Genomic DNA, 68,577 nt, shown 5'->3' on the forward strand with positions numbered 1-68,577 from the left:
CTCGCTGGCCATAGCCATCTCCTTGGTCATGCCCGTGATAACGGTAGGCTCGAAATAGTTGGAACCCAGGTTCGAGATCTTGTTACCGCCAATGACGACCTTGCCGCCCTTCTTCTCGGCGTCGCGTACGTGCGCCTCCACCTTGTCAATGGCACGGTCATGGATGAGAGGACCGTGAGTGATGCCCTCCTCGAAGCCGTTTCCGACCTTGAACTCCCTGACCTTGGCAGCGAACTTTTCGGCAAACTCGTCGTAGATGCCGCTCTGGATGTAGATGCGGTTAGCGCAGACGCAGGTCTGGCCTGAAGAGCGGAATTTGGAGGCGATGGCGCCTGCAACGGCGGCGTCGACATCGGCGTCGTCGAAGACAATAAAGGGGGCGTTACCGCCCAGCTCCATGGAGAGTTTCTTGAGAGTGCCGGAGCACTGCTTCATGAGGAGTTTGCCGACATTCGTGGAGCCTGTGAAGGAGATCTTCTTGACGGTCGGGTTGGTGGTGAGAGCCTCGCCGACCTCGGGGGTGTTGTCGAGAGAGGTGATGATGTTGACAACACCCTTGGGGATGCCGGCACGGTGGCCCAGCTCGGCAATGGCGAGGGAGGTGAAGGGGGTCTCGCCGGGAGCTTTGCAGACGACTGTGCAGCCTGTGGCGAGGGCGGGGCCAATCTTTCTGGTAATCATGGCGGCAGGGAAGTTCCATCTATGCAATTATCAGTTTCTTCGTCCTGGAAGAGAATCATAGTTAAGAACATACGGGGTGATGAGACCACAGACGCCGACCGGCTCCTTGATGGTCCACACACGGTTTCCGGGAACCGAGGACGGGATGGTATCGCCGTAAATGCGGGGTGCCTCCTCACTGAACCATTCGAAGAAGTTGGCGGCATATGTGACTTCTCCCTTGGCATCGGCGACGGGCTTGCCATTCTCCCAAGTGATGAGGGTGGTCAGGTCCTCAGCGTTCTCCAGCATGAGGTCGTACCACTTCCGCAGCAGTTTTGAACGCTCACGGCCGGTCTTGGTGCGGAAGGTCTCAAATGCCGTAGATGCCGCGGCAATGGCAGCATCCGTGTCGGCCTTGGTGAACTCGGGGCATGAGGCAATTTTCTCGCCGGTGGCCGGGTCTGTCCCGGTATTAGCACACGGGAGCTACCAGCAGGATGGGGTTCAGGGAACGAGTCAACATACCGTTCACGTCAAAGGTCTTGCCAGATTTGGCCTTGATCCATTCGCCGTTGACATAGCAGACATCCTGCTTCAGCAATGAGGGGTCCTTGAGCTACGAGGATGTGAGTGAGCTGTGTGTGTGAGCCGGCGGGGCAGGGAGACAGTGGGGGAGTACCTTGGGAACCATGGTTGAGGCGGCTCTGAGAGTAAAGGGGATGAATGGTGTCCGGACTGATCGGAATATGCTTCGGGGTACGAATCGTGACGCCGGGGCGATTGCTTTTTGTAGTGCGATGGGCATGGTGGAGAGCCGAAGAAGGAGGAGAGCAAGAAGAAGCTTAAGCCCGTCGTTACTAACGTGGTGGAAATGCGGGGAGTGTGGCCTTTGGATGGGGTTAGGCTTGGGTCCGGACGCGCTCAAACACCTTCTGACCGATTGAGAATGACGGTAAAGAGACAATTGAGGGTATAATATCTGTCTCTGGGATTCGTCGCAACGTGAGGCGCTTCAATGGCAATTATCGTGATTGTTGATTTGTTTAAGCGACAACGGAGAGCTTCAGGACTGCAGAACCGGCGTGACGTTCGATGACGTCCCCCCCACTTTCCAACCGGCCCGGTTGGGGAAACCGCAGACCGGCACGGAATGATATCAGACTGTGTGGCCACGGATAAGAGAATGATCAATGCCGGGGCGGGGTTTACTAGCAGATAACAGTTGCTTGGTGCAACGCGCCATAATTATTTACTGAGCTGTTCCCTTGAAGATCCACTGGAGCTTTTGCTGCTCACCCTTTCGCTTCGCACCGTTGCGCTTCATTACACACCTTTTTCTACATCCTTCAATAACATGACTGGTCCCATCTGTATTAGAACTTCATTCAAGTCCTAGTGTTATTCAACCAATTCATGCTGGCAACTTCTACATACCAACACGCAAGATGCGATACCACAGCAAGCTCTTGTGGTGAGCTCATCGCAAGCTCCAGGCGTTCGTCTCATCTTCGCTGGACAGCTCTCTAAACCCGTTGATTTCCAACAAATGTGATTCTGCCCAGCTGTTCTATCGGCCGGCGACGCTCTCCAGCCATCGCCAGCCTCGCTCATACTCGGCTTCCTTGTAGCCTTCGAAATGCTACCAAAAGAGAGCCTCACATATTTCCCCGCTCGGAGAATACCCCAGGCATTCCCGCAGGCCAAGTTCTTCACCGACCTCGTATTGCCGCGCTCCGCGTTGATCTCCCCTGTTTCTGATAGCCTGTCGGCCTGCATGCCGTCATGGTCGTCTGCTTATTGTTCCCTCTCTTCCTTCTTCCTCTGCAGCAGTCCAACGATGAAAACCCTTTATTTATCCCCGCGTCTCTACCCGCTCGCTGCCATGCGGGGAAGCTTATTGCCACCACCACCTGCCGTTGCACGTTAGGAACCCGCCGTCATGTCAGCCCGTGAAGCAATAAGTTCAGTAGGCTCGGTTTTGAGCGATGAGCTGTGGTGTTTGTTCGCAGAATTCATACCCTCCCTTAACATAATGTCGTGGTCCCGAACATTGGTAACTGCCGCCGCCTTGGCGTTGCCAGCCTCCGGCCTCAATGTCGTCCCCAGGTCCGGTGATGCTAGTGCTGTCTTTGACGCGTTTGTGAGCTATTCGCTCGAGTTCGCTTTCTTCCCGGACTTCGCTGGTGGGTTTCTCTTGAATCTCATTTCTCCGTGGCACTGACCATGGATGCTAGGAAACAACTCCTCGCCAAACAAGTTTTCAGACAACCTGCTTGCGAACTTGGGCGGCCTTCAAGGCGTCCGGCCCCACGTCCGAGTTGGAGGAAACACCCAGGACTACGCCCTCTACGATAGCTCTCTGCCGTACGCTGTCAACGGCACCTATGACTTCAGCAGGTCGAAGGACTACCCAACGACCATTCACATTGGCCCCTCGTTCTTTGAGTCATACAGCACGTTCGCAGACACCAAGTTCACCCATGGTTTCAACCTCGGCTTGGGCGCCAATCGCTCTGAAGGTTGGGAGACTCTGTTAGCCACCGTTCCTCTAGCATGCAAGGCCATCGGGAAAGAAAATCTTGACGTATGGGAATATGGCAACGAGCCCGACCTCTTCTCCACCTCGGCCCAAGGTCCCGTCCGACCCCCGTCGTGGAGTGAATCCATCTACGTCGAGCAATGGCTTAACGGAACCCGCAAGATTGCCTCCATCCTCGCAGACGCCTGCCCCGACTTCCCGCCGCCAGTCTTCGCGGCGCCCTCCAATGCCGGAACTGCTAACCGTCTTCGCGCTCCTGCACAGTGGGCCGCTGGTTTGAACACAGACGGCAATGTGGCCATATTCTCTACCCACAACTACATCAGCGGCGCCGAGAGCCCGGGAGTTACCCTCCAGGGTACTTTGATGAACCACACCCGCACAGTGCAGTCTGTCCAGGCTCATGTGAACGAGTACGCCAACATCACGGGGCGTTTCGACAATGTGCCGCCTCATGTTCTCGGGGAGCACAACTCGCTGTTTAACCAGGGCAAGCCGGGACTGTCCAACTCCTTCGGGGCTGCGCTGTGGGGTATAGACTTCAATCTCTATGCTGCCTCTGCAGGAATCAAACGTGTCTATATGCACATGGGGACCGATTACAGGGTGCGTCTGCTTCACACTACATGTTCCCGACGGATAGGCTAACAGTCGATAGTATGCGAGTTGGCAGCCAGTCAACACAGAGACGACCGCCATTGGAACCAAGGCGCCGTACTACGGCAACGTCGCCATCGCCGCCTTCATCAACCCAGGCTCGACCTCGGGCCCTGTATCCGTCGCCCATGTCCCGCTGACGGGCGACAACGAGAAATCCTCCGCTTACGCCGCCTTTCAGGGTGATTTGCTTGTCCGGTTGATCATCATCGACCTGACAGCCTACAACTCCACCCTAGGCGGCACGGGCACCAGCCCGGACCCCGACGCACCTGCCCGGCCAAGCACCCAGTATGCCTTTGCAGTGCCGTGGGAGGATGGCCGAGTGAGCATACGGCGACTACATGCTAACGGCAGCGATGCCATATCGGGGATTACGTGGGACGGGTGGAGTTACAATTATGAGCTCGACGAGGGTAAGCCTGTCAAGCTAAACAATGTTACGATTGGAGAAAGCGTTGAGATCAAAGATGGCAAGGTGCAGGTGGAGGTTGCTGCAAGTGAGGCTGTTGTTCTGAGTCCCGCCACGGGGTGTAGTAAGTGGTTCTAGAGCATATGGTAGCGTGTGAAAAAATATGACAAAACTAAGAGGAATCGCAATACATACAAACCCTGTTGTCTGCTTCTTCACTAGAGCTTGTTGGCTTCCGCGGTGTCTCGAGGCAGGGAGGCATATCCAAACAATACAGTCTGCATCCAATACCATAATCGAGAGTATCAACACGAGTTCATGTCAATTCACCACAAGAAGACCCCAGAACGCGGCCAACACAGCCTGTAAATACTGCACATTCCACTCCTTCAACAAAGCCCACCAGCGCACTTGTGAAATCTTTCCTTCTAAACGTCTCTCTGCACAAGTAAGGACATTCCTCGGTGGCGTGTGTTGCAGCAAGCATCTGTCCAAGGAGACAAATTCTAACACCGGCGTCTGAAGCCGTTCATATAGAGGTGAGCGAAGGGATTTGTAGCACCAGAGACGGAGGATTAGGAGGGATTGGGCCTTTGATTCAACAACCCTGCAATCTCTCAATCTCGTCCCTGGCGGCGATTTGTTTCCCGTGATAAGTACGGGGAGTGTTCACAGCATCCACGCATGTTTTGCTTTTTGGATACAACATCACAATAACCGGGGCGTCTACCTCCATTATCGTACCCGGATCGTAGCATCCCAAAGTGCGGTCGAGAGAAATCACATTGGTGCAGCAGAGTTACCATCAACTTAACAAGTACATTGGACTTGGCTCCCTCACAGGCGAAGCTGCTCTCTGGTGGTCGCACATTGTTCCTAACAGCGTCCGAGACCATTCCCGTGGAACCTTTCGGTACTTGGTATTCCCAACTCGGAAAATCCGAGAAGCAAGTGAAATAAAATGAAATAAAGGTAAAATAAAAGTGGTATCAGAACCACGCCAGTGCTTCCTCCTGATAATAAATGAAGGGATATATATCGCCCACTCCCCCGTCCCACGTCACCCAACCTCGCCTCAGACAAGCTGGCGTTTTCAACCATAGTGCTGCCTCAACGGCAACTTCCTGTCAAGCGTGTGGAATGCCTGCGTCCGCGGCGTGAACGGCATGACCCTCGGGGAACTCGGCCCCTTCATGCCATTCATCTCCCACTCGCTCCCCTCCTTTGCGTAGTCAACCGGCGAGCTCCCCGTATCCGAGCCGGCGCCGTCCTCCTCATCGTCCACCTTGTCCCCGGCATTGGGCCAGGAGACGTACAGCGCAATGGCCAGGTTCGCGACGTATAGAACGAGCATGTAGACCGTGACGGCGAACGTCCCCTTGGCCAGCTTGCACGACGTGGAAGCCCTGAACGGCTTGGCATAGTCGCACGACTTGGAAATGTACCAGGCGATATTGCTGGGGTACCGCGGGTCGGCGTGGTCGGGGCCCATCTGTCCGTAGACAGAGACGGTGTAGAGGGCGACCATGCACACGTTTATGCCGGCAGCCAGCATGGGGAACCAGAACTTCATGATGAAGGCGACGAGCTTGGTGAGGAGGATGAAGAGGGTTATCACCGAGATGGCAACGTTGAAGTCGGTCAGCCTGCCAGGCGTGTTAGCCATACATCCCGTGCGGCAAGTAGGTAGGGAACAAAAGGGGATGCTTACGTTCGTGTCCATACAAACGGTACGTTGGGTAACGGCTCGTAATTTGCATATGCGTAGAGAATCATCTTGGGGTTGGAGTTGAAGCCGTTGGCGAAGCCGACCTCCCAGAGCTTCGTGCGGTAGAGGTCCGGCTGGGCGATGCCGAAGAGGACGAGGAGGGGGACGAGGCCGATCAGCTCGAGCGGCATGAGCGCCCACATCCACGGCCGGAGGAGCCACTTCCTGCGCAAGATCTTGTACGCCATTTTCGGTATCGTTTCCTCTCGTTTTTATTTATCCGTTCCTTTCTGTTCGTCTTCGTTATTAATACGATTTCGGACTCTGTATCGTTTGGGTCCGAAACGGAATGATTGCTTTTGTTCCGTCTTCTCTCTCTTTCTGCGTGGGTGAACCCTGTCCAGTCTGGCACTTTCTTGCCAAAGACCCGGGGTTTCTTTAGGCGTAGTTGTTCGCCGAGGCAATCAAAGGATTTCACATCGGTCAAGTACCAGCACTCGACCTAGAAGGCTACCGAATCCAATTCGAGCAAGCTCGATTTACTCGCTTGGTCGTCGGCGTCGTCGTTGGCGAGGTATGAATCTTCAGAGAGGGGAAGCAGATGGTAAAGAGCCTCCTGCCGGTCGGGGCAGGGTGGCAGTTTAAGGGCCATCCTCTGTGCAGATTCCCTCCCGTCCATTCATCGCCTTGGGGAGACGGGCAGGGTGGCCGGGTCAGCTTAGGGTCGCGGGATTGGACCGTTTGCTGCATGTGCCGTGGACAACCATCGGTGCCATCACAGCGGGCCGGCCCAATGAGGAGCGGAGGTTAGGAGGGCTGTTAAGCGCCGGGCTCGAGAGGGGCCGTCGATTGGTCGGCCCCCGGGGGCACCAGCCAATGGCGAGGGCGATACGCGATGTTGCGCACAATACCCGCCTCTTCGAGAGCAGGGGTTGGGCAACTGCCAATTGGATGCACGGGGCGGTTGGGGATGAGATCAGCCTTCGTGCGATGCTGGTGCGATGCAACAGGAGATGCAGCGTGAAATCCGGGAGAAGTGAGCATGAGAGTTCGCCTCAATGCGCGGTGATGGCCGCTACATACATGTCACAAAAGATAAAACATATTTGAAAAAACTGGAACTTCCAACGTGATTGCAACGGCTCTTCCGGCTATGAACCTGGGGGTTAAGCGCTTTGTTGGAGATCGTCTCGCGAAATCTGCATCTAACGAAGCGGCACAGCGATTAGCACTTACCGGTACGCGGCAGGCGACTGAACAGGAAGCTCATCATAGGAACAACAGGCAAACAGACACAGAAACAATCACATTCCTGTCCCCCACGACGGTAAGCCTCGCTAGCCAGACTGAGGTGCACGCGAATCCCATACTCGCGTGTTTAGGGGCTTAGGTGAGCGACGATCCGATCGGCCGGCAGTAGCGAAGGATGCAGCCCCGAGATATTAATAGCGGGGGCATAGGTATGGGAAACCTCTAATCCGTGTGATAATGGGATTTTGGTAGCCATCTTTTTTTGAACGCGACCTGTGTCGGTACACTGCCACCATCAATTGCAGGTGTCCTTTAGCCTAATCCATATCAAGTCAGGCATTCCTAGTAAAGGCTCAGCTGCAAAGTTGACAAGCACATCATTCGGACGAACCTGTCGCCGTCCACCTGACTCTGACCATCAGATTGCTGAAGCAGAAGGCATCCACTTGCTGCTAATACAAAAAACAACAACACGACGTACGCTCTCGTATGGGGGCCGCCGGACATCTTCAGCCGTCGAGCACGAGTGTCTGAGGGCTAACGATTGACGGCTGAAGTGTGTTTCTGCGAAAGCTCAGACAGAACCGACGTAGCCTCGCGCCGAAGCGGAAATGAGATTCCCATGTGCAAAAAGGGAGGTCTGACACGAGACACGATCCCTTTCCATGCAAGAACACCCGCCTGAATGAAGATATGGGAGGAGTGCTATGCAGCCCGTTTCACGGTGATGAGCTCCGATCAGCAGCAATGAAGGCCCACATGGATCGTTTATCCTCGCGTCTTGGAAATCGGAATGAAGCCGTTCATCGGACGAGAGATAGGGCTGATTCCCGTCTCTCGGACCTGCTAGAGTCGGCCCTGGCCAACACCGGCTCCAAGTCTGTTAACTAGGCTGGCTGGTAGCTCTGGGAAGCGCGGTACACGCTGTCGAGGACGGGATGACGAAAGCGGCTCCGGTGCTCGGGTCCTTCGGATATTCTAGACTCAGACGCCGGCCTTCACGCCTGGTTGCTTTGGGCGTAACTCGTGGTCCCGGGCAGCTCGTGGGCTGGTATGCTAGTGCGGTGTGTATGTGAGTCGAGTGGCAGGCTGAAAACCGGGTCAATTCGTCCGGGTGGAATATTTGGAGCGCATTCTGCAAAACCAACCGGAGTATACACCGGAGCAACATGGGGGGCAACTGAGGCACCCTCCTTTGTAGATCTCGTAAAGGGTCTATGGAGAAACCGGCCCTCGGCGATCGCTCAGTCTCAGATGGGTAATATGATTAGAGGGTTGAATGTAAGACCTTTTACGCATACCCATGAAGCATTTACGAGGCCCCGGAATGCAATTCATCCCTCCGGCGACAATCGACATTCGATGCTACCCTTGGACGAGCAGATATGCGACCGCATGTCAGCCGCTCCTCGAGACCAGAGGATTGCGTGGACCCCTGAACAACTCGCAAAGGGGATGTGCAACGACGCCCTTTTGTTTGGGCGATAGGCGACTTGAGCCCGAGTGTGAATGTCAAATTCCGGTCCAACCGTTGCTGAGGCGGGCGAGCGGTCTATCATTATTTTTTATTTATTTATTCTTTTCCCTCAGCAGGCTTGGGAGTCACAGAAGCAGTCAAAGAAACAGTCATAGAAATAGTCACGGACAGGTATAGATCGAGGGGCCCTAGAGGCAAGGGAAGTCCCTCGATCTCTGTGGTAAAATAAAAATGGTGTTGATCCGGCAAGGAAGTCGGAGGCGATAGGTGTGTGTTCTTCTAGCTGATGGCAAATTGTGGACCGAGATATCGAAAGACATGACCGGATGCGATGAAGGACTGAGACATGCGACTTTCGAATGGCACTGGCGCTGAACTGCCAAAACGTTGAACTGCGGGCTGGCGTAAGGGACGGCAAAAGAAAAAAGAAAGAAAAAAAGAGGGAAAAAGGGTTGGGTGTTGACATGTCATTACCTACGTGACCTCTGGGAACAAAGTCGACCGAAGGAACGAAGCCGGGACATTCGCAGGCAATTGACAGACTGCGCCGGATTGGGACCAATGAGGCGGAGGTATCGACAGACTGCTACGAGGTGACGATCATCGATCGGCAAGCTCCCAGTGGGGGCGACCACGGTCTGGACCGCACCAGTTCGAGACCGACAAGGGAGGGCTTCGGACAGGGACAAGGGCTGCCCCTGCTTGGTTCCCTCCTAACCCCCGTCGGGGCTTTTAAGATGCTTGGCTTTCTTTCCCATCCACTCTCTTTCGCTCTTGCTGCTTCTGCTTCTGCGCCGTTGCTGGTGACGGCGCAGCTAGGTTGGGCCGGCGAAATGAGGAGCGCTTCCACGGCTGAGACGAGACGACATGTACAATCGTGGATACCCTGTGGAACTGCAATGACGTATGGCTGGCTTGTTCCAAGAGACGGCCGTCAGGTACCCTGTTTACACAAGACATGCGACTTGAACCACCTGGACCTCCCCCACGGCACTAGGTAGGTACCTCCCACCTTGTTTCCCATCACCTGTTCTGTTGGTCTACGCCATTCTTCTCGAGCACAGGGCATGGTTGTGGACCGGGGATATAGATGTGCTATGGCGATTGCCGACGAGTGCGCCGCTACGGAGCGCAGCGAGTGAGTTGAGCAGGCAAAACGGGACGGCCTGTAAACGTATGCAGCAGTTTCTTTTCTCCTACCGCTTCCCGTTTCGTTCCCATATGACTCAAATGAGGTCGCGTCTTACCAGGATGAATTCCTATAGGAAAGAGAGACACAAGGGTCCGGGGCCATGCAAACCGTTGCTGCAAAAGACGAGTCGTATCGATACTGGGCGAGGTGACAAAGTGCCCTCCCATGTTCCGCTATACCTAGTATACATACCAAGTACTTGTACATCTCCCCTCTTCAACCTCCGACTGTTCTTCCTCTTGGAATTCCATGTCTTGTGCCTCTTGCCTTGTCTCGAACCTGGAAACTGAATGTCACTGCAATAGGGCCGTATTTGCACATTGGCAGATGGCGTCCCGTAGTCCCAAATGCGAACCCGAGAGATTCGCCTCAATTGTGTGCATCCAGGTCGAGAAACGCAGCGATCATTACCACTAACGACCAGACGATTCCGAGGTGTGGAGCAGAGCAGAGAAGCCCATCTTTTGTTGTCCCCTAGTCAAATCCCATCTGCTCCAAGCTTGAAAGGCTTCGCTTCCCTTCCATTCCCCACGTTTCGGCGGTCCCCCAAACCCCAGAGATCTGCTCCCTCGTCTTCGTCGGGTTCGTGGGAGGGCTGCGGCGATGCATGGATATGTAAGCAGTTATTATGCAGGGCGAGATGCCCAAGACCAAGACGATGAAGATGAGCACGGCAAGGTGGATTCTGGGGGATTTCTTTGCCGAGAGCATCAGCTAGCACACGAGGGGCTGATGAACTAGACAGGCAGGCATCTTGGCAGCTACACAGAGGCGGAGACCGGGCCGTTGATGAGGGAGGGGGGTTTTCCTCAGGCCCTTTTTATTTTTTATTTTTATTATTTTTATTGTAAATCGATCCCTCTCTGCCCAACGCAGGGCAAGGCTGTTCATGGGTGCCTCCATCTGCCGCTGCCTCAAGCCACGATGCACCATGGCAGTAAAATGACGGGAGATGGACATGGACCACGAGGCAAGGTGCTTTTGTGTCCTGTTGTTGCTGCTGCTGTTGATTTCAAGAGCAGATGCACTTTTTCCCGCGTCGGACTCGACACGCTCGCCGACGATGCTTTCCGGGCGCGTAGCACCATAATAGTGCAGCCCTCCGGGCCAGGGCATGGGAAGACCGGGCTCGGCGGACGAAGCATGCGTCCAAAGCGTTTGATTCAACGTGCCGAGATACGACAGCTGCAGGACGGGCTACGGACTGACGAAAAGGCAAGTGGTATTCGTACTACGGCGAGCAAGCAGGGTGTTGAGATGGCCAGGGGTGAGGTGAGTGAGGCAGTTAGTTGTCTGTCTGGCAGTCGAGCCGCAGGAACAAAGCTGGAGCATATTCAGGGCTGGAGACAGCAGGGTCATGCCACCAAAGCTCGTCTGACACCCGGAGTGACAGGGCCCAGGAATGCTGAGATTCCAGACCTGGGTCCAAAATGCGGATACTACGGCTGGTCGTCACCCCCCCAGTCCCATCCCAGTCCCATCCCAGCCAAGCAAGGTCGCTCACACGCACGCACGCACTCCTTTTCGGCACGCTAATTACCAACAACGAGGGCCATCCACCCGTCATTCTTTCTGCTGATGTTTCCGTCCATGCCACTGGCGGCAGCGCTACCTAGGCTAGGCTAGGCAGGCAAGCAGGTCGGCAGGCGGTTTGTGATATTTATCAAGCTACGGGAAAGATGTGCAAGTACAGACAGTAGGGCCAGGAAGCAAAGAAGTAAGTAAGTAAACTTGACTTCACTTCAGAAGAAAAGAAAGAGACGGCTAGGGGAAAGAAGGGACGGGGGAAACGGAATCGAAGACAAGAAAGGAGCAGGACGGCCCATGACCCGTACCTTGGCTGCTGCTGTGCACACCTCCCCCTCCTCCCCATGTATCTTTTCCTCTTCCCAGCCTAGCTAGACAGTTCCTATGCCGCTCCCCTCCCCTTCAGCACCGCACCTGGACCTTGCTTTAGTAGACCGGATCAAACCAGTCCAAGTCCAGTCCAGTGGACACGAAAAAAAAGGGAAAGGGGGGGTTAAAAAAATTAGAGAAAGAGACGAAACCCGAAGCTGGGCCAATGCTACGTTCCCTTGCCTTGCCTCCTCTTCAACATCAAAGGTCCCGATTTCCCATACTGCATCTCGATTCATCTCCTCCGATCCACGTACATCCAACTATCCATCCATCCACTGCTCCACGACAAACTCGACACAGCACCGCGCCCCGTTGCATCCCGTCGCCCGCCGACCTGCCCTACCCCGACCCGACTTGGCCTGACCTGGCCTGACCCGTCCTCGCCTTGCCGCACACTTGCTGCATAGTGCTCGACCGCACCGCACAGCAAGAGGAGAAGCAGCCGGGAAGCATAACGCCGCATCGCATCGCGCCTTGCCTTAGCAGCTTGTTCTCCTTTCCTTTACCTGCGCATCTCGTGCACCGCACCTCGTGTGTGGTGTTGACCACAGGTAGACTGGATCTCATCCGTCCCCATCCTGGTAATGCCGTCTCCTTATTTTTTATTATTTTTTACTTTCTCTCTTGCTGTCCTTCCCAGTTCATCTTGCTTTGCTACCGCCGCTGCGACCCGACCCAACCGCAGCCTTAGATGCCCTCGTGGTTCTAGCGACCGAGCCCTTGCTGCACACTCCCACTTTAGTCTGCTGCACTTGCCACCTGCACTTGCACCTGTCGTCGTCCCCCGTCCTCCCGTCCCCTCCCCCCCGGCCAGGTTGGTAAATGGGTGTAGGTAGGTACCTTCCTTGCCCATGAAAGCCCGCCCGCCTGCCCCCAGTCACTGCCAGCCAGACGAGGCCCCGTCCCACCACCGACGCTCTCTCCCCAGGCCTTTCCCTTTCCTCTCAATGGCCCGGGCCCGTCGAATCCCTTCGTCCTCGTCGCAATCTCGATTCTTGACTCCGCCGCCAACCACCTCCATCCCGGCAGCATGGTGAGGCAGGGAGAGCCTATCTGTGTTGTATCTCTCTGCCGCTATTGCTACCAATCCCCCTACTTACCCGCCTAACCTCCACCCCCCGCCTCTCGCCGTGCCCTCTGCCTGTGCCTGCACCGAGAGCCCGTGTCGTGTCTGTGCTTGTGCTTGCTTGCCTGCTTGCTTGTGCCTTTGCCTTCTGCACTTGCCTCAACACCGTCTCCGCTGTCGCTAAAAGGAGCATTTTTTTAGTTTCGGCAGGGGAGAAGAACTATAGACCAGCAGCGGTGGCCACGAGTAGAAAATTTCTGGACCGGTCCGACTCTTTCGGCCGCCTTTCACCCTCACATCTTCCTCCTGCGCATTCATGCCGAAGGGTGACGATCGCTTTCCCCAGCCCACCATACACCTGCTCGCGCCCCAATCTTCCTCGATACACCGACCCTTTTGTGCCCCCGGATACATCGCCGCCCCGCCTCCTCCTCCTCCCCCCCCGACTCCGACGGCGACGGCGACGACGAAAACGACGACGACGAACCCTTTTGCTGCTGCTGCTGCTGCCGCCGCCGCCGCGACACCCGAGGCCTTCGCCTCCCCCTCGAGCTTCAACCACCAGGCCCCCGGGTCAAAGTCCAGCAACCCCCGCTACCTTCCCGACTCGCCCACCTTTTCCACCTTCATCACTCCCAGTCCGGGAGGACAATGGGCGACTCCCGACATTAGTCGGTATGGTTTGACGTACAGCGATACCACTTGCGATCCTTCATTTGACGCCGCCGCCAAAACCCTTTTGACGCCCACGTCGGACCCGACCTCTCCGACAGCCACCACTCGCTATACACAACCATCCCACCCGGCGAGGCCCTCGACGTTGCAGGGGAAGCGTCAGTCGGACGGAGAGACGGAGCAGTTCCAGGCGCACTCGTCGCCTCTGAAAAAGGCACGTACTCGCCTGGCGCCGCCTCGGACAATCTCCCTCCCCAAGCTACCCCATCCTTCGGTCATACTGGCGAGGCACAACCAAGGGCTCATCTCCCCCCTATTCTTCTCCTCCTCCAGCACCAGGCGACAGATGCCCCCTCGCGCGAATCCCCTTCCTCCCTCGGACGCCGCAGCCGTTCTGCTGGCTCGTCTGAGGGAGGATGCCGACGGAGTCCACACCGTTCGCCTACCCCGCGGCACCGTCCACTCCCATAGCCCAGCCACATCCGGCAGCACCCCGGGGAGCAGCAGCTTGTCTTCCGCGGACGCGACCTTCACATCGTCGAAAAGCCCAACTAGTCAACTTGCCCCGCCGGGGCTACAGGTACTGAGAGGCGTTGGCGTAGTCGAGCTTTTGGAGCAGGATGTTCGTCCCACCTTCATTATCGATCTTGCGAATCCTGTCAACACCCAAAAGACCGAGTTGCACCTGCTGTACGCCAATGCCGCGCTCCGAGCTTCCGTGGGCGTTTTAGAACTGCTTTCCGTGCAGGGCGACGATGCTGCCAAGAACGCCGAGTACACGCTCTTCAAAACATGGGCCATGAGTTTTGTTCAGAACCAGGAATCGTTGGACGTGTGCCTTCCTTCTCACACCTACGGAGGTATCAACTGGACCTGTTCGACCTTGCGCAAACGATTCCGGTTTGTAAGCGGAAACACGAGCGCTGTCTCGACCGCCCCCGACTCTCCCGGCCCCCTGGCCGAAGAATCCGCCGTTCTCGAGCAGCGGAGCAGAGGGCCGACACCCAACCAGGCTCCCAACGTGCCGATAGATGCTGAGCCGGACTATTTTGGCGACATCGAATCCGAGGCCCATGATCTCGACGACACGCCACTTGCGAACGACTGCGTGATGATGAATAACGGCGAGAGGCACCATACCGACGAGTTTACTCAGCAAGTGTTCCAGGCAGCCATGATGAGGCCGTCGTTTGACTGGACGCGCATACAGGTCACCCCGGACATGAACAAGCACATACAGTTTTGTCGAAACACGGACTGGGCCTCCACGCCATTGGGGCCCATAGAGCATTGGAACTCGGATTTGAGGGCCATGGCCAACATGATCATGGGCAGCCCTCACCCGGCAGCCATGTACTGGGGAAAGGACAACGTCGCCCTCTACAATGAAGCGTATGTCGAACTTGCCGGCCAGAAGCACCCGAAGCTCATGGGCATGCGGTATCAAGATGCTTGGTCAGAGATTTGGCCAGACCTCGAGGCCGTGGTTGACAATGCCTGGCAGAATGGCCAGTCGGTCATGAAAAACGACAACCAGCTCTTCATCCTACGGCACGGATTCCTGGAGGAGACATTTTTCTCATGGTCCATGGTTCCGTTGTTGGGAAGCGAAGGCCAGGTGGTCGGACTCTACAACCCGGCGTTCGAAAACACCCGCCGCAAGGTCAACGAACGTCGCATGCTGACGTTGCGCGAAGTTGGCGAGAAGACGGCTGCTGCTAAAGACGTCAGAAGCTTCTGGCCGCGGATGAGAGAAGGTCTGGAGTTCAACGACGTGGATGTGCCGTTCGCCATCATATACTCGGTCAGGGAAGACAGCGAAAGCGAAGTGTCTTCGATGCACTCTGGAAGCATAGCGCACCCCCCGGTGCTGCACCTTGAAGGCACCTTGGGCGTCCCCGAGGGACACCCCGCGGCCCTCGCCCACCTCGACCTGAAGTCGTCAGATGAGGGTTTCGCGCCATATATGCGTCAGTCCATGACGATGCAAGGCGCGCCCATCGTTCTCTCGGCCGAATCCGGCAACCTGCCGACCAAGTTGCTAGAGGGGTTGGATTGGAGGGGGTTTGGCGACCCATCCAAGACCATTGTCATCCTTCCCGTCCACCCCACAACAGCAGGCGAGTCCGTCGTCGGCTTCATCATCCTGGGCACCAACCCGCGCCGCCCGTACGACGACGACTACCAGCTTTTTATCCATCTCTTGTCCAGGCAGCTTGCGACCTCAATGGCGTCGGTCGTGCTATTTGAGGAGGAGATCAAGCGGGGACAGAGGGCTGCTCGCCTGGCCGCACTGGATCGCCAGGAACTGCAAATGGAGCTCTACCTCCGGACACAAGAAGCGGTCGAGAGCGAATACAAATTTTCGCGGATGGCAGAGTTTGCACCGGTTGGCATGTTCATTGCCAACGACGAGGGCCTCATTAACTTCGCCAACGATATGTGGTGGCAGATTTCGCGACATCCAAGGGCAGAGGACAGCGTCAACACGTGGATGCAGAGCGTGAGGGACGAGGATCGTTCAGGCGTCGAACGCGCTTGGAAGAAGCTCATTGAGGACAAGGAGGCCATCACGATTGAGTTCCGATTCAAGTGCAGCCGCCAAAACGGGCTCAACATCATTGACACCTGGGTTCTGATGAGCGCGTTCCCGGAGCAGACCGAAGACGGCAACTTGAAGAGCATTTTCGGCTGCATCACTGACATCTCGCCCCAGAAGTGGGCCGAGGACTTCCAGAAACAGCGCAGAGAAGAGGCGGTCGAACTCAAACGCCAACAAGAGAACTTCATCGACATCACCAGCCACGAGATGCGCAACCCGTTGAGTGCCGTCCTACAGTGCGCGGACGAAATAGTGAACAGCATCACGGAGTACCGTGCCGAAAAGCAGGACGAGAAGCAGCTCGAGGTCCTCCTGGAAGGCTGCACGGAAGCCGCCAGTACCATCAACCTCTGCGCCAGCCATCAAAAGCGCATCGTCGACGACGTGCTGACCCTGTCGAAGCTCGACTCGCAGCTCTTGCTCGTGACACCGGTCGACTCACACCCCGTTACGGTGGTGAGGCACGTCATCAAGATGTTCGAGTCGGAGTTGAACACACACGACATACGACTAGAGTTCTTGATCGAGCCGGCCTACGTCACGCATGGCCTAGACTGGGTCAGACTGGACCCGTCTAGGTTGAGACAGGTCCTCATCAACCTCATGACCAATGCCATCAAGTTCACCCAAGGCCGCAAGAAACGCGATATTACGATTCGGATGAGCGCCTCCAAGAACATCACCGAGATCACAGAGAAGGGCGTGTCCTTCTTCCCGAGCCGCAAGGAGGAAGTCAAGGCGATGACACAAGAAAAGGACTGGGGCACCGGAGAGGAGATCAACCTCCACTTCTCGGTCCAAGACACAGGTCCCGGTCTCCGCGAGGAGGAGAAGAAACTCCTCTTCCAGCGCTTCTCTCAGGCTTCACCGCGTACCCATGTGCAATACGGCGGATCGGGCCTCGGCCTCTTCATTTCGCGCATGCTTGCCGAGCTGCAAGGCGGCCAAATTGGCGTCGTCTCCGAGAAGGGCATCGGCAGCACTTTTGCATTCTACATCAAGTGCCGCAAGACGGCGCGGCCGAGTACGGAGTCGGCGACCCTCTCGGGGCTCAACCTGGCCCGGCCGCTCAGAACCGGGACGGCTTCGGCGCCGTCAACCCCACCTCCCCCTTCTGCCCTGACTAGACGGACGTCTTATCGGAAGGCAGACGCCAACCAGCCGGCACTCTACGATGTGTTGATTGTGGAAGACAACATCGTAAACCAGAGGGTCCTGCGGAAACAACTACAAAACTGCGGTAACAACACTCATGTTGCAAATCACGGAGGCGAGGCGCTCGACCAGCTCAAGAAGTCTCGGTTCTGGGCTGGAAAAGAGGCCGATGGCTTCGACCTCAGCGTCATTCTCATGGACCTGGAGATGCCCGTCATGGACGGAATGACATGCGCGAAGAGAATTCGTGAACTAGAAAAGGCAGGGACTCTTGTCTCGCATATTCCCATCATCGCCGTCACGGCTTACGCGCGGCCGGAGCAGATCCAGAGCGCGAAAGCCGCCGGTATCGTGAGTTGCCCGCTGAACTTCTGTCGCGAACCCGGCTAACACAACCTTGCAGGACGACGTGATTTCAAAGCCGTTTAGGATACCAGAGTTGATACCCAAGATAGAGGAGTTGGTTGCGAAGTACAAAGCATTAACCACTTCAGAAATCGTAGCCCCGGCCTGATTAGCGCGGGCTTCAGGGACCAGTTTCATCTTGGGACTTGCTACCTGCAAACCCCGCCGTCAACAGCATTAAGGAGCCTGTGGAATTGGATATCGGAATTTAGGTTCCGCCGAGATGGACATGCTGTTACACTACTACTACTACTACTAGTACTACTAGTACTGCTTGGACTACTTAAAGGACCAACCAGAGAGGCGTTCATGGGGAGTAACTGTCAAAAAAAGACTGGGGGGAGGGATTGACTTAATAGGTTATAGGATGGACTTGCATTTCAAAGAGGAAAGCATACACATGAACAAGACTTGGAGTACTGCGGATGGGAAGGCACATTATGCGAGGAACGAACCACGGGCAATGGAAGGGGTGGTAAACCCCATTGACGAAATACCTCGAGCAGATCTCCTATAGATGCTTTTCGACCCGGAGTATCACAATACATAAAGATACCCAAGACGAACCAGGTTTAGCATACGATCTCACACTCGGTTGGATGTCAGCAGCTGTAACTACATACCCACGCGTGGTGGTCCGTGTTCTCAAATCCGCGCACGGATAATTCCCAACGTCTGCTTACGTAACGAAGAGTTTTCTCTAGCTCCCGGTACGATTGATCAATTGAGTAAGGAAGCTCACCACCTTGGACAGACCTCGATCGCAGACCTGTCGCCAATCCGCCCAAAATGCATCAACAGGCTCTGCGATCGGCCGGCAGCCGTATAAAGCCAGACGTGGTCGCCATCAAGACCTGCATCCGAACATTCTCCACCACCCAGCTGCGTGCCGCGACCGAGTCGAACCACAATGGCAACAGCACCAACCCTTCCAAGCAGCAACCGCAACCGACCGGACGGGAACGATCCCGCGCCGCCGCCAGCGAGATTGGCCAACTTCTGAGGGGAGGACCCGGCGGAGGAAACACTGCGTCGTTCGCCGCGGCTCCCAAGGCCAAGGTTATTGACTTCAAGAGCTTGCCCAGGGGGAGAGGCGGGTCCAACTTTGTGAAGGTGCCGCAGGGGTTCGGGCGTGGCGGACGCGGCCCGGCTGGTGGCCGAGACCTTCCTGCCGGTTTCTCGGCCGGAGGACCGAACGTTGAAGGACAACCCAGGGGAGGTAGAGGCGGCTTCGGCGGCCGCGGCCGAGGCGGTTTCGGCGGTAGGGGAGCACGGGGAGGACGCGGTGGGCGAGGCGGTCGCGGCGGCGCCGCGGGAAGGAGGAGACGAGGCGACGGCGAGGACGGCAACGACGTCGACAAGAGGCGTAACCGCGCCGAGGACTTTGAGCGCTTCTTCCGCCCCGAGACGGCCGAGGAGCACCAGTACGTCCAGTCGCGCGACCAGGGGCTGCCCCAGGTCTTCAACCCGTCCATCACGGCCGAGTCGCTGCTCGGCTACGCGCCCGCCATGCCCATCGACTCCGCCGCCGCCAAGGCGAGCACCGTGCTGACCGCCCTCCGCGACGTCGCCGGCCACGCCGACTACACGCCCGAGAGGTGGCAGGAGACGCAGCACACCGCCGAGGAGCTCGCGTACAGGGGCAAGGGCATCTACTTCTTCAGCGACCCCAAGGAGAAGGAGGCGTTCATCAAGGCCGTCAAGGAGGCGCCCGAGGAGGGGGCGTCCAAGGACGTCAAGGCCGTGCGCGAGGCCAAGCTGGAGCAGGGCGCGGAGAAGGCCGTGAGGGAGTACATTGTTGAGCAGGTCGTCAAGGGCAAGCACCAGGCCCCGCAGTTCGTGGAGAAGGGCAGCCGGGACCCGGCGGCGACGGCGAGGTATTCGCACCTGCACAACGAGACGTACACTACGGCGGACGGGAACAAGTTTGACGTCAAGATTGCCTCGCTGGTGGCCAAGGGCAAGCCCAAGGCCGCCGCCGGGGGCAAGGCCGCGAGGGCTTGAGAGGATTGAGGAGTAGGGGGATTCGGGGGGGTTTGGTGACGGGCGAGAGTAACGATGGAGCAGGCCCCGTTGTAGGATTAATCAAAAGGGGGTGGGATAAAATGTTGTACATTTAGATCTGAAAGTCTCTTCTACTGTACACTACATACGGAACTTTTTTTTGAGAGAGACTCTTGCATCATCGCCGCCACCTTAGCAACGTGGGAGAAAAAAAAAAGATTTCCGCTTCAGACATGGTCATTTGTGCAAGATGCTCGGGGCGATTTTTGCCTTCCCAAGGCAGAGAGGGACAGAGAGAGGTGTGATCAGCCCTGGAGCTTCCTGACGGTCTGCTGCTCAGCCGTCTCAACCGCCCTCATCTCCTTGTCCTGCAACTTCTGCAGCTCCTTGTCGGCCCTCCTCTTGAGGTCCGGCACGATGCTCGCCTCCTTCTGCCACTTGGCGTGGACCTTTTTGCGCTTCTCCGTCACGGTGCGCATCTTCTCCCTCCACGCCTGCGCGGCGTCCTTGGCGCGTCGGACGATGACGTCCTTGTTCTGGGGCTCGACCTTGAGGATCAGCTCGAGCTCGTTGTCCGGGTCGCGCTGGGGCTGCTGGTTGAAGTCGGGCGAGGCCTGGACGGCCGCCATGACGGGCTTGACGTAGTCCTTTTCGTGGAGGAGCAGGCTCACGGTGCGGCCGCCCGGGCGGGGCACGATCTCGGCGATCTCGCGGAGGGGGAAGGTCGAGGGGTCCTTCTTGGAGGGCTGCACGGACAGGGCGCCGATGGCGTCGGGGGAGAAGCGGTCGCCGGACTGCAGCTTGCGGAGGATGTCGGTGTGGAACGTCGCCAGGGACACGAAGCGGGATGCGACGTCGGCGAAGTTCAGCGGGTCGGCCGGGTCGGGCTTCGGGTGCTTCGAGCCGGGCAGGTCGTCGTGGTCCGCGTCGTCGGCGGATGGCGCCGAGTGGGAGGTTCGGGAGACGACCTCGGGAGAGTCGTTGGTTGGGTATTGGGGGGCCTTCTTCTTCTTCTGGAGAGCGGCGGACTGGGAGAAGGGGCGCGTCGCGGCAGCGGGGGTTGCGCTGTGCTGGTGCCGCGGGAGGAGGTTCGAAGCTGCGACCACGCGAGCTGCGAGCGGTGATTGGGTTTGGCTGCTGCTCTGGGTCAATTGGGGTTCTTCTCTTGGGAATACAGTGACATGGTACCTTCGCGCAGCTGGTAGGAGGCCATTGGCGCCCCTGAGGAGCGAATTGGGGGTTCTGAATCCTCGCATGATGTGCTGTTAGGCTGTTGTTGGTTGGGAGCTATTCAGCCTTCACAGTTTGAACCGTTCGATGTGACGTACCAAGGTCAGCTTTTGGAGTTTCAATGGATCCCCTGCTCACGACCCTTGCACGCAAGGGTCTATGAGCGCACAATTTTCCGCCTTATTCAACAATAAATGAAGGTCGATTGGCCCAGCGGTCTAAGGCATCTGCTTTACACGCAGAGGATCGCAGGTTCGATCCCTGCATCGATCATCATAATATTCTTTTGCCGAATCTTTTTTTTGGTGTTTTGTCCTTTGAGCTTGCGACTTGCTACATCGTTCGCTCACACCAGAGCGTTTCCTTTGGCAAGAGTTGAGGAAGGAAGAAGGCACAAGCGTTTCTTCTTTCTAATTGGCATTGGCATCGGCTATTACACCCGCCAGCTTTAAATTTTTGGCGCGGGGCACATTTCGTTTAGGCGCATCTCCCTGCCGCACCCTCTGTCGGCCCAGTCGCGCTTTTCCCCAAGCACGCGACGTCAGTGGGAGAGGCTGATCCTTCAACCACCATCCACACAACGCTCAAACCTCAACCATGGAGATCGAGGTCGATGAGGATCTCTTGCGGACGGTGGCGTCGGGTGGCCAGATGGACTAGTGAGTACAGCCATGTGTCTACCATCATTTCTGTTGATCGGCAGCTAACCTTACCTACGCGACAGCGGATTATGGCCCGCCCTATCGCAAGGAATCATCTCGAGGCTAGATAAGGTACGTCCTGCTCAGCTACCTTGGGGTTCACCCGCCCAACCCACGATCGCACTTTTGTTTTAGACCTCCTCGTAGGGCGCGCTCACATGTTCGCATCGCGAATGTCTAGATCGCTCACAATGAATTTCCTATCCCGAATCTGCCCAACCCTCAGCCCATTAACGCGCCAGGCCAACAACCACGACTCCTCTCGCCGCTCCCCTCGTCCTCTGTCGACCTGCCCAGCAGCCAGCCCTCGTCACAGGATGCCGACAAGGAGAACAGCCAGCCGAACGTCCCGTCGTCGACGGCCCCTGCCGAAAGCGAAGCAAACACCACCGCCGACGCGCCGCCTGCTGCTCCCGGATCCCTCCCGGCCCAGATTGAGGCCATGCTCATCGAGATCAACGCAATCCTCTCGACCTTCCCAAAGTACCCGCCGCACACGATCCAGCGCCTCGCCGAGCTCGTGCTTGAGCCTCGCCGCTACTACCGACAACTGGCCTCGTACCTGCACGCCGTCGACCGCGTCGTCCACGTCACCAGCGGCGCAAACACTTACCCCCTCCCGCCTGCCATCCCCGACATGTCCACCATGACCCTGCTGTCCAACGGCAGCGCGAATGGGCAGGACAGCCTGGCCATGTCCGTCGCCTGGAGCAACTCGACAAACTCGGTCGCCTCCACGGTTGGCACGGACGAAGCCCTCGGCGGCGCCCTACTAACCCCCATCCCCTGGCTCACCCGCCGCCCGAGCCCGGGGTCCGCCTCGCCGGCCTCCTCTAACGGGGGTGGCCCGGCCGAGATCCGCACCGAGTCGACAGAGACCATTGACGGCCCCAACGGAGTCGGCAGCATTGAGACCGTCAGCGTCAGCGTCAACGGTATACCTTCCATGGGTGCCAGCAGCAGCAACCGCGCAATAACACAAGGTGAGTTACTGCGACAAGAGCAGGAGCAGGGCGTCGTTCCAGTCAACCAACTCGTGCGACAAGCAGAAGAAGCACAACACGCCGCCGCTTTGCGAAGCGGGGACGGCGGCAGAGCCGGTAGCCCCGAGGCTCAGCAGCAGCAGCAGCAGCAGCAGGAGGAGGCCTCCGCTGCAGCCGCCAATGCTGCTACGGCTGAAGAAGACAACGAGGTCCCGCACGCTCGCGGGCCCGAGGAGATTGGAGTCGACGACCTCGGCCCACAGAGTGTGACGACGAGCTTTCTGGGCGGGCCTGGTGGTGAGATGCAGGGTATTGATGTCGAGGCTGCTGTGGGCCGCAAGGCCGAGAAGACGCAAGCGACCCCTCCGCCCGAGAATGCAAAGCAAGAGGATGCGGATTCAGAGCTGGTCGCCGACGACGCGGCTTCCGACACGAGCGTCACGTCGCATCCCAAGCGCGATGCCGACGAGGAACTCGACGGTCTTGCGAGTAAGAAGATCAAGGAGAGTGAGGGTGACGTTGCCACTGCGGGTGAGGCGCCGGAGCCTGTGGTTGCGTCGCCAAACAAGGGAGACGAAGTAGATGAAGGGTTGGCGGAGAAGGAGGTTGAAGCTGTGAAGCCCAAGGCGGACGAGGACGATGAGAAGGAGCCAGAAGCGAAGAAAGGCGATGTGGTGGCCGAGGCCACAAAGGAGGTTGAGTCCACAGCCGACGCTGCCAAAGAGTCGGCCGACTAAGGAATTATCTTGCTTGAGTTGGAAATGCATGCCGCGCACGTTTAGGGGGCTATGATACCATGAACCACTTTCACCGAACCCCCTCCCCCCTCCTCTCTGTTTATTGAGTTCTTTCGCATAGTTATGTGTCGTGGGTAGGTAAACCTGGCGTGTCGATGCCGCACGAGATGGGAATGAGACCAGGCGCAGTACTTGAACACTACATGTATCCGTCACAAATGGGAGGGCTCTGCACGCCACTGCTGCGCCCCTGCAAGTGGGGAAAATCATGGGCGAGATGAGAGAAGATGCCTTCATTAACGAGGTGTATGGTAGTCAAGTCAAACGCCTAGGGTAATAACAGCAAATGCAGTCGTCCCGACCGCACGGGTACAAAAACGAAGCCAACCTCCCGAGACGCCTTGCCGTCCATGATCCATCGCAAACCCAGATTTTCGTTCCCGCCCCTGTCAACGCCTGCGCTCGCGTGCTTCTTTACAAAACCCTCGTGATACTCTCCTTCGTGATGACACTGTTCTGCTTGTCGTCTCTCCTGACCCGGAAGAAGCTGTCGCAGAAGTCGCTGCAGCGCATGTGCCGCAAGAACTCCTCGTCGTGGGTGATGACGATGAGCTGGAAGTTGCTTTGCGCCTGGCGGGCCTTGATGATGGCGTGCAAGCTCTCGGCAAGGCTCTTGATGTTGTCCTTGTCGAGGTTGGTGGTCGGCTCGTCGAGGGCGATAAGCCCGCAGTTGACGCCAAAACTCTCGGCGAGGGCGAGGCGGATGATGATACTGGCGAGCACCTTCTGGCCAGCCGAGCAACGGCCGCGCATGTCCATCTCCGTGTCTTGCTTGACCATGCAGACGCGGTAGTTGTATGAGCGGCGGCCCGTCGTCGCGTTCTCGTTGTCGGACCGGATGAGGATGGTGTCGATGTCGGTGCCCTGGTACGTGCTCTGCCACAACTCGCCTGCGATGCGGTTGACCTCCTCCATCTTGAGACTGTGATACTGCATGATGGCCTTGTCCAAGGCGGCACTGTAACGGCCAAGGTCCTCGATAGCAGCCTTGGTTGTCTCGACCTTGATGTGTGACTCGCGATACTTCCTGGCAGCGCTCTTGTACTCTTGCTCCCACTCTGCTATGAGCCGAGCAAGTTCCTCGTCCTTGGTCTTCATCTGCCCCATGATGGAGCCGCGGTCGGCAACCAGCCTGTTGTGGCGGTTCTCTAGATGCTTGGCTTCGGCTATCAGCGTCTTGTAATCCTCGGCTGCGTCACGCGACTCCAGCTCCTCGATATCCCCCCGGAGGATCTCGAGTTGCTGTAGGTTCTGGCGATACTTGAGGTTGTTGCTGATGTTCTGCTTCTTGCGGTCGCCATTGTCAATGTCCTGCTTCAGCTTGTTGGTTCGCACAGTCAGGTCTGAGATCTCCTTGTCAAGAGCAGCGATCGACTTCTCGAGGCTGGCGATGGCGCGCTGGTTCGCTGCCAGGTTGGAAGGACCGCCACGATCGACGTAGTCCTGGATGTCGCTCTCGACCATCTTCAGCTCAGTGACAGAGTCGGCAACCTTGTCCCGCTCCTCTGCAATTGCCTGCTCCTTGGCACGGCCACGACGTAAGGTGTCGTCTCGGACCGACCGGGCTTCGGCAATCTCAGGCTCGATAGACTCCAACTCTTGGTCTGCCGCACTGATCAACTCCCGTTGGTTGGTTTGATCCTCCTTGAGGGTTTGAATTTGATTCTGGAAGTCCTTTTTGCGCTCCAGTTGGTTCAGAGCCTTGCCCAGCTTGTTCCTCAGCTCACTCTTCTCCAGCTCAAGTGCATTGACCTGGTCCTTCATCCGCTGTCGATCAGTCGTGGTCTTCGAGATCTTGTTCTTTATCGACCTGATCTGTTCATTGCACGATGCCTGAAGCTCGTGGATCTCATCAGCGCTCCTGCTGACCGTGCCGGATGATTGCTGAGACACGATTCTGTCGACCTGTGCCTCGGAATCCTTGATATCCTTGAGGGCCTGCGTGATGTTGATGACCGTCTTGTTGAGAGATTCAACGTCATTCAACTTCCCTTCCTCGGTGCTGACAACGGCGTCATGCTCCTCCAATTGCCTCTCCAGAGTCTCATGCTCGGCCTCAAGAGAAGCAGCCTCATCCTTCACAGAAGGGAGCTCTGCCATTAGCCTCTGGTACGTCTCATACTGCGTCTTAACCTTGCGCAATGAGTCGAGAATGGCGGTCGAGTTGGCAAGGTCTTCTTCCGCCTTCTCCTTTTTGTTTGGGTCAAGAAATTTGACCAGCTTGTCTGAGAATCGAGACTTGGAGACATTTGACTTGTCGTCGAACTGGCGGTCGCAGAGCCGACACTTGTTCTTCTCCTGCAGAGTCTTCTGACAGCCGCGGTAATAGTCTGCCAGGGCGTCCAGGAGGCTGATGTCAGTGGTGTAAGTTTCCACGTCTTCTTCGTGCATCTTGAATTCCTCCTCGTAGTCCTCAATGGTGGCTCCGTCTCGGACCGTTTGGAGGGCGCTGACGACAGCGTTGCGGCAACGCTGTGCCTCGTCGGTTTTCTTCGAGCCGACGTCCTTGGCGCTCTTGAGCCTGAAATCGACCTTCTGCTGCTTGTCCCTCGCCGAATCGCGCTTCTGGCGGGCTTCGGCAACAACTTTGTTCTGGCGTTTCAAAGCATCATGGAACTGCGCCTCGAGGGTATCCGTCTGCCAATTGGCCCCAACATGCGTGTCTAGCTTGGGCTTCCACGTGTTTGTGAGGGTGTCTAGCTTGCGTTTGCGATCCGACAGTTCCTTCTTTCTCAGGTCCAACTGCGCTCGCTCAGAAGCAAGCCTCGTGCACTCTATCAGTTCGCGGCCAAGCTTTTCATTCTCGCTCTCGAGCTGCCACAACTTTTCGTTCTCTTGCTGGAGCTGGGTGTCCAAATCAGCACTCGCCAACGACTCGTTTGCTTTCTGTAGTCTGCTCTCAACATCCTCAAACTGGCTGTCCAGGATTGCTTTGGCGCCTTCATCAATATCCAGGCGGTTGATATCCATCTGCAAGACGTTGATCCGCTTGTCGATGGCAGTCATCCGCTGCTTGGAGAAAACACGGTTCTGTGTTGTTGTTGCCTTGCGACCCTCAAGGTCGGTGATAACACTTGTTGCCTCATCCAGTTCGCGCCCGTTCTCTTTCTGCAAACGCTCCAGGTCACGTTTCTTTTCAGCCAAAAGCTTCTGGATTCGCTCGTTGAAGGTTTTGATTTGGCTGTCCTCCAGATCGCCATCATAGCCCCGGAATCCGTGAAGCTCTGCGGCATCCCGAACCAGCTGCATGCGGGACTGTAGTTGTCGTTCGTACTTGTCTTTGTCGGATTGATGCTTTCCTTGCTCGGCGAGCTTTGTAGAGAGCTCTTTGCGAGACTGGGTCATGTCTTTCTGCAGCTCTGCGTATTGGGCTTTGTTCTGATCCGCTTCTTCCTGGTACCGGGACATGCGTTCTTCGTACTGCGCAAGCGCATTCTCCAGGTGCTCGTCATCCTCGGGAAGCTCCTCGAGGGTCATCTTGATGTCTGCAATAGAGCCCTCGCGATACTTGAGCTGGTCCCTCTTGAACTTGAGGTCGTTGACAATGCTTAAATAGCTGTTGGCCTGCTCATGTTTCTCGCGAATGTGCTCCTGCAGCTCTTCCATCTCTAGCGAAAGGGCATCGCACTTGTCCCTGGCCTCCTCGATGTCGTTCTGCAACGCCATGGAGCGCTTCTCGGCGCGATCGCCCATTTCCTTGTTGATCCTGTCTTGCTCCTCAAAGATCTTGAGCTTTGTAAGCTCTTCACCTTGCTTCCTTCTGAGCAGCTTCAGGTTGTCGATGGCTTTGGTATATCGCATCGCCTCGAAGATCTGGTCAAACTGCTTCTTCAAGGCTGCGGGTTCGCTCATGGGCCAGAGAGACTCGTCCTGGTGACAGAAGATGACGTAGTCGAGTATGGCCCTGGAGACACCAAGCTCTCTCGGGATGAACTCATCCATCTGAGCGACTCTGGAGGAGATGACAGTGCGCTCGCCATTGTTATTGTAGACCAAAGATCCTTCGAGGGTCTTCAGTGCTCGTGCGGTTTTCTTGACGGTCAACTGAAGACTCCGCGTAGAGACGCACTTAAGGCCGCTAGTCGAGGTAAATGCGAGCTTCACCTGCGCCAGCACTTCTTTCTCACCACACAACTAGGAAGGTGTCAATTTTGCGCCGAAAGGGATGAAATGGGGGAAGCGCCAAGGTGCACGCACCTTGGGATCGTGGACAAAGGCGCCTCCTTTGCTGTTGGGTGGCTGCTCGCCGGTAGTGGCATACTTGAGACATTCGATGATGGTAGTCTTTCCTGAGCCGTTATATCCGACGATGAGGGTCAACGGCGTGTAGAAGGAAATGGTTTCGCGGCTGCCGCCAAAAGAGCGGATGCCCTGGACGGACAACTTATCGATTTTGGACATGGCGGGCTGTGCCTCAAGGGGCCAATTGCCATGCAAAATGTCGGAGCGTCACAGTTGAGGGAGTTGAGGCCGAGGTTGAGACGGGATGAGAGGATGAATGAAGGAGGAGGCGGTGGCTCCGTTTTATTACTTGAAGTTGTGCTCGCTGCCTTGAACCAGGCTGCAGTCGGCCGATGGGTGAGAGGTGGTGGACGTGCGTAGATGAGGCGCGAGGCGTCAAGAGTGGGACGCGTTGAGTGAGATGCGAAAAAGCGTGACTTCGCGCCGCTTTTGCCTGCCTGCCTGCAGACACAGATAAGACATGGAATGTAGTGAATGAGGTCCCATAATACGGCAATGCAGAGGCTGACTAAGGCAACGGCTGGCACCGAACCCACTCTGGCCGTGGAATACGGAGTTGACCCCGAGAAAGCACACATAACTTTCATCAGATCAGGTCGACTTTTGAGAAAGGGACCGGCACAGGTTATACAGCGTCAACCAGGGGTGTCTCAAGTGTATTCTAAAGCTTGCGACAGCCGGCGATGAGCCGACAGACGGAGGAATCAACATGCACAAACACTACGTCCGTCTCAGAAGTTACCTTAACAAGAGGAGATACGTCTCGGTTGATTATACCGACCGTCTTGCAACACACATTGACAAGGCACCTTTATTATTCTTCCCACGCTGTCTGTCTCCTGTCTGTCTTCGAAAACCGGACTATTCATGAAATTCTGTAGTCAATGCCGCACGACGAGACGAAGATTGAATATGCCGATGCGACGACGCAAGACACCGTCCCAGACCCACCCATGGTTGCTCGAAACACGGCACCAAGGCACCTCGTAATCGCTACCCTTTGACCGCTGTATACTCTCGGGGCATTTGCTCCGGGTAGTGACATCCTAGCTAGCGTTTCTCAGGGGATGATCGCTGTGCAACGCCCCTGGAACATCAGCTCTAGAACCACTGTAGTAGACAGCTGGCTGGGCGTGGACCGTGCAGGCCGAAGGCAATGACGTGCCAGCGCGAGGGAGAAGGCGAGAATCCGAGGGGCAGATGATGCCAATTGCTGGCTTTGCCCTGCAGCGGTAGCACCACCACCCTGCTTTACTAGTGTGAGGCAGCTCTGGCGCCGGGACTGGTGCCTCACCTCACTTCACCTCACCTCAGGCTGCACGCCGCTTCCACTGGACAGGCGCCAGCTGGGACCTGCCGAGCAGGAGTTACGGCGGGGGAGGGGACACTGGGGAGGGGGCCACTGGAGAGAGGGGGGTGATCAAAAATTCCATGTCCTAGGGAATCAAAATTGCCATGTGCTCCATTTCCATTTTGCAGTTTCCCATCTTTTTAGGTCCCTGCGTCCTTTCTGATCTCGCCCAGCCAAGGCAATTGTGCCTCAGCTCACCAATTCTTTTTTTTCTTTTCCTCACCCGCTCACCCTTATCCCTCGAGCCCCCGTCCCTCGTGTTTGCTTTCTTTTCAATCTTTTCCCTTTCTTTCCCACCGTTCCATCACGCTTTCCCTCTTTCCGCCTCACTTCTTCTCGCCTCGGCCCACTGCGACCTCGTCTCTGGCCTGGCTTTATTCACCTGATCTGGCCTGGCCTGTCCCGACTCGCAGCTTTCGTCCCACGACAGACAGACGAGGAGGCACGAGAGAAGAGACTGACCCTGCACTCGACCAAGGTTAACCCGCTCAACCGACCGCCAGCGCTTCGTACTGCTAGGTACTACTGCCGTTATCGCACCGCATTGCACCGCGCCTGGTCTGTACTAGCAGCAATCCAGCCCGGCCATTTATTACTACTACTACTACAAAGACCCCTTCTCCCATCTTTGGGAAAATCTCTCTCTCGAACCACACTTGATCTGCCTTATCTTGGTGTCGTCCGGTTTTCCCCCTTCTCCATCATTCTGCTGCACCAACCACGCATCCTGGCGCCATCTTCGAACTCGTCATCTTTTTTTTGTTCCTCTTTCGGCGAATAGTCTGTCCACAAAGATATGGAAGACTAAGCATTGTACCCGTCGATGCACAAAGCCCCATATCATCTACCTCCTTGACCTAGTTGATTCTAGGCCCCGTCGGATCCGAGTTCTGCTCCCCCGAACACAGCCCAAGCTTATCTTCAGTCGCCGTCGCAGTCTCCGTTGCTGTAGCTGGGCACTTGGTGGTCGCCCGCACACGCAAGCTCTTATCCCGGCTGGAGTGAAAACTACCCCAGAGAGTTACAGTGCCGTACCGTGAGGTGACCACGTTCTGCCCTAGGAAGCTCGCCCCCGATATCGACCCACGGCGCAAATCGCCAATGCCTTTGTTAAAAGTCTAGGCCACCATCGGAACAATCCCACAACCATGTCTCACGGGCCACCTCAGCCTCCCCGGGCCAATTTCTTTGGCTTCGCGCCCCAGAGCGCGTTCTCTGCCTTTGATGCTGTTCGTCCCACCCGCTTCCCTTGCCTATTGAATTCAATTCCTCGACTTTCCTTCGACCGCCTCGCTTACCTCTCCTCTTCCCACCCGAACCCCTGACCTCCCGAACCCCGGCGCATCCTCTTAGACCCCATACAATCCGCTCCAGACCGCCCCCGACGCCGCGCTGACGCAATGCAGATGGCTGAAGCCGACTCCAATATGATGTCCTCTCTTTTGGACCCAACAGTGTACGGAAGCTTTGACGCCATGTCAATGAGCGTCGACAACCCCGACGACAGCGCCATGTCCGCCTTCAATTTTGCGGCCAACGCCCCGATGTCCGACGGTCCACCCGACGACCCTCCTTCCATGGGCAATACTTATTCAAACAACGGCGACGACGCTTCCGGTATTGTCAGTGCGGGGCCGCCGCCCGCCGGTGGCCTCGCCGCGCAGGCTTTGCAGCAAGCCGGCAGCACCCTTACCGAATTCACAAAGAGGCGGAACTGGCCCGCCAAAGTCGTTGAGGAGCTCAAGGACTTCCTCCAGATTCTCGACGCCAACGGTCGCATACGATATGTGTCGCCGAGCATTCTGAATCTGACAGGCTACACCGCCGAAGAGATCACCGACACCTTCCTCAAAGATCTTGTCCATCCAGACGATGTGGGCGTGTTCGTCGCCGAGCTGAACGAGTCCATAGCATCGGGGAACCCCTTGCGCCTTTTCTTCCGGTTCAAGAAGAAGGACGGCAAATACGCCATTTTCGAGTCAGTAGGCCATGCCCACATTGCTGCAGCCAAATTCGCGCCGAACCCGCACAATCAATCGCCGTTCTGTCAGGCTGTGTTTATGATGTCGCGCCCATACCCGACAAAGAATGCAGGCTTGCTGGACTCGTTTCTAGAACACAAGATCGAGAACGAACGCCTGAGGAGACGCATCGCCGAGCTGCGCAGGGAGGAAGACATGGAAAATGAAGAGTCGCAGAGGCAGTGGATGCAGAGCCAAGAGGGCAGGTCAGACGTGACCCCGTCGGAAACCACCATGGCTTCCGCTCCTAGCGCCATATCTCGCGTGCCCGACGTGCCCGACAGATCATCGGCCCTGAATGTCGCACTCACACGCGAGGCTCTTGAAGGCGTTGCAGGGAGCCGCCCGGACTCGTTGAAGGATAAAATGGCTAGATACGAGGGAGCCTCACACACGGATACTATCGAGATGTTGACTGGGCTGAGGTACATTGAGGGCGAGAGAAGTCGCGGTATTACAACAGGAAATGCAAGCCCAACATTGATCAAGGGCGACGCCGGCATAGCTATTCCACTCGACCGGGACCCTCGAACCGGTGACAAGAAGAAGAAGCTCAAAACTTCGGAGGAATACGTCTGCACGGATTGTGGTAAGCACCAGCCCCGGTCTTATGTTGGCAGTTGCACAAAAACACACACACACACACACACACACACACACACACACATATCCTGACCATGATCATTAGGTACCCTGGACTCTCCCGAATGGCGTAAAGGCCCAAGTGGCCCCAAAACGCTATGCAATGCTTGTGGTCTGAGATGGGCCAAGAAGGAGAAGAAAAACAGACATGGCGGCAATAACCATGGCAACCATCAGGTAGGGTCACTGCAAGTTGAGCATAGTGGCGGTTAAAGTCTAATGAGTCACCACTGGCGCATTGGTCGGCAGATGCCCTAGGAGGGCTGGGCGCGGTTACATACTCTATGGCCGCCGGAGTTGGGCGTTCTGGACGATGGCACGGCGCAAGCTATTGCTTTGACGGACAAATGGTTGTCTGCTACGTTTCCAGCCGCTTCCCCTCCCTGCCCCCTTCTTTGTTTTATTTTGCAGCAATCGAGATACCTAAACACGGCTGGATCATGGGACACGGAGAGTGAGGTCTTTTGGATGAGCAGTTTCAAGAGCGGAATTCAAGCCATGTTGCTTTCATTGACCGAGGAACCATCAATCGAGTCAGGCGCGGCTGGTGCCGAGACGGTACTGGCGAGATGTACCGAAAGTGTTGCCTCCATTGTGGCAGTCTGGCCGGCGGTCAAGGAAGAACCCCGCCCAAGCGGACTGCGTCTGCGGGTTGCGGGAAGAATGATTGTCTGAATACGGGTGCGGGTTTCGGCGGGATGCCTTGCCTTGGCCACAGCGCCTGCGGCCTGCGGATATGCCCCAAGCTCCTGGGAGATGAGACCAGTCAGCTGTCGCCGCGCTCGAGGAGGGCGCTGATGATTCAGCTCTCGACTTCACCTCGCCTCACCTGTACATACACACATGGCCACCCACTGATGGGTGTTGGCACACAAAGGTCGGGGAGGTTTCCTGAAACACATGGTTTTGAATGGAAGCCCTGGATACAGCTAGACAGGCTCCGTCCGTCCTTGCATATAGTAACAAAATCAGGCCATCCCAGCATAGTATCTGTGATTGGGCGGCCGGAGCTTGCATGTGCGGGTGCGACCCAGCTGTATTGATTGACGATGGGTCGCGGGTGGAACTAGGTTGTTGTAAGGGCAGATCAGTTGAGTAGGGGTCCAATGCCGGTGCAAATAGGTACGGCGGCACTTTCCTTGCGTAGCACTGGCCCTGGAGCCAAGCAGCGCTGAAGAAGAAGAAGCAATACAGCTGCACTCGTACAGCCCACTTGACGTTCTGGCCCAGTTCTTTACCGCTACATGGCGCCGCTGATTCAGGTGTTTTGCCAAACGTGCGTAATTTGTGGAATTGGGAAATGGGCCTATAGCCCCTTGAGTGGACAGCTTGCTCAGTTGATGGATTGTGGCTGTGATCGGAGGCCTATTGGATGCTGTGTTGGTTTGTTTCGGCGTGCATGGCCAGCTCAGGGCTCCTGAGACAGCTGATCGCCCGACGTGGCTCCCCTTTCCATCTACAAGAGCTTCCTGCTGGAATCTCCTCGTCTTTTCTTTTTCCTCTTTATCCCTCTGACATTCGATCGAACACACATCTCCTCTCGTCAAACTAGACCATCAGTTGACCGCAAACCTCCGTAATGGATAAGCTCATCAACGTCGCGCAGCAGAAGGCGCAGGAGTATCTGAACAAGGACGACGATGACAAGCCCACGCAGCACCAGCAGCAGAGCTATGGTAAGTTCAACCTTGGCTCCTTCAGCTTCTCCCCTTCTGAACTACCCCACCATCCCCCCCCCACCAATACCCCGCGTCCAGAGAAGCTTCTTTGCTGACGGTGTGAATCCACGAGAATAGGCCAACCTCTCCCCGGCGGTGACAGTTAGTTTTACTTTTTAATTTTTTTTCATTCCATTTTCGAAAATAACGAAGTCCCCAGAAAATCCCCTTCTTTTTTTCTCGGGTTTTAGCACCCGATCAATGAAGGTGGTGGCTGACAACTCGGGCTGCAGAGTCTCACGGCGGAAACTACCCTGCCGGCGGCGGCGCCTTCGCCGACGATGATGATGAGGACGACTACCGCCACGCCGCCGACTCAGCTTCGCGCCGCGCGGGATCCAGCGGCGACTCGGATCTGTTCTCGACCGTACTCGGCGCGCTGACGCAGAAGAAGGGCCAACTTCGGAATGAGGATATTGACGAGGATGGTATGTATCCCCATCCCTAGGCGTTGAAGAGATGCCCGCCTCCATGGTAAACGAACTCGCTGTGCGTGTTGTGCGTGCTGTGCGTGCGTGGAAAATGAGGGTATGTCGGCCGAACATGGGGCTAATATTTCTCGCCGCTGCAGAGGCCGTCAAGAAGCACAAGAAGTTCTTCGGTGACGACGATGACGACGAAAAGGCCGACGACAAGGGCCTCGGCGCCGCCGCCGCTATGCAGGCTCTCAAGCTGTTCTCGAGCGGCGACACGGGCGGGCAGAAGCAGAGCCAGGGCGGGTTCGCGGGACTCGCCATGGCTGAGGCCAGTCGTGTAAGTTTGGTCATACATCTCTCCCCCTTCCTCCCCTCCCCTCCACTCGTGACCGTTTGTGGGGGAAATGGCGGCACCTTATACGTCTTTGTTAAGCAAGCAAGTGGCTGACATGCAAACGCACCCTTGAACAGCTCTTCGACCAACGCCAATCCCAGGGCAAGGTCGCCGATGGCACGAGCAAGGAGTCGGCCGTCCAGCAGGCCGGCGAGATGGCGCTCAAGATGTACTTCAAGAGCCAGGGTCAGCAGCAGGGCGGCTTCGTCGGCCTGGCGTCCAAGTTTTTGAAGTAGAGTAATGTCAATATACGGACAGTTGACGGCATGATAGATTGCTGCTAATGATGAAAATGACGAGGAAGAGGAAGAGGAAGAGGAAGAGGACGAAGAAATGGACAATCTTTTGATTGTTGTCATCCTTAGGGTCGTCGGGTACGGGGGATATAAAGATCCTGACTAGAACTCAAACGCTTGCATCTTCGAACGACCAAATATCATGGCGACACAATTGAACTGGATCTCTGCAACTTCCCATTTTTTTCTTTTTCTTTTTCTGATTAGGTACAGTACAGCTGCGAGATTGCTTCGCTGCCCTCAGACGCTCTTCTTGGCCTCCAGACCACCATTCTTTGTAACCTCGATAACGTCAACCCACCCCTCGGGCCTCTGCCGCCCTTCCTTCTGCAGGTAGGTCTCGGCCTCCTTCGCCCAGGCGAGCAGGTCCTCCTCACATCCCCACTCCGCCATGGCCATCAGACCGGTGGGGATCTTGCCCTCGCCCTGGACGGGGTCGACGTAGCCCACGGGCGCCGTGACGGCCGGGCAGCCGCTGGCGTTGGCGATGTAGACGTAGCTCATGTTGGCGATGGTGACGTTGGCGTCCGACACGCCGTAAGCGTCGTCGCCGGGCTGGCGCGGCCAGCCCGGCAGGGGGGTCGTGGGGGTGACGATGAGCATGCCCGGGTTCTCCTCGTAGAGGAAGGCGAGGTGCTTCATCAGCAGGTCGCGGAGCTGGGCGTACTTGAGGTAGTCGCCGGCGGGGGTCTGGGCGCCGACGGACATGAGGATCTTGTTGGCGTGGTTGATGATGGTCTGCCACTTCTCGGGGTCCGGATGGCGGTGGCGGGCGAGGTTCTGCATCTCGGTGACGCAGGCGGCCGAGTGCATGAGCTGGATCTCGCGGAGGTAGGGGATGCGGATGTTGACGACCGAGTAGCCCTGGGACTTGAAGTGGTCGACGGCGCGGCGGCAGACGGCGGCCACGGCGGGGTCGGTGTGGGCCCACCACGCCTCGTCAATGCCGATGACCTTGGGGGCCGACGGCGAGGGCGGGACGGACGGGGTGAAGAGGCCCTGGATGGGGTCGTCGGGGTTGGGGCGCGCCATGACGCGGTAGGCTATGGTGAGGTCTGCGACCGTGGCGGCCAGGGGCCCGACGACGCAGACGGAGGAGTTCATTGCACAGGTGCGGTGGTGGGAGGGCTTGAGGCCGTAGAGGGAGTTGAAGGAGGCCGGGATGCGGATGGAGCCGCCGGCGTCGGTGCCGACTGCGATGGGGACGATGCCGGCGCCGAGGGCAGAGCCGGCTCCGGAGGATGAGCCGCCTGGGTAGTACGACTTGTTGTGCCAGTTGGTAGGAGTTCCCCAGCGGGGCTGCAATAGTTTAGTTAGCACGAAAGTTTTGTCCACGGCAACCCCCCCACCCTATCTCTTCTTTCCTATGTATGATAGAATGGTTACTTACGTTGCAGCCATTGGTATCTAGCGGTCCTCTAGTCAGCTATGTTCTTGGCTCAGGGACGGGGATAGGAAACGCAACATACCACCACCAAGCTCATGCATGGCGTTCTTGCCCAAGACGATGGCGCCGGCCGCCTCGAGCTGTCTGACGGGCCATATAGTGTTCTCGGCCGGCTTGAACCACGGCAAATCGGGGCGGTACTGCATGCCGTTGTGACTGACGTAGCCCTTGACGTCGGTGTCGTCCTTGACGCCAATGGGCACGCCGTCCAGCGGCCCCAGGGGCTCGCCGCGGCGCCATCGCTCGGTGGAGGCACGGGCGGCGTCGAGGGCGAGGTCCTCACGGCCGTGGGAGGCTACCCAGGCGTCCGCGTAGGGCCCCGTCTCGGGAGGCGGATGGCCCTCGGCGCGGCGGATCACGGGGAGCAGGGCCTGGACCACATCGAGCGGCGTTGCGGCGCCGGAGAGGTAGAGGGCGTGGTAGTCTGCGCTGGAGAGGTAGCGGCCGGGCTGGTCTAGGGGCGCCGGGGAGGTGAGATCCTGGGTCAGCGGCAGGGGATCGGGATGTGATCCCGATTCCGAGAGGGCGAGGACGTCGGGCTGGTGTGAGTGTTAGCGACGTGAGAGCTAGGTTTCGAGCGAGCTTGAGGCTCGCAAGGGCAACGAGGTCATACTTGGAAGCGGTATCTGTAGTCGGGGAGGCCGGGAAGGTCTCTGATTGAGCCAAACTTGGCATTGCGCCAGAAGAAGCGCTGAAGAGCGCCGGAGTTGGCGAGCCTGGTCTCATGGTCAGCGGGTGGTGAGTGGGGCGAGGCAGACGATGCAGAGAACGCACAATGTCGAGCCGATAACGAGAGGCCAGCCTCGGAGGGATGGGTTCTGGTCCTCCTTTTCCGCCTGTGCCTGTATCTGGGTCGGTCCCTCCTGTGCGCCGGGGTAGTTGGCATATTTGCGGTTCGGAGCCATGATTTCGCCTGCGAACCCGGAGTTTTGGCTGGGAATGTTAGGTTGCGTCGATAGGCGCTGGGTCAGGAGTCCGTGATGATTCACCAGGGTACAGATGCGATGGCGGTGGGAAAACGGGCAAGTTGGAGACTGGAAGTGCGCGCCAGGGCAGAAAGGGAAAGGGAAGGATGCAGAATGTTCAAGGAATTGAACGGCAAGTATCAGATGCCGTTGGAAAGGCGTTGCGGAGCTTTGAAGCTCAAGCCCGGATTGGGATTTCTTTTTTAGAGTTCCGGGGCTTAGGTAGGGGGGCTTGAGTGGACAGAAAGGAGGATGGATGGCTGAGCTTTCTCTATATCAGTGTCTCTGAGTGCTTCATAGCGGACAGGCACACGGACGGGAATTGATGTCAGGAACTGAAACGGACGAGGAACAGGAGCTCTACGAATTTGCGTGGGCCAAGCAAGGTGTGTCGGTGTTGGGTGCTTCCTACGTTAGCTCGTCTTACTCTCAGAGATCTGTGGTTCGGCACCGTTGGGACGAATGGCTAAAGCTTTCCGGCACAGCTACCCACGGGAGCTCGGATCAGCTCTGATGGGCCTCGTAGTGGGGTGAAGCAGCTGAAAGCCCCATAATTCAACAGCTAGATAGCCTACCGAGTTAGTGTAGATGTCACAGCAGCTGTGCACCTCGGCATCTCTCCCTGGCATTGCATTCAATGTCTGCCCGGACCGGCTTCGTCATGGCACGCCGGATCCAGCTGACGCCCTACCGGATGCGCATCGAGAACTCGTCTTGCCTCATTCGTTAAGAAATCAACCAAGCCTTGCAACAGCGAGATTTTATATCACGTAATCCGCCGATGAGTAAAGAGCTCGGCCGTTTCGGTGCAGACCTGATCCCGCTGGAATGGCGCAGATTGAGTCGGTGTAAACCCCCGTGAGTGAACGAGAGCGGTCTGATGTCGGTTCAGCGCCACCTTGGCGATGGGAACACCGCGGGCCCCCCGTAGGGTCCGCGCCCCACTCCACGTGCGTGAGCTCAGCCGATTCGCCAGGCCCAGTCTCGTCTCTCCCGTTTGGTACAGCCACCTCACGCGACCTGAAAAAATATGGTCGGCGCAACCCCATGTCCGAACATCGACCTCTTCGATCCCGTCTCGATCCCTGGGATGGTTGATTGTTATGTGGTAGTAATAGGAACCGAGGCTCGCGATGCTGAACTACAAAAGCTTGCTGGCCCCATCAAGGAGCTATACTAGGCAGGACGGCAATTTGGACACGCCGGGGGGCTCGCATGGGTCGTCGAGAAACAGACACAGGCGCAATGGCCAAACGCGCCGTCGCGTTCGCCCACGATCCCATACCCCGGGGTCCCATGATTTGCACATTCCACGATTGCCCAGCTTCTGGGGCGCTAGGGGCGCAACGTTTGTGGTTTGACACATTACCCCGCCATTCCGCCGCGGCAAAGCTTGGGGAGCTAAAACATTTGCATCTGGGAATGCTTCCAGAAGAGCCTCCCTCCTATGAGCTTTTTTGTCCAATGCAGCGGGATGGATATCGTGGCTCCACACTGCAATTAGAGTCATGCAGGGACGGCATCAAGCGTAGCAAATCACATGGAACCCGAGAGACGCAGCATCCGCATCAGTGACGAGGAAAGGAGCCAATCCCATTTGACTCTGTACTTCTACATACGGCCGCGCTGTCCCGTGGGATGCAGCTATTCCAGGCCAGACATGCCCATTTCGCTCGCTCAAACCGAAACGCCGTCCTCAACAGAGAAGTCGCCTCCTGAAGCCCGTAGGCTGAGGTCGCTCCCAACGCGTGCCCAGGCCGAAACCCACGGCTTCCAAACGAGTGGTTCTTCCCCCTATTTTCCCAAAGGGGGGGTTTGTGTCGTGCCAGAAGAAAAAGGAAATCAAAAAAGTCCAAAACGCCATGCCCATCCGGTCCGTAAACGAAGGAAATAAAACCAGTTCTTTTCTTCTTGCTCGTCTGCCCGTATCGAAAATTCGTCTGAAGCTAGTCATAATCGTGGGGTGAGAGCATAAAAATGTTCCAATTGGCCCGACCTCCCAAGAGGACACACTGTGGTGTCGTCAAAAAGAGGCAGAGCGGATGAGGGGGGGGTTCTGGGGTATATCGTGGAAAGTGAAATGCAGGGTGGCAGACTCCGTCTGCCCATGTCATGAAGAAGGAAACTGTCTCATTCATGCTGGAACCAGGTGTGTCTGTCTATCGTGTTGTGTGATAGTCTGAGATATGCGTCATTGTCATCGGCGTGGGTGTAGGCAGGTAGGCTAGGTGCCCCCTGTTGGAGAGAAGGTCCCTCCCTTATTGACTGGCTCCATTGAGACAAAAGACGACAAAAGGTCCAGCGAAGACGAGGACAGAGTCCCTCGCCGTGCTGCCCCAGCTTAGCCATTCATCGCTTTGCCACGTTGTTGTGGAGTCGCAGAATTCTAGTCCGGAACCACAGGACGAAGCTCGTCCAGGCGCCCTGCGTCTTGCGCTTGGCAGTCTGGGAGCGTCGGGGTCCTTCAAACATGACCTCGTCGGCCACGGGCGCTTGACCCTGGTCGGTGCTCTCGTAGTTGCGGCTGGCGAATCCAACATCTCCATCAGCTCCCATGGCCAGCTTCTCAGCATCGGGCGCTGTCTTCTTGCGGCTGATGGAGGGCCGGATAATGTCGCTTGAGCTGTTGCGGGCGCTGTGGGTAAAGCTTTGCTTGCGCGCCGCGTCCTTTGCATCTCTCCTGGCCTTGGCCTGGGTGTCCCTTTGCTCCCTCTCATGGCGCTGGGCTTCCTTGATGTCAGCACGCTCCCGCTTGCGCATGTCCTCTTTGTCTCGCTTGGCCTCCTTTATGCGCTCCTTCTCCTCCCAGCGGCGACGCTCCTGTCGGATGCGCTCCTGGTGGTAGTTGGAGTCAAGCTCGGAACGAGAGCGAAGGCGAAAGCCCTCCAGAGAGGTGCGCAGGGGAGACATGGCGGTTACTGATGTGGAAGGAGATGATGATGATAACGGGGAGAGCACAGGCGCTGTGTTGGGCGCGGTGGAATCTGATATTCTGCCAGAGAGGTTGATATCAGAATGGCTAGAGACGTGCACGAGGCGTGACGAGGCTGCGTTGGAATTTGTACGGCTGGTATTGATGCGCAGTGAAGGGGGACCGGTGTTGTTGATATCGGATAGTGAAGAGGTACGACTGGCTAATGAAGGCCGTCGCGGGTAAGAGGAGGGATTGCTGGTGGTCGGGATGGACGACGTTGTCGCGTTGTAATTGCTGCGATGGTGTAGATATATTTGGTCCAACAGGTCGTCGTCGTCTTCAGTAATTGTCGGGGAGTAGTCGCGCGGTCCTGGTGCGCTGGCCGAGTTGGCTTGGTCGATGCTGGCAAGTGAATTGGCGTACGAGAGCGGCGGCGTCGAGGTGCGAGGCGTCTGCTGGAAAGGGTGGACGAAGCTGCCGTTCCGGTGGCCACTGCCACTGGTTGCAACACTGATGTGGGAGGTGCCACTGGTCGACCGGGCATGGGAAAATTTGCTCCTTCCGTTGTTGCTGTTGTTGTGGTTGAGGTCGGTGGCCGAGATGCTGAAGCTGACGTCCCTGCCTCCGAACGACCCTTCCCTCTCTCTCCCCAGGCTGCCTCCATAGTTGCCAAACGATGTCTGCTCATTCCACCCACGATCCAGATCCAGAGAGTTCTTCTCCGAATGCGACAGTTTTTTGAGTATCGGCTTCACCACCGGTTTGCTGCGCGATTTCGACAGCTTTCCTGGGCCAGCGCCCGTCACATCCGTGTACGAAGCCATCGCGACGTCCTACAAGAGGCTGCACCGTTTCTCTTTCTTCTCTTGCCTGCCCTACGCTCTACAGTCGTCTGCGTACCGTTTGTCCGGTTGCAGCCGCGTGGTGTCAGGCTTGACGCTTCAAGCCTTTCTCGGCCAACTGGTGATGGCGATGGCAGACTGCCAGACCAGAAGGGATCCGCCACCATGCAGGCCGGGCCGCAGACCGCTCCCCAGTCTCAGAGACGCCTCTCTAACAGCGACTGTGATCACCGGACCAGACTCATGGATTGAGCAATGGAGAGGTGCGAAACGACGACGAAGGTGGCGGCAGCGGCGACAACGGCTACAATGGATCGATGCCAGAGACGACTGTCTGTGGTAGTGACAGTGAGCAACTTAAATCCGCGAGGACGAAGAAGCGGCGGTCATGTCATTCAACATACGGTGAGAGTTGGACCCAGATGGGAGGGGGGAGCGAGATGAGCGGCGCCGGGGGGGTTATCTAATGGGTGAGATGAAAGGTGGGAGCGGCAGGCTGACGCAGCGGAATGGGCGGAGTCCCCAGGCGGATGGGATGGGATGGGACGGGACGGGATAGGATGGGCGATGGAGAAGAGTGTGTGGCGGTCGTCTCGGCCTGCTTCACCTTGTCGTTTTCAGCAGACACTGCCCACGGCGGTGGACTGGATCGCTGACTGCAAGCCCAGTCGGCATAACCCGAGTGCAAAGTCGGCAGTACCGTCGTCGCTCTCTTGACCTGCTGTGTCGCGTGCAAATTTCGGTACCCCAGCGATGGACGACAACGACCCCGGCGGAGAAACAAGATGAGGGGAGGGAAAACGAGAACGGGGAAACGAGACACAAAGACAGCCCAAGCAGTTGTACAAGGGCCAGCGTCCGCATCGGCAGACAACACTGAGCCCAGGCCACCGCCAAAAGTGCGCCGAGTATCCGCAACCCGCTTGGCTACGCCTGATTCAGCCTCATTCCTTTCCCGACTGGCATGGAGCACGTGGGGGAAAACCAAGAAATGCGCCCGGTGAAGGATCGAGGGAGACCGAGCAGAAACGAGACTTTGGCAGAGAAAATGAGGGGGTAACCCTTCTAGAGCGGAAGCAATAATGTGGCGTCTGGAACCTTTGGCCGCAGGTTTTAAGGTTGCGGGCTCTCAGTACAGGCTCAGACGGGTTGATGTTCCAAGGTTGCTTTCGGCATGTCTGGTCCCAAGAGCCGTCCAGCTTTCCTCTCTATTACTCTGGCCGACTGCGCTGGGTTTGTTTACAAGCAATGTTGCTTTGTTGATGTTGCGGCTTTTTTCAAGGGTCTACCCCCGAACAGGCGTTACCCGTGAGGTGAGAGAAAAGGCGGGCTCATGGATCTCAGGTGGCCGAATGAGAGGCCTGAAGAGCTGAGACTGGAGATTGGAGAATTCAAAACTAACGAATAATATCTGGGTCCGGGCCGGGGGGTCGACGGAGTGGAACAGACGGGGATTCGACGTCGCCGAATGTGAAGAAGCAGTGCAAAGCGAAGCCGTGCAAGCAATGGTGGGAGGGGCTACGCCGGGCGCGCTGAATTGCGGTGGAGGCACGGCATTGGCATGGGCATTGGCATGGGCTGCCTCTGCTGAGTTCTGGACGCGTGACCTACATACGCGAACGAGCCCATCGCCCAGTATCCGTACGCACCGCACACACACATACGCACGCGCGCGCGCACGCAGACGCAAGGCAAGCACTGCGTCTGGCGATCCCACGTTCCCTTACGCCCAGCCAAGGCCGAGGCAGTAATAGAACTGCGGCAAAAAACCAAAACAAAAAATCAAATCAAATAAAACGGTCTGAGATTGATGGGATGGAATGGGATGGGATGCACGCGGCAGGCTGAAAAACAGAAGACCCAGTTGTTTCCACGCTGAGGGCCCTGCTTTACCAACTGGCTTCTTACGCACACAGGCACAACCTTACACAGATGTGAGAGTGCCACGGAACGGTATGGCATGTTACCCTCGCTCGGGTTGCCCTGCTTCGCGTCAGTCTCATCTAAACACGTCAACTCGCCGATTGCAATTTCCAAGTCACCAGTGACGAAGCCAGAGATGACCTTCCAAGGTTCTTCTGTTTGCGGTTGCAAGGCACAAGAGCCCAGGCTGTCACCGACATGAACAAAAGGCGAGAAGACAAACAAGACACAGTCCGGCTGGGGCCTCTTTTGACCCCATCCCTCTCGGATTGAAACAATGCTGCATCAAGCTAAAAGCCTCCAGTCTGCGAATGAAAACCCGCCAAATCCCTTGTCCCGGCATCCATCCCCAGCCCCCTCCATCCTGTCCACTCACCGTCTGCCGCCTATTCCCAGTTGGGTGCCCAGTTGGACGAATGTCATCCCCCATGCGATCGAGGACGAACTGAGCGAGGAGGGAGGAACGGGCACATTTTCCTTCCTCTGACAGCGAATCACAACAGTCTTCAACCACCGCCCACCATCCGCAAACACAAAGTGAATCAATCCAACATGAATCTCCGGCCCGAATCCCAGGCTCGCCCACCCACACGGTCCTGCATCCTTCAAGATGACGCTTTCTTTCCTCCAATCAGCAAGGTCAAATACCTCACCCAAAACAGGAATAAACTTACCTCGTGTGTGCATTATATTTAACTGTCAACGCCAACGGCCTCATGAAGAAAGCCAAATTCTCAGCGAGCAATGAATTCTCCAGGGAACCCAACCCGGTCTAAAGGGCATAATTCGATGACAATCGCGCCGTGCAACACCTCCCCGTCATGGTAAGCCAGAGACATCAACACGGCGGCCCGAGGCTCGTCGTCGTCATCGCAAGCTATCCAAATGTGGCCTTGGCTATTGGTTATTCAGGTGATGCCTTCTATCCGTCGCCATCAATGACGATTCAGGGACCCGCATACGTTTTGCGCCAACCTAGCCTAACTTGCTGCTGCTGCTGCTGCTGCTGCTGCTGCCGCCGCCACCATCAGCAATAACGACTCCAACCACTTCCTGCTTTGCCTCCTCCCGACAGCTCAGTCTCCTCTCTGACAGGCTGCTTCCCCGCACCGTGTGCTAACTCGCAGTTTCCCGAATCAAGTCTCTCAGCCATCCCAACAAGGTGAGGTGACAGAAAGGTCTAGTCCGGCATAGCAACGCACCGCCACCAACCACTGCTCGGACTCGCTGGCCCGACTACCCCGCCACCAGAGCGCCTTGCAGATTCACGGCAAATCCTTTTGGTGATTACTAGACCTGGCCGCCCGGTCTCCGTGTATCATGTCGTTGGAAGGGGCCTTGAAAACTGGGCTGCTCCCTGCATTATGACGAGAGGCTTCATTGATTCTCGTGTGGCTTCATTCATGACATCGCTTGTCATGTATACACAAATGCCTTATACAATGAAAGAGGCGCCCATGACATTATCCCAGACAGCAGTAGGTGAGGCGAAGAAACGAGGCCTACCAGTCCCGTGGCTCTATCCCTCACTACTCGCCTTGCTGGCTCAAAACACGGCCCGGATTGTCCCACTTTCTTCCGACCCGGCCCCTCTCCTCGACTAACGCCCATCTGAACTCAATCTGGAGTCGCATCTTGAACCATGTTTCGACCACTGCACAGATTTGCGACCAGCCAGCTCATGCAAGCCCGGGCTCAGAGGGGCCAAGACTCAGACCTCAGCCAAACTTCCTTCTATCAGGATGTTATGGCTCATGCTCATAAAGCGGATGGTCTAGCGAACTTTTAGAGCAATCCGGGGTAGGTTGCACCGACCACTACCACAAGACTTTTATAGTAGTGGCATGCAGCAAGCAAGCAGCATACACAGCAGCCATAATCCCTTTATCTTCTGTGCTTCTTGGCTGCTTCAAACCCCGCTCCTCCCCTCTTTCTGAATTACCTTTCTGGTTGGTATCCGCATATTGACGTGTGTGCGTACGGGAACTATTGCTTGCGCATAGCGAGGCCAAAAATAGACCAGCCCGACCCAAAAGCTACCTTCCCGTTCCTAAACCCGGTCTCCGTTCCCTCGCCAGCCTGTTGATACCTGCCAATACTGGAAACTGTGCTGGCTGACTGGCTTCATCGTGCGACAACATCAGATCAAACTACCTTTGACGCTTAATTCTACATCACGGAAAGTTCGTCGGAATCATCTTTCTGCGACGGAGTGACACTTGGGCCACAGGCACTTGCCCGTAGTACGACTTCATAGAAAAAGGCGCATTGACACAATAGCTGCTATCTAAGGACACCTGCTTTGATGGTACCAACTTTGGGACTTGGTCTTGGTTGAATCGACTGAGCCACTGAGTGTCCTTTGCTTTGGTTGGCATTGCCGCTGCCGCCGCTAGCTGGCCCGGGTGGTCAGAGTTTATACCGGTTGGCATGAATGACCAAATAGCTTGCCTCGAGTATGTTGACTCTTTGAGGAAACACTTCTCCCCGGACAACGGCAGATCCGCTCGTCAGTCAGTTACGACGAGAGTATATCATGAGATTCTGAGATTCCGTAGCCTGTGTTAACAGACAAACGGGGTTGCTCCGCTAGCCTCTCCAGCCGCAGCTCCCCCGGCAATCGCGGCTCCTTTTCAAACGCATCCTCGCTTGATTCATATGCCGGGCAATACTATGCAGTGCCAAACACAACGGGGATAGGCGATGGTATCTGGCTTCGTCAGCAAAGCTTATTTGCCGATTCCAAAGCCTTCTTCCGCTCAGATAGCTCTCAATCTGCCGTAGCAGAACGAGGTGCTACTCTGCCAGCATCGGCGGTCACAGTTCTAACGGGATTCGTAGCATTACTCAAGAAGCATGTCAGTGTTTGATCCACAGGAATCGTCAAACCACAAGTGTTCATGCGGCACCACGGTATACTTCTCTAGTCACAAACAAACGTCGCCTTGAACCCAATGGCCTCGTGAAACGTCACACCTGCTCTAGACTCTTTCTTTCCTTACTCCAATTGGTCTGCCCCCGGTTTACCCCGGGTATGTCGGTCGTCGGTCTGCCAATGTTGCTGAAGAATGATGACATGGCCAAAGTTTTGTCATGTGCTTGTGGAGGGGTGTGGGCGAGAAGAAAGCGCAGCGTGTACTGTTTTTCGGCGATCCATCCATCCTTCGTAAAGAGCAAGCAAAACTTGACGAGGAGACTAGTAGGACAATAACAGGTCGAAACCCTTACACTCCATTGTCATCGCTCCTTTCGATGGTAACGACTAAATACCGATGCCCACATTATTGCTAGCTGTTTGAGGACAGCACCGCCCATCTGCCCATGTGGTTTTTGGAGCCAGGCCGCCATCTAATCTCGCAAGGATATGGAGGCATACATCAACCCAGCAGCCCAGCATAACTCTCCGCGCGAGTTTATGGTTTGCCACTCTCCCTCCAACCGCGTCATAGTAACAAAGACGTTTTCAATGTCGTCTCTAGTTGGCAGGTTTTATCAACGCCTTGCTTGGTTTCCATCTCCATTTTGGCCATGCTTGGATTTGTGTGCGCCTTCTCATGGCGGTTAAACATAGAGTTGGACAAGAACGACCAAAGGCTCACCTCCACGTCTCGTCTTGCTTGGTCTCGGGACACAGTGCCCTTCGTAGGGTTTTCAGGCCCGTCAACCAGGAATCAGCAGGGTTGCTGGAATTACATGTTGGGCACCCAGGGTGCCCAGGGCCAGGCCGACGAAATACCTTAGGCTGGGCTGAAGTCTCTTCGCACATCAAAACTCCATCGACAGCGGCTAACTGAGTCAGATGTTCAAAGTCGTTGCCGCTCCCGGCTCAAGACACGCGACGAGCCGCGAGCCGCGAGCCAACCGAGTCGCATCTCCCTCCACGGGCCTTGCAACCCTCGCGGCTATCAGCAATACGCCACGGTTCATCAACCACACTTAGACAAAGCTTGCTAGGACATCATCCGCTGATCGAAGGCCACCTCCTGTCTTTGCCACCTCGTCTAAATGAAGCTTTCGTGTGCCAGTGCCATGTTCATGCCGATCCCAGGCAGAGAGGGCTGACATGTCTGGTCCCGCATTTTTCTCTCACGTTCCACTTCATTTGTTCGAGTAAATGTTTCAGCTGCACAAGAGCCGCAATCCGTCAACACTGGTTCCGGGACTGCCCTTGAGGACACTTGCCCAGCAAGTGATGGCGGTGTCTCTTCGCCGTATGACAATGCTGATGTTTCTGTCAGTGAGTTTTGTTGAGTAGGTTTTTGAGCCGTTTTTATTTTCTTTTGCTGAGCATGTCGGCTCCTTTTGTTATACGCGTCTATGATCTGTTGTCTGTCATTAGAGGTACGCAATGTTCCGAAGGTGGTATTTGCTCCATTTATTTCGTCTCTTCTTAAAGGACTATCCTCACCCAGTAGCCACATATACCATAACCGGCTGAACGCGAACAACGATGATACTCGCTCCTCGACTAGCCTGGCCTCCCAGTGAGCCGGACATACCTCACCTGTTGTGTCATTCTGCTCCGCAGACCAGCTGGATAACAGCCAAACTTCGGCAGGAGGAGCCAGTGGGAACCCGTGGCAGCAATAGCGCAGTGCCGGACGCAGTTGCGAAAACGCCCAGTGTAATGGAAAACACAGCCACTCGCTGGAATATCTGACCATTTGAGGGATCGTCAGATTCGTAACTCTAGACGTGGGAAAAAGGTACTCCTGAGGTAGTCTCATGTATCTTCCCACTTGTCTTGGGCATCATGGCCGCAGGTCTAGATCGTTGTCCCGGAGTCCACGGCGTGTTGCCCGCTTTATCAGGCCAAAACGGGCAAGCACATCGGAGATTCGGGGTCGACTGTCCTAGGCTTCACCACTGGCCATCGTGAGAATCAGTCTTGGATGCGGGGAAGGTGGCGAGTATGGATAGATTCGGAGATGATCATGGGTGCAATCCTGAGATGAACAGGGCCCGAGAGAGCGTGAAGAAGCTAGTTAGGAAATAGAAGTGCGCCGGGTCACTTGACGATTATCCCATGCTCTCGATAAGCCTTGGTACCAGCTGCCAATCCATCTTGTCGTGCCTTCAGGACACAAATCACCGCAGTCCCATGACCATCATTCCTTGGGCCGCAGGATAGATCATGGCAGACGAGGAGGCGATTTCTGCGAGGTGTACCAAATCATCTTTGCTTGATAAAAGAAACGCCTTGTGTGGCGGCTTGACTCACCCGAGGCCAATAGATCGCGCCCCTCAGAGTCCTAGCTGAAGCCATACCAGCCCTGCATTGTGGTACTGGCATCGCCACTATTGCAGTTGAAACATAGTGTATCTTGAGCGTGTCTCTTGCGCCCTCTTTCCTGTCACGGCGAAAACGAAAGGCTCGTAGAAGCCAGCGAGAGTGTTTAAAGGCAAGACGACCGTAACACAGCTCTAGGAACAAAGTGTCCGATCGGCCTCAGCAGACATGCCGTACAATGGCACATATGTCATCTTGCATGGTAATCAATGCGCCTCTTAACTTGAGCATTCCCTAAACCAGCCAAGAACTGGGCATTTCGGCATACGGATAATTCTGCGCAGCCAACAGAATTCCTTACATTTGTGCGAGGGTTTGGCCCTGGTTACCGTGTCGCTGCGTGAGCAACAGCGTTGGCAGAAGCATCTTCGGGCACACGCCGTCGTATGAGTGAAGCACTCAGATCTCGGAATTGTTGAGGATCTTTCTGGGCCCAAGTGCTCAAGAGACCTTTTGAAAACGTCGGGAGGAGCAAAGACGACAGCTCATCTTCACGACTGCCAAATGGACGAGGTCGCATCGACCCTTGGACCTTGCACCCTGTGAGACATGCATTAGAGATTGGACAACTCACAACGCTGCGATAAATGGACCATGTACGTTCTGGCGCAGCAAGTAACTGAGTTCATTATGACAAAGCGGAGGTAGAATGGAGGGGGGGATTCCTCACAGGAGCGTTTCCTTGGCCTCTGCATGTCTACCTACAACACCTGTGTGGCCCGTCAGGTACGCTTGGGACCTGCAATAGCATTTTATCCAGCCAAACAATGGTGTGACTGCATGAGACTGGGAGGATGAATGCGCATCATTCAAGATCGACCACTCCGGAAAGTGCTTTCCTGCTTCCCCGGGACACGCTTCCCGCACGTTTCCACCCTTACCACCATGCGCTGTCATCTGGGCCCGGATCCATCCCAGGCCGCGTGGGTGTATAGACCATCCAAATGAGGAAGTGAGGCCTGTCCAGCTTCCCACGAGAACGACGTCGCAAGCACACTCTGCGGCGCCCAAGAAACTGGGGCCTGACGTACGATGACGGAGAAACGGTAAAACAGAATCACATAAGCCGCGGGGGTCAACCGGCTGGGCAGATGTGACGGAATGAGACGGTTGCCGCCAGAAACGTAGACTGCGAAATGTCAGCGTCAGCAATACAATTACAAGGATTACATGGTTCTCTATCACTCAAGGACCAACCAATGACCCCAAGACAGTCACAATACTTAATGAATACTACGAAACCCAATGCTCTGGGTAAGGTCGAGATGGGGAGTAGGGGCTCAAGATGAAGACATTGTGTCAGTTGAAGGAGCATAACTCAGCCTTCCTGGAGGGCACTCTCAGAGCATCAGGCCACAGGCATCCGGCAGCTTGGGAGCGGCTGGGGCGTCTCTTGACGAGGAAAAGGGGTGTTCTAGGCTCCCCGACCTCGCTTCTTGGCCCTGATGTTGACGAATGCCGGCTTGCAGCGCGTCGGGCCTGCCGGCGCAACTTGCCCGCAGTTCCGATGTTGGCAACCAGAACGGTTGGCTGCACTGCAGGCCGGTATCAGCGATGGCAAGCAAGCCTTAACAGTCAAGTATATTACACTGCATAGTGCAGGGACCTGGTACTGTGGAGTCGACGAACAGCTGAAATGTGAGGAGTTCGTACTAGTACTGATACCCCCTTGGTCTCGGTCGCATCAGATCGCGATCTGATCAGGCCATGGGATGGCACTGAGCCCCCAGGAACTCTCCTTCGCAGAGACTGGGCATCATCTCGTAGCCTTGATCACCCTGTTCGTCGTCATGGCTCGAGCTGCATTATTGAGAGCCTATACGAGAAGACTATCAGCATGTTGGGTTACAGACACGAAGCACGCATATGGAACACGGACGGCACCTGCGACTATACCGTCAATACTTGACAGCTCACAAAGTGACAGAAACCATTCTGTCTGAGTCTGGAATGGAGCCGTCAGGTAGTAGTTTGATAGTGTGCATACTCATGCCGCGATACCATGCAGAGTTTTCCAAGTGGGCTCAAGCTTCAATCCTGTGCTTCTTGAGAGTGCATGTGGGCATAGGCAACACAGTGGACCCTGAAGAAACATCCGACGGAGCAGAACGAGGAGTGAGTGTGTGTCACCTCCCTCCACCCAACTACCTCCACCAACGAATCCCGACGCGGGCTTGTCCGTCTCAAATCAAGGCCATTCGCAGTGCCTTCCCTCATGAAAAGAATGCCGAGCTTCCTGGCACGAGGAAGGAAACATCGTCCATATGTGTAGTATTGCAGAGTGCGGAGCTTTGGAAAGCGTAGGCTTCAGTGACGGACGGCGTTCTTGAGAGGTTGCGGAATGCGTGTGGATGATTTTGGAATCCCTGAGGTTTGGTGCTCGCTTGACGCCCCTACTCCGTGCTTAGGTCCGTGTGTCATCCGAACCGGGCGGCGGCCGTAGCATTCTTCAAGCACGCCTGGAGGAGTACATACATAGATTGTATCCGAAGAAAGCTAAAACATCCTGGGGAGATCCCTGGTCATTTGCCCCGGAGTATCAGTCGCGATTTGCGCTCTAAATAGACCAGGGAAGAAGACGATCTTCTGCCCCCAGGCATAATGTCTCCATGAGCTTCGACCCTTGGAAGTTAGGATCTGATGATGAAGATGAAGATGCGTATAATAGAACATTCAAGGACTATCGGGCCTTTTTCATAATACGTTTATCCACGACCTCAAGGCATGCCTCGAACACGACAGAGACGATGCTGCATGGACTGTTCCAAGATTATCGTGGTCTCGGCATTCCGGCCTGGGAGAGCGGGAAAGAAGACCTATTGTCCGGAGGTACCAAACAGATGCAAGTAGTCGTCGATTCTCTGGGTCTTTTTCATCGCCGGGGGGCGTGTGCCCTGTTGCAGAAAAGAGCCTGGCCGTCGTGCGGAGGGGGAGAGATAGCGAGGCTGGGCTGGCGGGCGATTCCAGAGGGAGAGGGGGGCTGAATGCATGTACTGATGTAGGTACCCTGGTAGACAGCGTGATCCTAGGTCTTGAAGACGGTGGTCCCGCTTACGTCGGCTCGGCCTTGAGGCGTGCGGACTGCGGGAGCGTTGGTGAGGAGCACGTCCCGCAATCAGCCGGAATCGCAGGCTACTCACCCGCACAACGGAGCCATGACTCGTCGTGGCCACTAAGCTCCAAGTTGTTTACATGACGATTTTTTGTGTCAAGATATGCGCAGTTGAAGCGGGCTATCTGCATGTTGGATCGAATCATTGCCGTGCAAAGAGCCAATGTGGTTCGTCGTATACCAGTAGAAGCGGGCAAGTCATTGAAGGCGGCACTGCAGACAGGTCTCGGCAGTGAAATAACGGTTCTGGTTGAGAAGCCGCCGCTCTGTGATGTGCATCCGCTTGTGTCCCCAAATCAGCAGAAGACGACGGAAAGTCAAAGATTTGGACGCTACGTCGTGTCTATTCATGCTTCTGGATTCCAACATGCGTGTGACGAGCAATGATGGTGGTGCTGTGACTAGGTGTTGGACGGCTGCCATGGCTGCTGCACAGAAGCTGAGATGGTGCATCAATGGCTCGGTAGTGGGCGTATTGCATGGCAGAGGATTAATCAGAGCCGTCGACGGGGCCAGATGCACTGAATGACGGAGTGCCGTCGGCGAAAGTGGTGGAATCGGATGCCAGCCAAGGCGATGTAGCCGAGTAGTATCGTACTGGTGCGTGCGGCGAGCGAAGTGGCCCACCTCGCAATGTCGAGCTAACGTCGAGCTTCCCTGCGATGGTGATCTGTTGTGGGCTTTAGCAAGTTCCAAATGGGGCCAGATGCAGGGCACCATGTCCTTACTCCACGCTGCTCGGTGGTGAGTGTCAGAGGACGTAATCTTCGAGGTACAGTAGCCCGTAGGCACATCAAGGTACTTTGGCGGCACACGCCCGTGCCAGCCCACAACGGCTCAAGTTTGACGAGGCAAGGACAGGAAGGCAAGGCAAGGTACCAAGGCAGTTGAGCAAAGAGCAAGGCATGGTAGGTTGTACGGTATGGTAGGTATGGTTTCAGATGGTGAGGTATGGTAGCCTGAGGTGGGCAACGAGGTCGGCTTGTTTTTGCGAGTGATTTCTGATAAACCCACAAACAAACATGCGACACGACGGATGTATTGATGCATACATAAGTTTCGCGGCGCTGGGGCACGGAGTATTGTCGCAGTAACCATAATCCACAGCAAGGTACGGAGGCTGAATGGCAAGCATCCATAAACGATGACCGGTCTCGTCAACGACAAATGAGACGTTCCGGGGGGTGGTTCATTTCAAGGCCCATGCTGCCGAACGGCACATGCGGCCGCCGAGTTCCGTTGCTTGCGGGACGCGAGCCCGAGGCAGGGAAAGATCTGGATATTGCGCCAGCAGCCGGCTGCTGATGGATTTTAAGGTAGGCTGCGAGGTTGAAGACACCCATACCCATGTCGTGTGCGCCCATCACTTGGACGGCTCTGCCATGAAAGAGGCTGCGGGATGCATCATCCAAGGATCCACGCAAGTAAAAAGCCAAGCTGGGTCGGAAGGCAGTGCACCCAATAAGGATATCTGAGAAGAGAAATGTGACGGCTTGTGCTGTGCTAGGCCTGTCAACGGTCTAGGGTTCTCGTCGAATCGAGACAATGGCAAAGAGCCCATGCATCTTGCATTTGACGGCAGGCGATACGGAGTACCTTCCGACAACCTGAAGGAAGGATGGAAGGATGGAAGGACGGACGGCAAGGGAAGGAGGACGGGAGAAGGGGGCACTTGGCCTAGGCGGGTTTCTCGAATCAAAGACGTTGATTGAAGTTGGAAAGCACGGCATCCAGACCTTCCTTCTCAGGTGAAGAATTACCCAAGTGACTAAAGGGTAGGCAGGAATTGACGGGCCTCATCTTACGAAATACGGGGTAGGAGATGTTCAGATGGGAAAGCAGCCGCCGCCACCTATGGCACCCATCGTTGTTGCAGTCGTTCGTTCATTGAGAAATGGACATGAATTTCCCCGGCCGGCCCCCCCGCCCAACAAGACAAGCCTACCACACTGAGCTAGCCGACCAGGCTGGCTGGTCGAAGATGGGAGGGACCCTGGATGAAATACGTATTCTTGCGCTTTCGCATTTGGAGACCGGAGCCTGTGCTTGGACGACTAGGTTGATGGAGACAAGGTGAGGGAGGTGAGGTGAGATGCAGCTTCCGTTTGGAATTCGACAATGGAAGAGTCAGGCCCCGGGCCGCCATGTCTGCACTCCTTCTTGACCTCCAACATTTATGAGCTGAGATTCAGATCGTGGATCGAGCTTTCCCACCAGATGCCCTACGGCGTGAGACAAATGCTCACTTGCCTCACATCTCATCCCACCATGTACCGTCCAGGTCGCACACACCCAGCCATGATCATCTCAAGCCACCGCCAGGGGCCACTAACGCAAGCTTCTCTCGTCCACCCCATGCTAAAATAGACCGAGACATTCGGCAAGTCGCTTCAAGAGGCATCCAATTCCTGCCATGGTGAGCCACTCATAGCCAATACAACCTCTTCTCAAAACTCACAAAAAAGCATTCGTCAGTGGTTACGGGCAGAAATGCTAATGCTGATACTAGAGATAAATCCCACCACCCATCACGTTACCCCATCCTCCCGCCAGTCCACAAGAAATGTTTCTCCGTTGCTCCACGCCGTTCACCCCCAACGACGGCGACGACTTGGGATCAACTTGGCCAACATGGAGCCGACTTCTCTCTCCTCCATGTGCCGCCCGAGGTACCTGCAGAAATTGGCCATGCCAGACAGATAGATACTGGAGGGACGATGCATCATGTAAACAACGGCTTCACGAAACGGGGCACCCGAAAGTGGCAGCCGTTGCCGAACGGCCGAATGGACGATTCGGCTGTCAGCGCCCCAGCCCCAGCTCGCCTTCGCCTTCGTCCTACTGCTCAGAGTCCAACGCTCCCCTACTGTCCACTCAGATTCCTCGCCGGCCTTGCTTAAGGCGACTCCGGCCCCATCTCATCCCATCCAGCATTCAATTACGGAAGCCCATCTTCTCTGGGAAAAGGCACGACGTCTTCCCGTCCTGATACGGCAAGGCTTTGTCTTTGCCTCTTTGGCTCGTGTTCAATCGAGATCATGGTCCATCCTTCGCACACCACCCCAAATCTATCCATCCGCATCCTACCTCGTCCTTGTCATCTCCCACATACACCATGCAAGTACTTTCTGATGTCAGGCCTGGATTCGTGTGGGATGAACTGATCAATGTCTCGCTCAAATGCAGGTAATTCGCTTTTCTCTTCTTCTCAGGTTGACTGACGGCTTCATGGCTTGCAGCCTGCAGGACAGACCAGCTCGATGTGGTCACTTAGTAAGAGGGTTGGATGAGGGGACCCCGACATGGCGGCCGGCACAAGCCAAATGCAGCAGTACATACTACCTCCAGGCATGTTTTTATTTTATTTATTTCTGCCTTGGAATTTTTTTAATTTTTTTTAAACGCACTCATGCGCAACGCACATGCTTCATTCAAATATTCTTGCCATGCATAGATGCTCGGCCGGCACGGGTGAAGTCATGCTGGGTGCGCCAATCCGGTGACTGTGCATCACATCCGGTCCGGCCTGGACTCTGGCGAGGATAAACCTCCTCTTCCTCCATCAGCCAGCAGAAATGAGACAGGAGACTGCGGGCTTGGTGATTGATGGAGACTATCTGTCAAATCTCCACCACCCCAGCGCTCGCTCCGCAGCTCAGCAAAGCACAGGACAACGCAGCATGGGGCGTTGTGGCTCTTTGCTTGCTCGGCCCAACCTACGCATGCTCTGTCTGGTCAATTCCTTCAACCCCAAGCAAAGCGATCTACAAGCTACGGGAAATATTCGCGCCTCTTTGCGAGTGCTGGCTCCGGGGCCGTTATCATCACGAAAACAGCATCCGCCCCGGCCAAGTCAGGCAAGGATCAGAAGCATTATGGAAGGCCAACCCTGTCGGTCCTGTCGTCGCAATGTGGCAGGTCAGACTGAAGAATGCGAGTGCAAAACGCAACTGCACTGCGTCTGTCACTGCTCTGCCTGCACCATTCATCAGATATCAGAATCGCCAGAGCAGCAATGGCCCTCCATCCAACGCTCTGCATGGTGTTGCTCTGAACAGCAGCATTCAAACACACCTGGCGTCACCCAACCTAGCGTATACGCACGCATGCACGTACACACACACACGCACGCACACACACACACACACCCTCTTCGCTTGACTACCAAGTGACGAGTGGGGAGAAAGGAAAACGGGCGGACCGGAGAGAGACAAGAAAGAGCCGAGACGAGCGATACCCTCGAAGGATCAGTTGAGGGATCTGCAGGTCCGCGAGATAAGTTGCTCGGTACCATTCAAGAGCCCCCAGCAAGCAAGCGGTAGATAGAGAAGCAATAGCCGTAACAGTCGTCAGAGGCAGATTTCACTTTCGTCTGGCTGCGTGTGCTTGTCCAAGTCTGGCCTGGTCTCTGCTTGATAATGGGCCAGACAAGAGACGAGGATCCATAATAAGCAGTGCAAATGCTTGTTCATCCGCTCGATTCGACTCCACGCCGGCCGTCTGTTTGTCAGATGCGAAAACTGGGGGCTCTACAATAACGGCCCAGGCCATGCCAGGGTCTTGTCAGTGCGTGCGACTGCGAGCCAACCTTTCTCACGCCTAGCGACTAGAGGCTGCTTGGTCTCCAATTTTTCAGGATTTTACCCCTCCCAGTTTTGCGAGCGAACCTGCGGCTAAGGTACCACTCCCATGCCGTTGCTGTTTGCTAATGCCATTGACGCTGCAACTGACAGTGCTGCTGCTGATGTTTTCCAGGCTGCTGATTAGCTGCTACCATTGAATTTCATCCTCTTGTCTCTCGTCCTGTTTCATCTCCCATGCGTCGCTGCTCTTGAGCTATATCGACATGCCGGGCCGTTGATTCGACTTCGCCTAGACTTCTTCCGCCAGGCCCTTGCACTCCCTGTCCACTGTAACTCCTCAGGTCAAGACCATTGACGGAAAGGCTCTGTTCCTGGTCCCTGTCGCCAGCAGCTCCTCCAGACACCTCTCCACCTTTTGTCCCTCTGGATGTGCAGATGCCCGGTCGTACTCACGCGAATGATGGAATCTGCCCACCCGAGCAGTGGATCTCCAAATCTCGCCGTGCTGCCATTTTCCACATCAAGTAGCCGCTCAACCATGGATACTGGAGCACGTAGACCAACCAAGGCAGAAAGACCCTCCCTGGTGCACAGGGTATGGCGTTATTCGCGCGCTACACTGGGCTCTTGCAAGTATTATCCATCCAACAGCAAAATGTGCTAACCTCTCTCGTCGCCTCTCATCGTCGCCGCCTCCTCCTCCCCCTCTCCGTTCTTCAAGCCGTCCCCTCTACAGCCTCCACAGGCCGCGGTCGTTTCGCTCCCTCCCCACCAGATCGCCTCCGCCCTGTGATTCGCGTTTCCCCAGTCGCCGGACATAGCGCAATGGGGCCAACAAGAGAGGAGAGAGCAGACAGGGACCAGCAGCTCCAGCCGCCTCTAACTGCTTACCTGTCGTGTGTTGTTTCGGTCCAAGGGTCGAGGTTCGAGGGATCCTCGACTCCCATGGTCCGTGTTCCGTGGTCGACTCCATTCTTGAAGCTAAGAAGCGACAAGGAAATAAGGGAAGAGGGCGGGCAGGCAAGCAGGGTAGGGCACCGAAAAGAGCCCCCAAACTTGCTCGTGTAGACAATTGCTATCTGTCGACGGCGCGACGAGGGGCGCGAACAGGTGCGATGGGAAACGATGCGATGCGAGAAAATATCGACGCGCTACTGTTCGCAAGTGCTGATGCCAGACTGATACGATGTGTCTTCGGGAGGCTTCACCTGGCCATACCAGGCTATCTGGCTGCTTGCTAAAGAAGCGTCATCCCAACAGAGAGCCACAAAAGCCAGCCTCTGGGCTCCATCCACACCCACCAGGGCCCCAGCCCATGCCTAGCCGGTCGTCAGTCCAGCCCGTGTTAGGGACAAGAGGCAGCAGACGCAGTGGCAGACGCAGTCTGGAGGCAAGGTGGCAGCGCAAGGAGGGAGACTTGTATCGTGCTGGTGGGCTCTTACCCCCCCCAAAAGTACGCGCAAGTACCGCCCTTGTACTCTGGCAACCCTGGTCGGGGTCTGCTTAGGAGAGATGTCGATTTAACGCCTCTTTTGCCTCTTTTTTTTTTTTTCTGCAACTGGCACACACGCCCACACACCCCTCTCTCCCTTCCACCCCTCCATGGACAACCGCCGACCACCCCTCCACACCCCACCCCACCCCTCCCCTCCGCTCCCCTCCCCCTCCCCAATACCCTTACAGATGAACGTGATGCATGTGTGTGTATCTGTAGCTAAGGAAGCAGGCCGAGTAGGTGCCAGTCTAGACAAAGTACCTTCAAGACCCGTCGGCTTGCCTTCTTGCACCACAATCTTAGACAGTCGACACTTCCTACATCCATTACATTACATTAGACACCTCCATCCATACCCATCCAGTACTTGTTGCCTTGTTTGGATGGAGCACCATTGCCCTCTCCATGCATGGGCGCATCTCTAAACTAAACAACCCATGCTTGCCTGCCTGCCTGCCAACCCACCACATGTGCCTATATATCCTTGTCCCTCCGCCCCAGGACTACTCACCTCGGACGGCCTCATCATCACTTCTTCTCTTGGGTCATTGTTGTTTTTAAAAGACCAATTGGTCCGCGCAATGGCTTGAATTTCCATTGTCATCTTTCCTCACTGTATAATACTTTTGTTTGACCCCCTCGACCCCTCCTCCAACATCCCATACACGCGGCCTGGGTGTTGGTCCTCCTCCGTCTTGCCCGTGTCACTCTTTGATACCACACACATCGACGGACCCAGACAAGGCACTCTGACAGTCCGATCTACTACCTCAATCGTTAGGGTCCTTCTAGACAGAAAGGAAGAAGAGACTTGAGGATAGAGAGAGAAAGAGAGGCTGTGGAAGCTGTACGACGACACAGGACGAGCCAAACCTGGGATCTCGACAACCATCCTCTACCGTTGGCCTACGAGCGTGATACCTTGTGGGTAGTAGAGAAAATTTGGAGACATCTTCTACGTTTCTCTCTTCTAATTCACCTTCGGTACCGTCTTGAGATTGCTAGAAGCTTTGGGTTGCCATACCTCAGCACTTCAGTCAAAGTGGACCATCTCATTTGCAAACACTCTGGGAAATAAGGACAACAAGAAAGCCACGAGGCTATCTGACATTCACCAGGACGGTTCTCAAGAGGAAGGCACGCTAAGGACTTGTGCCGCATTTGCCACCTTGAGCCCGGGGAAAAAATAAGGGGAAAAGAAAAACACCACCGAGATCACATTCACACATCTTCCCTCTCCACCAATACCAACTTCACCCGCAAATTCCCTTTGCGGCTTTCGTTGGATCCCCTCCCCACCATCAATAACACACAAAGCCTCGCAAACACGCAATTAAAAGAAGAACATCACACCATGGCTACCGCTATGGATATCTTCATGCCGAATCTCGGCTTCAGCTGGTCGCCCAGCGCCTGGATGTATCTGTTCATCGCCCTCTGGTAAGCCGCGACCTCATGAGGAGCAGTACACCTTCCCTCACTGCTGCCTTCAAGAAACCAACTTTTGGCGCTTTCCATATCTAACACATCTTGCAGGCTCCACCGATATACCCGCCTCCTTGTCAACTGCGTCAGCCACTGGGTCTACAAATCCAAGCCCATCCCCAGCAAACCGACCTTCACAGCTGACGATGTGACTGTCATCATCCCCACCATCCACAATGCCTTCGAGGAGCTTCGTCCTTCTCTTCTCAGTATCATTGCCTGCAACCCTCACGTTCTGATGCTTGTCACAACCGTTGAGAAGCACGCTGCCCTGGAGAAGCTCGCTCGCAGCCTCCCCCACCCAAACGTCCAGGTCTACTCGACTCCGATCGCGAACAAGCGCCTGCAGGTCTGCGAGGCTTTGCCCAAGGTTACCACCAAGATCACTGTCATGGCCGACGATGATGTGACTTGGCCTTCAACCCTGATGCCATGGATCCTCGCTCCCTTCGAGGACCCTAAGATTGGCGGCGTTGGCACTTGCCAGAGAGTTAAGCGCGTCTGGGAAGGCCCGCTGTCCACTCGTATCTTCAACTGGTTGGGCGCAGCCTACATCGAGAGACGCAACTTCGAAATCTCAGCCACCCACAACATCGACGGCGGTACTTCCTGCATGTCTGGCAGAACCGGCGCCTACCGATCCGAGATTCTCTCCAGCCACGACTTCCTCGAGGGATTTAAGACCGAGAAGTGGGGCAAGTACATCCTTAACGCTGACGATGACAACTTCGTCACTCGCTGGCTCGTCAGCCACCAGTGGAAGACCTGGATTCAGTACGAGCAGGAGTGTGAGCTCGAAACTACGCTCGAGAATAGCACCAAATTCCTCTACCAGTGCTCCCGATGGGCTCGCAGCAACTGGCGCAGCAACTGGACCAGCCTTGTGAGAGAGAGATATGTTCTTACGTGAGTTTTTATTGTCCTTTTGTGGAGGACCTCGCCCCTCTTCTCATCCGGCCCCGCATTATGGCGCTTGGCTAGCAAACACGCAAAATGCTAATCTTTGGCAATACACAGTCAGCAACCCTGGTGCACGTACGCTCTCCACATTGCGACCTTCACCTCCTTGGCTTTCCTCTTCGACCCCCTTATCATCTTTGCTCTGTGGAAAGGCACCGTCGATTGGGACACGGAGAGCCGCCAGCAGGCGCTCTGGGCTCAGATCATCTTCGTCTTTGGCTTCACCAAGGTCGTCAAGCTCATGGGACTCTTCCGACGCAACCCAAGCGACATCATCTTCTTGCCCGTATCCATCCTTTTCGGCTACATGCACGGCATCATCAAGCTCTATGCCTTGTCGACTTTGAAAATGGTGAGTTGCATGGCGCCGGCATAGACTTTTCGAGACGGTAACCAGCTAACATGTTGTCAATCAGACGTCCTGGGGCAGCAGAGCCGATGGTGACACCAACGATGACATTCGTCTCACCCCTCGTCCTAAGCGAGCCATGAGCTTAACCACGCCTCCTGGTGGCCAGGACCTTGTCCGATACCGCCACGAGCGCCAGATGACCGAGAAGGTCTCCGATTGGCACCGTCCCGCCAACGAGCCGCGCAGACCTCAGACTGTCCGGATGAACACATTTCCCGCCAAGGACATGAAACCTCACGTCACCTTCTCGCTCCTGGAGCACCCCTCAGGTTAACCCTGGGAACCGAACTTACGACTTATGAATTTGCAACGAATGGATTTCGGCTAGAGGTGAAACGGGACTCTGGCCGTGTGGCTCTTTTTATTTCACAAAATGTAAAGTGGGAGGATTTGCTCTGTTGTTGGCCAACGCTTGGGCTGCGACTTCATCTTCTTTTCCTTTGCGCCTCTTCCGGAAAACAAAAATACCGACCGAAAAGGATTTTGGGACGGAAAAAAGTTTCTTGTTGTCTTTCTTCCTTTTTACGACGGATACACGATCGATCGCATACAGGAAACGGAGCCACAGCACAGGAAACATGTGTGCCTGATTACAATCATCCATTGCATTGAACCAGCAGCATGGGAGAGAAAAAGGTGGTTTGGTCATCTGCTTCAGGGAGAGTGTTTCTCCCCTGGATTTCTCAACTCCTCTTTTCTTTCTATTTTCTACTACCAAAATGGGGGAGGGTGGATTGGATCGTTGGCCTTTGTGATTTCTCTCCTTTTTTGGTTTCCTTTTTTCATTTTTCCCCTTGCGCTCTTTTCTTCTTTTCCTCTCTTTTTTCTCAGGGTTTCCCATCATCCCTGGAAGAAAAAGAATAGCTGGGAAAGGCATTGCGCGGTGGACGGGCAGGCAGTTTGATCTTTACAATGACAACCCAAAGAGCGGCAGCATTTTTTGATCCATTGCGAGACGGGGAGAGAACAGAAGCATTAGACAGTTGGTCTCAACTATTTTCAAGTTTTTCCACTCAGACAAGAACAAGGCTTTCCATAGACTGAAGAAAAGAAAGCATATTTTCCCATGGAGATTTAGGTCGCTGTGACTTGCGAGGTGGTGATACGTTTTCCCGATGCCGAGTGTTTTTTTCCAACTCTTGAGGTGTTGTTCAAATTGACATCTTAACTTTCGTGATGACTGGCGTGTGAGTAGTCCACAGCTTTTCCTCAGGATGGGAACAGGCCACTGGACCAATGGGAACAAGGCGACCCTGTCTCGCCTTGCGTTTTGACGAACTGGGGGATCGACTAGGCCGATCAGACGAGGGGTCCAAGAAAGAAGAAACAAGCAGGAAGCCAGCAGGCACCACCATGCGTGGGCCGTTTGTTACACAGCAGGTGACTGTTGCCTTCGTATCCCCATATCTCTTTTAAGTATTTATTTTATTTATTTTCAATGTTGGCCCCCAAACAAACGGGGTTTCCGGGGGTGGAAAGGGCGAGGGGGTAACCCGCGATGTCTGACGGGGAGAATAAAATAAACGAAAAATCAAACCTCTAAAGCCCGGCCGGCGGCCCCCTCCCCCTTGCCCCCCGGTTACACGGCATGGCCAAGGTATGCGAAGACTCACTAAATTCTCCGGTGACTAGCTTTCAAACTCTTTATTTTAAAGGAGGGGGGAGGAGGTAGGGGAGGGGGGGTGACGAAGAAGACTTGGGAGCGGATGGCCCTTTTTGGTTTCTTTTTTTTCACTTCCAATTTTTTCTTTTCTTTTGCCGTGTTCATGCGCCTCGTTCAAACAGTCATCACAGCGGGTAATGTGGTGGTGGTGGTGGTGGTAGTGGTGTTGGCGAGAGGGTGGTGGGCGTTTCTTGTCTTACATGACGTCCTCCGTGGGTTTGGCGGGGTTCATTGGATGGGGGGGTAAGGGGGTGTGTGTGAAGGGCTGCAAAAGCTGACGAGCACGCGGCTCTAGACAGCGGGGAGGGGTGGAGGGGGTGTTTGGTTTGGTCATCTCTTCCGCCGTGCTTTGCCGCATTGTTCTCATCTATGGGAGGTAGAATGATGGTGGGAGGTGTGGAATGAATGCGGACGATTGTATGTTGTTGTTGCTGTGGTGGTGGTGGAGGTGATTGGTGATAGGTATTCTCCTTGCCATCTCGAGCCTTGAACGACGTCCATGTGCTTTTTCTGTGGCATTTGGCTGCTTCGTCACACACATACGACCTCACTTGTCTCACTCTGACTGGGTTTGGCTGTTGTACTAGCCTCGTGAGACGATGTAGGTGCACGTACTTCGTTTCTGGTGGTGGTCGTTGGAGAGAGATCTCACACCCACCATCACCAGTGTTGCCCTACGCCCCTCCCATCCCTACTAGCTCATCGAACGGTTCGAGACTTGGCTCGATCAGGACGGCTAGCAAGACGAACTAAGATACTCGAGATCCCCACACTCAGACGGGGGTGGACGAGGCAGGTGATGGACGGTCTTGGCCGATACATGACAAAAACCCCGCAAGGGCTAAAGAATCCGGGTCGAGGACGGATATAGGTATGGAGTGAAGAAGGTGGGAGGAGATTCGGATGGTGCGATCAACTGGTATCGAGGCAGCTCCGACTCGCACCAGTGGATCGATTGTGAGGTCGAGTCGTGATGGGTGGATGGGTGAGATCAAATGCCCAAGTCTCGGGACCCAATCAGAACGGTCCGGACTTGAGCTGCGAAGGTCAAGAGGTGAGGTCTGGCAGCCTCCTCGGTGGGTTGCGGGATCATGTCCTGCGGTGGCCTTGTTTACGTTATCGAGCAACCCACCCGGTGTTCCCATGCTTGACGCAAGGCCTTGCCCCTCCCCCCTCCCTCCCGCTTCAACCCCTGGCCTTGCTGTCGCTGCGAGGAGACGAAAAGAGCCTTCTGATGACATAGGTGAGGCTGTGTTCGCACCTCATCGTGATCCGTACTGGTTCGAATTTTAAATGGGCCTTGGCCTTCGACTCCTCTTATATGGGGCGCAAGGTAGTATATGCCAGACATCTGTACGTCGGGATGGGGGTGTAGTAAGATGCAGAAGATGCACGACATGATACCTTACACAGGCTTACACAGGCCCCCCGAGGTTTCTAAACCTGCAAAGGATCGGAAGAGGGAACAGGAATGATGCCGAGATGACAACCAAACACATACATGCCCGAATGCCGGCCATGACAGAAAGCGTGATGTTGCAGACGCACGCCGTTGTTACGAGTTGCCGGGACTCTGTGGGCCGAGTTGGTGGACAGAAGCGGGCTGCGCGGATGTCCAGTGGTTGTGTGAGTCGTGAGTCGTAATCGCAGTCGCGGGAGCCGTGTTCAGTGCAATGGGTTCCGACATAGGAGCGGTTCTACATATCAGGTCTCGTGCGCATTGGAGAAGGGGGTTTGTTTTGCGATGTCTGCAGCGTCTTGATTCATGCCGGGTTACGTCTCCTGTCAAATCATTCATCCATACAAAATGAAGAAGTGGGAATGGGTTGTGTCGAGCCAATGGTGGCTTGGAATTCGGCTTGACGAATGGCTTAATCCAGTTGACAGTTGCTACACACAAAAGAAGAGCCAACAAATGTGTAAAAAAAAAAAAAAAAAAAAATTTAAAATTTTTTTTTAAAAAAAAACCCCCCCGATGGGAAAAGAAGAAAAGACCGTTGTTGGCTCGCATGCTGCTCGTCTCCAACCGATGGGGCCACACTCCCCCAAGGCGAGGTGACGGATGTCGAACCAATGCAACGGCACGAGTCAGGACGTATTGGGGATGACGGCGGCGAAAGGTCCGTGGGAGAAGGCACGGCAATGCGGCAGTGGGAGCGAGGTGGAATGGGGAGGCGTTCTATCTGGATCTGTCAAAACTGTCAAGATAGACGGCGCGGGCTGGCAATAATTAGACGACGGAGCATTGAGCGGGCTGGCGAGCGGGCGTGGATATTGGCGAGTGACAAGCGCCAACAGCGCGACGGAAAAGCCTAGATTCAATGTGGACTGGTGCTGAAAGAGAAGGAGAGAGAAGTAGACGGCAATGGTGATAAGACGATATTGTTAGCCTCTTCTGCTTCCAGTGTCTGACTCCGTAAAACGACAGAAATAGGAAATGGACGTGCGATGATAAGCTACCATCCCATGGCGACAATGCAGCGTAGGGAGTTTTGATGGGACGATGTAGGCACACCCTGCGCTGGGCGGCGCGCACGGCCGTTGACATGGCACGGCATGCCCTTGTCTTGGCTTGCCAATTGTCCCTCGAGAAGACTTTACTTTGCTTGCTCTGCATGGAGGATGGCAAATCTAGGTGACGGGTGGAATAAGGATGCCCGCGACGATCTAGGCCCTTTGACTACTGGTGGTGTACGTAGATACAATAGTATGAAGAATCAACAGCATGGCATGTACAATAACAGTAGAGTGATTGGTGCATGTACCAGGAAGGAGGAATTGCGCCTACCTATCCGTACTAACCTTACCTACCTACCTAGGTACCTTCCTTACCTCAAACTGGGTAGGGCAGGAAGAGGAAAGGGCAAGACCAGCCGCCCCGCGGTTGCCCGTATCCGTTGGTGCGCTTTCCTTCCGCTCCTCCCTTTCTCTCCTTCTCTCTCTCTCTCTCTCTCTCTCTCTCTTGCTCTCTCTGTGGTGGGGAAGGAATGCAGGGAAGCGCGGGCAGGGACGGAGGATGCGGGAGGTACTTGGAGTTCCCTCAACGCACAGGCGGCCGCTGCATCTCGACGTGTTGACCATGTATCCCTACGTACTCCACCTCTCTTGGCTCGTCTGTGCTCGCCCGCCCAAGCTTCGATTTCATCTCAAGAACGAATACAACACGGACTTGAGGTCGCAAGGATGGTCGACGGAGACCGAGACGGAGACGCACTGCCCGCAAAGTAAACCCTCTTGTCCAAACAACGCGCAATCACTCTCTCCACCGGCCAGCAGTCACATCTCAGCTTTCTGGCCTGCCGGACTACTCATCATCACATCATGTCATCTTTCTTTTCCGCCCTTATCCTCCATGCCGCTGCTGCACTCATGTTTCTCTTTTTAGCCATTGGACAAGCACCTCGTCCTTGTCCCTTCTCTTCTCTTGCTGACTTCCGTCGGATGAGCGAAACAGATCAAGAGGACATGGTATCCTCAATGTGACCCACCCCTGCTCGACGCCACGCTTATCCTCTTCCTGTCGGACCTGCGTCTGCACAACCAACCCATGCGAACCAGGATCATCGCAACGAGAGGGGGTGGGGTGCACAACCAACGAGGCCATTCCCATTCCCCATTCCCATTCTCGTGCCAACATCCGTCCTATGCATTACCTGCCGCGAAACGCACCATGGCTGCTCTGTACAGATAGGTACTTGACCCTACAATACCACCCTTCCTTAGCTGGCCATTACGGACACCTGGCAAGCTCGGCCTCCTTCCATGTCCCTTTCACATCTCTAGGAAATCGACAGTCCCAGGCGTGTGCGGGGGCTCCTGGAATGCCAACCGCTTCCTGTCCGTCTCGAGTAAGTCAAACACGCCAGCTACAAGTTCACCACGACTACCCTCTAGGGCTTGGGCAGTGGTTCGAGATTAAACCATTGACGGAATCAGCCATGTAGGGCCAAGAGGCTCTGCATTTACGAGGTCGCCATGCTATTGGACCTGGTTGGTTGGTCGTCAAAGCATAAAGTACCTAAAGTAGACCCTTCTAGTGGACATCGGCACCGCCTGCCACAATACACCTTACCTCACCTCGTCCCATTCCGATAGCTAGGTCCCATCTTCACTGGAGCTACTTCCATCCTCGCCCGGGTAGCCACATGAAGCTCAAGTCATCGGCCCCGACCCCAGCTCCAGCTCCAGCTCCATCTCACAGCCAGCCCAAAACCCTAGCCCTGACCCTCGTCACGATCCTCCACACGCCCAGAGGACAGAGGATGATCAGGGCCGAAGCTCGGTGGGGTTAACCGAGTGGGCCAGCGTCGTCTTCGCGCTGGTAGCCTGCTCCCCATTCTCGCCGACGTGTACCGTACAGACTTGTGTGTTGTGTGGTGCTCAAGTCATCATTTCTGAGAAACTATAGTCTCCCACTACAGATACACTCCATGTGCAGATGAGGATCAATGGACACGGACATAACTCCGGCAGCGTCAACAATGGAGAGGTTGCGGTTCCCTTTTTGGCAGGGTCCCGTCCTTGCAACACTGGATCTACGTCTGCACAGCGAACGGTTGCCATCAACTTGCATCGCAATCGTTCATGCTCGCAGCCCGAGATCCGCCGGGGAAGCACGTCGAGCGATCCAGGCCGCGTCTCGCGCCTGTAGTGTCGTGCGCTACGCTACACCTGCTTGTCAGCAATCTGCTCTCCGCAAACTTTGTCCCTCGCAAGCCCGGATGGGCAGGTTCACGATCTTCCCGTCCTCGCGTCGATTCGAGGGGCATGACTGGGAGGAGGGTGTGAATGGAGACGTGCTGGTGGACTTTCCCCTCCACGTCCAGATAACCCCGCAGGATAGCATCATTCCATCACGACATCGACCGGGCCAGCTCTTCTTCAACGACTGGGGGGTGTCCCAGGGCCCTTGTGTTTGCCAACGACAGAATTATGGGTACTTTGACCACAACAACCAAGAAAAGAATGGAATTGGCGGCAGAGGTGCATCTCGAAATAATCCCGGTCCAGGAGGGGAAGTCCACTCGCCGTTCTTGCTTGGCTGCAACCTCAACGCACATTACCATGCAGGTTCGGGAGGCTCGCAACCAACAATGGCGAAGAAAAATTCAACTTGAAGTAGTCGTCAGCAATCCCTCGATCCACACAAGCATACTCGGAGCCGTTGAAGAATTTCATGTCGCGGCAAGGTTGTTTTACCAATTGGAGGAAGCCAGATGAGAGATTCCATGGCAAGATCGTCCAGTCTCGTCCACTAGGCAGCAAAACGACTGGCTTAGTTCATCCTGCCTGCGTTGAAAAGGCAATGCAACCTAAAGCCTTCGTTTCTTGCACTGAATACCACCCCGCCGGAGACGCGATACGGCGCGCCCGCAAAATCCAGAGAAACCAGGAGGCTGTGGCAAACGTCGCTGACTTGCCCTCGAGCCATTGATTCAGCCTATTCGACGATTTTGTCACTAGCTGCAGCCTGCAGGAAAAGAATGTGATGGCGGGATGGGTCACCATGGTAGCCATCGCTGGCCATCCGCACGCTACGTACGTCGAATAGCAGTAGGACCCATCCGTTGACGGAGGACATGGCCAGGTCCTTGCCACCAGCAAATGGGGCCTTGACCCCAGTGACCTGCCCTCCTTCGAGGTACAAGCTCAGTACTCGAGATGTACCTCGCAAGCTAAGATGCAGGGAATCCCCCGGGAGTCGCTGTGCAATGTCTCATTTCGTCTCTTCTCGACACCAAGGTTCTTCCATCACGTCCACGGAGCGTGCAGCAGCCGCGTATGAGCCAATGCCTCACCATCTGTCGGCTAGAGGCTACATAATTAGAAGCAAGAATTGTTGAGATGCTCGGCAAACCGCAATAAGCTTATCGAAACCGGGAAATACCTCACAGATAGGCAAACCGTGGAGCCTGCAATGAATACCTGGACCGATGATTTATTGCCCAGGGCGCGGTATTCAGGTGCTTCGTTTTGCTCGTGGTCTTTGCCGCGCAACAATGGCGTCGGTGTTCGTACAAGGCCCCCACGTACACCACACCCAATGAACTGAGCAACAGTGCTCCTCTGTATCCGATTCACATCTTTTGACAGGAGCCTCATTGCGCAGAAGGCCACGATTCGGAGACCCATGCCGAACCCTCACATCCATTTCACATTCATATCCACAGTTAATTGAAATTTCTCAGTTACTTTTTGGTGACATATGGGGGCCGAAGAAGTTTCAGCCCATTTCTCAGGACCTATGTCAACTCAGTGTTAGCCTCCCGGGATGACGAATTGCTTTATGCTGTGAACGAAAGATCGTCGGCGTGCAATGCCATGGCCCGATCATGGTCCGAGCGAGCCATTATCCCGCCGGGCGGGTTTTACGTCGCGGCTGCGGCGTCCGCCGCTTATTTTCATGAGGGGTTAATTGAAGCAAAACAAACGGGCCGTGGACAGCAACTCTTTCCATCTTGCACCAAGGAACTGGGGTTATTGAAACAAACACACCCCAGAGGAACCCCCCCCCCCCCCTGGAGTCAAGGACCGGCCGAGACCTAGCCGAGCATAGCGGAATTGACGAATGCTGAAGAATTGACAAAAAGGAACTACATGGTTGAAGGCAGAGGGCGGCCCTGCCAGTCCGCAAGGATGGATGAGGGCACGCCCTCTAGTCCTCAGCCAGCCAGGTACTGGCCTAAACCCACTGGTGTGAATCTATCAACCGAGAGATGGCCAAGGCCCACACTGTCCTACCACCCCTCCCCCACTGTTCACTAGGTGGTGGAGTAGTGAGGTTGGGGTGGTCGCCGACGACTTCGAATGACGAAGTCTTGTTTCGTTGCTGCCCTGCCCTGCAAGAGAAAGGAAAGGGGTGCGTGGCTGTACACGGCGAGCTTGCACAGAAGGGTAAGTGATGTCTGGGCGTACATGATGCAGAATTGCTTGCAGCAACAGGTGTAGGGGTGTTGAATGTTGTCCACATTTGGGTGAGGAACGAGAAGC

At 55.7% G+C, this 68,577-nt stretch overlaps 13 protein-coding genes across 13 annotated transcripts in view; 7 read left to right on the forward strand and 6 right to left on the reverse strand.

Annotated features, from left to right (window-relative positions):
• Window positions 1-1,354, reverse strand: part of EsH8_VII_000804 (NAD-dependent succinate-semialdehyde dehydrogenase) — a gene marked incomplete at both ends in the record, with an annotated part of 1,669 nt that extends 315 nt beyond the window's left edge. The window contains 4 exons of the mRNA XM_083270937.1: window positions 1-700; window positions 755-1,124; window positions 1,189-1,279; window positions 1,343-1,354. The exon at window positions 1-700 is cut by the window's left edge and continues 315 nt beyond it. Coding sequence (XP_083128494.1) covers window positions 1-700; window positions 755-1,124; window positions 1,189-1,279; window positions 1,343-1,354 — 1,173 coding nt within the window. The remainder of the gene's footprint in view (window positions 701-754; window positions 1,125-1,188; window positions 1,280-1,342) is intronic.
• A 1,341-nt stretch (window positions 1,355-2,695) lies between these two features.
• On the forward strand, window positions 2,696-4,409 carry EsH8_VII_000805 (glycosyl hydrolase family 79 C-terminal domain-containing protein; the record flags this gene model as incomplete). Its single annotated transcript, XM_083270938.1, has 3 exons — window positions 2,696-2,846; window positions 2,898-3,808; window positions 3,861-4,409. 3 exons carry the CDS (start codon window positions 2,696-2,698, stop codon window positions 4,407-4,409), a joined length of 1,611 nt encoding a protein of 536 aa, XP_083128495.1.
• A 955-nt stretch (window positions 4,410-5,364) lies between these two features.
• Window positions 5,365-6,227, reverse strand: EsH8_VII_000806 (uncharacterized protein; the record flags this gene model as incomplete). The annotated part of the gene is made up of 2 exons (XM_083270939.1): window positions 5,365-5,917; window positions 5,983-6,227. The coding sequence occupies 2 exons, from the start codon at window positions 6,225-6,227 to the stop codon at window positions 5,365-5,367; spliced, it is 798 nt and encodes a 265-aa protein (XP_083128496.1).
• Window positions 6,228-13,180: 6,953 nt separating this feature from the next.
• Window positions 13,181-17,810, forward strand: EsH8_VII_000807 (hybrid sensor histidine kinase/response regulator; the record flags this gene model as incomplete). Its single annotated transcript, XM_083270940.1, has 2 exons — window positions 13,181-17,647; window positions 17,700-17,810. The coding sequence occupies 2 exons, from the start codon at window positions 13,181-13,183 to the stop codon at window positions 17,808-17,810; spliced, it is 4,578 nt and encodes a 1,525-aa protein (XP_083128497.1).
• Window positions 17,811-18,490: 680 nt separating this feature from the next.
• EsH8_VII_000808 (uncharacterized protein) lies at window positions 18,491-19,705 on the forward strand (the record flags this gene model as incomplete). Its single annotated transcript, XM_083270941.1, has 1 exon — window positions 18,491-19,705. The coding sequence occupies one exon, from the start codon at window positions 18,491-18,493 to the stop codon at window positions 19,703-19,705; it is 1,215 nt and encodes a 404-aa protein (XP_083128498.1).
• Window positions 19,706-20,010: 305 nt separating this feature from the next.
• EsH8_VII_000809 (ribosome-recycling factor) lies at window positions 20,011-20,961 on the reverse strand (the record flags this gene model as incomplete). The annotated part of the gene is made up of 1 exon (XM_083270942.1): window positions 20,011-20,961. One exon carries the CDS (start codon window positions 20,959-20,961, stop codon window positions 20,011-20,013), a length of 951 nt encoding a protein of 316 aa, XP_083128499.1.
• A 571-nt stretch (window positions 20,962-21,532) lies between these two features.
• Window positions 21,533-23,356, forward strand: EsH8_VII_000810 (uncharacterized protein; the record flags this gene model as incomplete). The annotated part of the gene is made up of 3 exons (XM_083270943.1): window positions 21,533-21,594; window positions 21,660-21,708; window positions 21,818-23,356. The coding sequence occupies 3 exons, from the start codon at window positions 21,533-21,535 to the stop codon at window positions 23,354-23,356; spliced, it is 1,650 nt and encodes a 549-aa protein (XP_083128500.1).
• Window positions 23,357-23,830: 474 nt separating this feature from the next.
• EsH8_VII_000811 (uncharacterized protein) lies at window positions 23,831-27,817 on the reverse strand (the record flags this gene model as incomplete). Its single annotated transcript, XM_083270944.1, has 2 exons — window positions 23,831-27,550; window positions 27,614-27,817. The coding sequence occupies 2 exons, from the start codon at window positions 27,815-27,817 to the stop codon at window positions 23,831-23,833; spliced, it is 3,924 nt and encodes a 1,307-aa protein (XP_083128501.1).
• A 2,340-nt stretch (window positions 27,818-30,157) lies between these two features.
• EsH8_VII_000812 (white-collar 2) lies at window positions 30,158-31,885 on the forward strand (the record flags this gene model as incomplete). The annotated part of the gene is made up of 3 exons (XM_083270945.1): window positions 30,158-30,238; window positions 30,416-31,619; window positions 31,719-31,885. 3 exons carry the CDS (start codon window positions 30,158-30,160, stop codon window positions 31,883-31,885), a joined length of 1,452 nt encoding a protein of 483 aa, XP_083128502.1.
• A 1,366-nt stretch (window positions 31,886-33,251) lies between these two features.
• Window positions 33,252-34,436, forward strand: EsH8_VII_000813 (uncharacterized protein; the record flags this gene model as incomplete). Its single annotated transcript, XM_083270946.1, has 5 exons — window positions 33,252-33,348; window positions 33,469-33,492; window positions 33,624-33,818; window positions 33,962-34,143; window positions 34,278-34,436. 5 exons carry the CDS (start codon window positions 33,252-33,254, stop codon window positions 34,434-34,436), a joined length of 657 nt encoding a protein of 218 aa, XP_083128503.1.
• Window positions 34,437-34,736: 300 nt separating this feature from the next.
• Window positions 34,737-36,848, reverse strand: EsH8_VII_000814 (amidase signature domain-containing protein; the record flags this gene model as incomplete). The annotated part of the gene is made up of 5 exons (XM_083270947.1): window positions 34,737-35,795; window positions 35,887-35,903; window positions 35,966-36,482; window positions 36,557-36,659; window positions 36,718-36,848. 5 exons carry the CDS (start codon window positions 36,846-36,848, stop codon window positions 34,737-34,739), a joined length of 1,827 nt encoding a protein of 608 aa, XP_083128504.1.
• Window positions 36,849-39,257: 2,409 nt separating this feature from the next.
• On the reverse strand, window positions 39,258-40,646 carry EsH8_VII_000815 (uncharacterized protein; the record flags this gene model as incomplete). Its single annotated transcript, XM_083270948.1, has 1 exon — window positions 39,258-40,646. The coding sequence occupies one exon, from the start codon at window positions 40,644-40,646 to the stop codon at window positions 39,258-39,260; it is 1,389 nt and encodes a 462-aa protein (XP_083128505.1).
• A 17,775-nt stretch (window positions 40,647-58,421) lies between these two features.
• On the forward strand, window positions 58,422-60,198 carry EsH8_VII_000816 (nucleotide-diphospho-sugar transferase; the record flags this gene model as incomplete). The annotated part of the gene is made up of 4 exons (XM_083270949.1): window positions 58,422-58,507; window positions 58,604-59,458; window positions 59,570-59,864; window positions 59,929-60,198. 4 exons carry the CDS (start codon window positions 58,422-58,424, stop codon window positions 60,196-60,198), a joined length of 1,506 nt encoding a protein of 501 aa, XP_083128506.1.
• Window positions 60,199-68,577: the final 8,379 nt, after the last annotated feature.

This window comes from Colletotrichum jinshuiense, chromosome 7, assembly GCF_051148585.1.
Source record: "Colletotrichum jinshuiense chromosome 7, complete sequence".
NCBI classification, from domain to species: Eukaryota; Fungi; Ascomycota; class Sordariomycetes; order Glomerellales; family Glomerellaceae; genus Colletotrichum; species Colletotrichum jinshuiense.